The sequence below is a fragment of the Phyllostomus hastatus genome, unplaced genomic scaffold (genome assembly GCF_019186645.2).
Source record: "Phyllostomus hastatus isolate PE091 unplaced genomic scaffold, TTU_PhHast_1.1 phas_scaffold_21, whole genome shotgun sequence".
NCBI classification, from domain to species: domain Eukaryota; kingdom Metazoa; phylum Chordata; class Mammalia; order Chiroptera; family Phyllostomidae; genus Phyllostomus; species Phyllostomus hastatus.
Window position 1 is genome coordinate 887,167 of NW_025334017.1, and position 72,089 is coordinate 959,255.

The 72,089-nt window shown below is 37.2% G+C and overlaps 1 non-coding gene across 1 annotated transcript; it reads left to right on the forward strand.

Moving 5' to 3' along the window:
• The first annotated feature begins 47,755 nt into the window (after positions 1-47,755).
• LOC123833388 lies at positions 47,756-47,891 on the forward strand. The gene has a single exon (XR_006788228.1). It is a non-coding gene; the product is annotated as a small nucleolar RNA SNORA17 (small nucleolar RNA).
• Positions 47,892-72,089: the final 24,198 nt, after the last annotated feature.

Genomic DNA, 72,089 nt, shown 5'->3' on the forward strand with positions numbered 1-72,089 from the left:
TGCCTTGGGGAAACTCTGAGACCTTTACTCACCCAACTCAAGAATTGCCCAAGGATCTTTCAGCAGCTAATCTTCATGGACAACTAGCAAGTGGCAGTAGACTTTGGTGTGCACTATGACTTGTGTTGAAATGCCTCGGCTCAGTACTGGTGGCAGCCAGCCTGTTTGCAGCACGGCCTCTCCCATGCTCCTTAAGGTCCAGCACAGGCAGCTACCAACTGTGGATTGCTTTGTAGCTCTTACCAGGTAGCCCTAGGCTTGAGACTGGCAATGGCTGATTTGGCCTGCACCAAAGCCCTTCCCAAAAGGGTCCAGAAACCACAAACATAGTGAGTGACTTCAACCAATTTAGGTTCCCAAGCAGAACACCAAAAGTGTGGTCTCTGCAGGCACCAAAACCCTGAAGGGGTGAATCCTACTTCATGGGGTCAGCTTCCACATACTAGCTTTTATGCTGTGGAAAAGGTGAATCCTCAGAGCCAGTCAGCCTGAGAATCAATCCTACCCACTGACCTTCCAACAGCAATCAAAGAGCAAGTACAAGAGGAGAACACACACAACCCACACAAAGAACAATCCTGGAGCACCTGGCTTAGGTTATCAAGGAGACTGACACTGTACCTCACAGGACACCTACCACATAAGGCCATCCTGCCAAGACTGGAGACATAGCATGTCTACCTAATACACAGAAAAAGATACAGAAAGGTAGCCAAAATGAGGTGACAAAAAAAATCCCAAATGAGAGAAGAAATCTCTAGAAAAAAAATAAATAAAATAGAGGCAAGAAATTTACCAGATATAAATTTCTAAACACTGGTTATAAGGATGATAAGGAACTTAGTAAGAATTTCAGCAAAGAGCCCTGGCTGGTATAGCAGAGTGGATTGCGTGTGGGCTGCAAACCAAAGAGTTGCCTGTTCGATTCCCAGTCAGGGAGCATGCCTGGGTTGCAGGCCAGGTTCCCAGTGGGGACCACGTGAGAGGCAACCATACATTGATGTTTCTCTTCCTCTCTTTTTAACTCCTTTCTCCTTTTTCTAAAAATAAATAAATAAAATATTTTTTAAAAAAAGAATTTCAACAAAGAGATAGTAAGCATAAAAAAAGGACATAGAAACCATAGCAAGAACTGCTCAGAAATGAAGAATACACTAGAAATAATCAACAACATGTTAGATGAAACAGAGAATCAAATGAGTGATTTGGAAGGCAAAGTAGCAGAAAACATCCAATAAAAACAGTAAAAAGAAAAAAAATAATTTTAAAAAATGAGGATAGTTGAAGTGATTGCTGGGACAACATCAAGCACAACAGCATTTGCATCACAAGGGTACCAGAAGAAGAGAAAGCAAGGGGTTGAGAACCTGTCAGAAAAAAATAATGACTGAATAGTTCCCTAACCTGGCTAAGGAAGTAGAAAACCAAGTCCAGGAAGCACAGATATTCCCAAACAAAATAAATGCAAAGTGACCCACACCAAGACAAATTATAATTGAAATTCCAAAGGTTACAGACAAAGAGAGAATCTTAAGAGCAGCAAGAGAAGGCAGTTTGTTACCTACAAGGAAGCTTCAGTAAGACTGTCAGTTGATTTTTCCACAGAAAGTTTTTTCAGTTCAGAAGGAATTGGCACAAAATATTTAAAGTGATGAAAAGCAATGATCTACAACCTAGATTGCTATACCCAGAAAGGCTACCATTTAGAATTAGAGGAGACAGAAGGAGTTCATCACCACTAAACCAGTATTACAGGAAATGTTAAAGGGACTTTTTTTAAGAAAGGAAAAATAGAATATAAATATGAATTATAAAATGTCATTAATGACCCTGGATAGGTAGCCCAGTTGGTAAGGACATCATTTTGATATGCCAAGTTTACTAGTTCAATCTCTGGTCAGGGAAAATACAACAATCAACCAATGAATGCATAAATAAGTGGAATAACAAATAAATGTCTCTATCTCACTCTGTCTCTTCTGCAGTCTCTCTAAAATAAATAAATAAAAATTTTAAAAATAACATTAACTTTATACCTATCAATAATTTCTTGAAAAGAAAATATATTAAATGTGCCAATCAAAAGACATCAGGTACCTGAATGATTCAGAAAACAAGACCTACACATATTCTACCTATAAGAGACCCACTTCAGATTGAAAGGTACCCACAGACTAAAAGTAAAGGGATGGAAGAAAATATTTTATGCAAATGCAAATGAAAAAAACTGACATAGCAACACATATCAGAAAAAAATAGACTTTAAAACAAAGGCTATAATAAGAGACAAAGAGAAATAGTTTATAATGATAGAGAATCAATCCAAAAAGAGGACATAACTCTTGTTAACATTTATGTACCCAACACAGAAGTACCTAAATATATAAAACAAATATTAATGCACATAAAAGGACAGATCAACAGTGATACAGTCACAGTAGCAGATTTTAACACCCCATTGATATCAATGTAAAGATCTTCCAGAAAGAAAATCAACAAGGAAATAGGGGCCTTAAATGACACATTAGACCAGATAGATTTAATAAATATTTTCAGAGTATTTCACACCAAAGCAGCAGAATATATGTTATTTTTAAGTACATATGGAACATTTTCCAGGATAGACTATATGTTAGATCATGAAACAAATCTCAATAAACTTAAGAACATTGAAATCACATCAAATATCTTATCCAGCCACAATGGTATGAAATTAGAAATCAATTACAAGATAAAACAAAAAATACAGACAAATGCCTAGAGGACAAATAACATGCCACTACACAATAAATAAGTTAACAATGAGCTCAAGAAAGAAATGAAAAGATACTTTAAAACAAATGAAAACAAACAACCCAAAATCTATGGGACACGGTGAAAACAGTCCTCAGAAATTCATAGGCATATAGAAAAAAGAAAATTCTCAAATAAACAATCTAACTTTACATCTAAAGAAACTAGAAAAACAAAAACAAGCAAAGCCCAAAGTGAGTACAGGAAAAGAAATAATAAAGATCAGAGTGGAAAACAAAATAGAGTCTAAAAACAATTTTTAAAATTAATGAAACCAAGAGCTGGTTTTTAAAAGATAAACAAAATCAATAAATCTTTAACTAGAATAATAAAGAAAAAGACCCAAATAAATAAAATCAGAAAAGAAAGAGGCTAAATACAACTTATACTATGGAAATACAAAGGATTATAAGAAAACACAATCAACAATTACATGCTAACACTTATGATAATCTGGAAGAAATGACTAAATTTCTGCAAACATATACTCTTTCAATATTGAATCATACACACCCACCCATACACACACAAATCTAAACAGATTGATTACTACCCAAAAGATGAATCAGTAATTAAAAACTCCCAACACAAAAGTCCTAGACTAGATAGCTTCATAGGTGAATTTTACTGAATATTCAAAGAACTAATACCTCTCCTTCTCAAGCTATTCCAAAAAATTCAAGAGCAAGGAAAGCTCCCACATTCATTTTATGAGGCCAGCATTATCCTGATTCTAAAACCAAAGAAAAACATTTTTTTTTAAAAGTATAGGTGAATATCCCTAATAAACACAGGTGCAAAAACCCTTAAAAATATTAGCAAACAAAACTCAGCAATATGTTTAAAAATCATACAACATGCTCAAGTGAGATATATTTCTGGTATGCAATGTTGGGTCAATATCCACAAATCAATTAATGTGATATATTACAGAAACAAAATAAAGGTTAAAAATCACATAATCATATTAATAGCGCAAAAAGTGGTAAAACCCAGCATCCACTTATTTTACTTATTTTTTATTATTTTTGTATTCTTGTTCAAGTACAATTGTCTCTATTTTCACTCCACCATGTCCCACCCATCCCCATCTCCCACACTCGAACCCACCCCCATTTGGCTTTCTCCATGTGTCCTTCATACATGTTCCTTGATGGCCTATCCATTATCCTCTATTATCCCTCTCCCTCTTCCTCTCTGATTACTGTCAGATTGTTCTTTATTTCAATGTCTCTGCTTGTATTTTGCTTGCACATTTGTTTTGTTGATTAGGTTCCACTTATAGGTGAGATCATATGGTATTTCTCTTTCACCACTTGGCTTGTTTCACTTAGCATAATGCTCTCCTCCAGTACCCATTTATAATAAAAACTCTCATCAAAGTGAGAAGGAAAATTACCTCAACATAATAAAGCCTATATATGGCAAACCTACAGCTAACATCATACTAAGTGGTAAAATGCTAAAAGTGTTTTCCTTAAGATCAGGAACCAAACAAAAATGTCCACTACCTCCATTTTATTTAACAAAGTATTGAAATTTAACAAAATATTTATTTAACAAAATATTGAAATAAGTAAATATCAATAAAAGGGATCCAAATCAGAATGAAAGAAGTAAAACTGTAATTATTTGCTGACAACATAATATTATACAGAGAGAACCATAAAGATTCTACTAAGAAACTATTATAACTGATAAATGAATTCAGTGATGTAGCTCAAACAAAATATTCAGAAATTGGTTGCATTTTACACACCAATAATGAACTATCAGAATGAGAAATTAAGCAAACAATCCCATTTATGATTGAACAAAAAATACCTGAGAATAAGTTTAACCAATGAAGTAAAACACCTACACTCAAAAAATTATAAGACATTGATTTAAGTAAAGAGGATAGAATAAATGGAAGCATATGCCATGATTGTGGATAAGAAGAATTAACGTCAGTAAGTTGTCTATGTTATCCAAAGCAACCTATAGATTCAATGCAAACCCTATCAAAATATCAGAGCCATTGTGTGAAAATCGCATATTTCACAGAGCTAGAAAGTTAACCTTAAAATGTAGACGAAACCACCAAAAGAACCTGAATAGCCATAGCTCTCTGGAGAAAGAAGAACAAAGTTGGAGAAATCATGCTACCTGATATTAAGCTATACTACAGGCTATAAAAATTAAAACAATATGGTACTGGCATAAAAACAGACACATAAACAATGGAACAGAATAGAAAGTCCAGAAATAAACCTACATATGTAAGGCCAATTAATCTATGACAAAGAAGGTATGGATATACAATGGGGTAAACACAGCCTATTCAATAAATACTGCTGGGAAAACTGGACAGATACATGCAAAGATAATGAAATTAGACCTCCTTATACCATCTACAAGAATAAACTCAAAACAGACTAAAGACTTAATTGTAAGACCCCAAACCATAAAACCCCTAGAAGAAAGTATAAGCAGTAAACTCTATGACATTATTCTTAGTACTATTTATTCTGATATATCTCCTCAGGCAATTGAAGCAAAAGAAAAACAAATGGGACTATATCAAATTGAAAAGATTTTGTACAGCACAGAAAACCATCAACAAAATGAAGACGACCTACTGGATGGGAGAAGAAATTTGTCAATAATGCATCCAATAAGGGATTACTATTCAATTTCATAAAACTTATACAACTTAACACAAAAAAGCAAAGCAATTCAATTGAAAACTCAACATAAAGCCCTAGCTGGCATAGCTCAGTGGATTGAGCATGGGCTGTGAACCAAAGTGTCGCAGGTTCGAATCTCAGTCAGGATACATGCCTGGGTTGCAGGCCATGATTCCCAGCAACTGCACATTGATGTTTCTCTCTCTCTATCTCCCTCCCTTCCCTCTCTAAAAATAAATAAATAAAATCTTAAAAAAAGAAAAAAGAAAACTCAATATAAAAAAGACAAAACAATTCAATTAAAAAAGTGTCTGAACAGACACTTCTCCAAAGAGCATGTACATATGGCCAATAAATATATGAAATGATGCCCACCATCACAAATCACCAGAGAAATGCAAATTAAAACCATAATGAGGTATGACCTCACAGCTGTCAGAATGGCTATTATCAATAAACAAACAAACAGGCATTAGAATGTGGAGAAAAGTTCACTCTTAGTGGGACTGCAAATTGGTGCAACCACTATGAAAAACAATATGAAAGTTCCTCAAAAAATTTTTAAAAGAGTTATCTTATGACCCACAATTCCATTTCTGGGTATTTATCTGAAAAAATCCAAAACAATAATTTGAAAAGATATATGCACCCTTATGTTCACTGCAGTGTCATTTTAAAAACTCAAGATATGGAAGTAACCCAAGTACCCATCAGTAGACAACTGGGATGAAGAAGTGGTGCATATATACAATAGAAAGTTACTTAGGTATAAAAAAGAACAAATACTTACTGTTTGTGACAACATGGATGAACCTAAAAGGTATTATGCTAAGTGAAATAATTCAGACAGAAAAAAAACAAATGCCATATGATTTCATTTATTTGGGGAATATAAAGAACAAAATAAATGAAAAACAAACAGAAACAGAGTCATGGGCACACCCATAAAAAACTCATGGTTTCCCTTTGAGAAGGGTGGTGGGAAACTGGGTGAAAGTGTTGAAGAGGTTAAGAAGTATAAATTGGCAGTTACAAATTTGTTACAGGGATGTATAGCATAGGGAATATAATCAATAATATAATTATAGATGGTACCAGGTGGATACTAAACTTATCAAGGAAATCACTTCATAAACTGTATAAATGTATAATCAATATGCTGAATACCTGAAATATAAAATATTGAATGCCAACTATAATTGAAAAATAAAAATTAATAAAGGAAGTATGAAGGACCCACTCACTTCAAAGCTATTTCACGATGATGGCATATAAGGTACCATTGGTAAGGATGCAGAGCACAGAGGTTTCTGTGTCCTGTTCTAAGGGTAGCTTTATGGTTATCACCTATGGCCACTTTATATTTATAGCCACTGTCTGCATTCTTCTCAGTGTTGCTAATTTGTCCCATTAAGATTTCAATTATTCTCTTCAGGTGATGAATTTGAAATCTTTGGGTACTTCCATCTACTACTGAATGTAGAAAGAAAGTCTTAGCATGATCATTCTCATTAACCAGAATGTTCTCAATCTCACAGTGATGCAGAGACTCACACAGAAGGACTTTGGATCTCTATTAGTCATTGTCCTGGAATGTCTCTTATTCTAAGAAACATCTGTTCTTTCCAGGATGTGCAGGATTACACAGCTCAGCCCAGACAGGACACCACAAGCTGGGAGCACTTGTGCATGACTGCTGCTTCTGCAGAGCACACACAATGCTCTCCAGGCCTGCTGAGACCTCAGCACTCACCCCTCAGTCACTTCCAAATATCATAAATCCCTCCACATCTTGGGATACCAGGCCTGGAGGCAGGGAGATAGTTTGGGGACCTCTTCCATAACTCTGTAGGACCCATTCAGAGTTTGGATTCTGGGCAGACACATCCTTACGCTCTGCTATACATTACTGGTTCAATTATGTTGGTCTCACAGTCATCATAAAAATAAAACCACATATTTGCTGGTTTTACCTAAATCTATAAGCAGATTTTGTGTTCTCATATTTCTCTAAGTATCAGGACCTGGAGTTGGTGATCTTTGCAAAACAAAGTGGCAGCCCAGGAGATTTACAAACCATGAGTGGATGCATCTGATGTCAAATGAGTCACTGTGACATAACCATCCCCTTCCACCACATTTTCCTCACAGGGTCTGCTATGTTCTCATGGTCTTGGCCTGGATACAACTGAGAAATAACTTCTTGAATTCCATTTGTATCCATAGGTTTCACTGTAATCAGACCACTAACATGTAGAAAAATCTGGGAGTATATTTGTTGAGTAAAACCACTGAGACACACATCTAGGATCTTTAGGAGGTTAAGTACCTATTATTTTGCCTCTTGGAACACAGTCATATTTAGAAATGTTTGGTCCTACTTCAGAAGAAGCTGTGGGAAGGGAAATGGCACAGTCATGAACCTATGTAATATCTGCATTTATCTAAATGACTCATGCACAATTTACTCTCCACTTTATCAAGTTTCCTCAAAACCCTTTTAAAAATGTGTTGATATGTGTTAGATATCTCTGTTGCTATCCTGAGTTTCTCTTTGTGATAGTCAAACCACTGTAAGTTGACCTTGTTACCTAGTTTAAAATTGTGAGGGAATAGCTAACAGAACAGGTTCTAGAGCAAAAATGCTGAATTTGAGTCCTAGTGTTGCCACTTTAAATGGTATAATTTGGAACAATGTTACTTAGCCCTGCTAAGCCTCAATTTCTTCATATATAAAAATGGTAAAAAGAGTAATGTTGCTTCACAGAATTGTTGAATTAAGAGTTAACACATGTGAGGTAGAATGCAAAAAAGTGGTCACAATTCCTCACCCCTCTCATTATCTCCCACCTTTGCAATGCAGTTGTACAGATCCTCTTATCTGGGAAAAGAGGACTTTGATTGTTCATGTAAGATGCTTTAATAAATTTTTAAAATGTGTGCCCTCTAACTTGTGCTAAAGAAACAAAAAAAATAAATTAGACATGATTATGCTAAAAAAAGGAGGTAGAGTTTATTACTGGAAAACTAGGCTGGTGCTGTGACTTTGACCAATACAAAGGGGTAGAAGTATCACTGTGCCAGTTCTGAGAACTTCGAGAAGGCATTCTCACATTTTCCCCCAGAAACCCGGTTTCTGCCATATGGACACCATGACAGATGAAGAAAGACAAGTGACCGAAACCATCAGCAAGTCAACTGCTAGATATCTGAATGAGGCCCACTTAGAACAGGAAGCCTCCATCAACCCACCAGCTAACCTCAGATACATAAACAAACCAACCCAATATCAACTAGGCTAGGACTCATTCACACAGAGATCAATTACCAATAATAAATGGTCCTCAGTTTAAGCCTTTAAGCCAACTTTTGAAGTAGTTAGCTAACCAGTAAATAAATCCTAGCCAATACTTACATGTAAAGCTTTAAACTGGCAGATTTTAAGTGCACAATAAATATTGAAAATTACTATTGTCCATCATAGAAAGTTCAAATGAGAGATTCTCATCTAATACACAAATAAAAAAATCTATTAATGTACAACCTTATAGGAACTTCTATAAGATTGTCAACTAATTTCTCAATGGAAACATTTTGGGCCAGAAGGGACTGGCACAAAATATTCAAAGGGATGGGAAACAAGGACATAAAACCAAGACTACTCTACCCAGCAAGCCTATAATTTATTTATTTTATAATATATAATCTTTATTATATTTTTCCATTACCATCTAGTCCCCTTATACCCTCATACCCCCAGCAATCACCACTGTTTTCTCTATCTATGAGTCCTTTTTCTTTTTTGCTCAGTCACTCCAGCCCTTAATCTCCCCCATAACTAGCTGTCATCCGCTCTCCATCTATGAGTCTGTCTCTGTTTTCCATGTTAGTTCAGTTTGTTCATTAGATTCCACATATGAGTGAATTCACACAGTATTTTTCTGTGACTAGCTTGTTTCACTTAGCATAGTGTTCTCCAGGTCCATCCATACTGTTGCAAAGCATAACATTTTCTCCTTCTTTACAACTGAGTAATATTCCATTGTGTAAATGTCCCATAGTTGTTTTAACCACTCATCTATTGATGGACATTTGGGCTGCTTCTAGATCTTCACAATTGTAAATAACGCTGCAATGACCATAGGGGTGTTTCTGTTCTTCAAGTTACTGTTTTAGATTTCTTTGGGTATATTCCCAGAAGTGGGATTGCTGGGTCAAAAGGCAGATCCATTTAAATTTTTTGAGGTATCCACTACTGCTTTCCACAGTGGCTAACAAAGGTCTGCTTTCCCACCAACACGGCAAAGGGTTCCCCTTTCTCTACATCCTTGCCAGCACTTGTTGCTTGTTGATTTATTGATGGTAGCCATGTGGACAGGTGTGAGATGGTATCTCATTGTGGTTTTTATTTGCATTTCTCTGTTAGTGATGTCAAGGATCTTTTTGTATGTCTATTGGACATCTGCATGTCCTCTTTGGAGAAGTGTCTATTCAGGTTTTTTGCCCATTTTTTAAATTTGGTTGTTTATTTTTCTGATGCTGAGTTTTGTAAGCATTTTATAAATTTTGGATATTAACCCCTTATCTGATGTATCGGTGAATATGTTCTCCCATTATGTGGGTTGTCTTCTTATTTTGTTGATAATTTCCTTTGCTGTGCAGAACTTTTTTGTTTGAAGAAGTCTCATTTGTTTATTTTTTTTCTTTTGTATCCTTTACAGGGGGAGATATAAAATTTCTATGAGCAATGTCTGACAATTTTCTGCCCATGTTTTCTTCTGTGTTTTTATAGTTCCAAGTCTAACATTTAAGTCTTTGATCCATTTTTAATTTATTCTTGTGTGTGGTGTATGGAGGTTCTGTACATATCTGTACAATTTTCCCAACACTATTTATTGAATACACTATTTTTAGCCCATTGTATGTGCTTGCTTCCTCTGTTGGATATTATTGACTATAAAGGTATGGGTTTATCTCTGGGCTCTCTATTCTGTTCCATTGATCTATGTGTCTGTTTTTATGCCAGTACAATGCTGTTTTGATTACTATGGCCTTGTAGTGTAGTTTGATATTAGGTTGTGTGATTCCTCCAACTTTGTTCTTTCTCAAGATCACTGTTGTTTTGCAGGGCCTTTTGTAGTTCCATAGAAATTTTTGAAATATTTGTTTTAGCTCTGTGAAATGTGTCATTGGAATATTGATAGGAATGTCATTGAATCTATAGATTGCTTGGGGTATGGGGATTTTAATGGTGTTAATTTGTCCTATCCACGAATGTTGTATGTGCTTCCACTTATTAGTATCTTCAATTTCTTTCTTCATTTTCATAATTTTCTGAATATGGGTCTTTTACATCTTTGGTTAGTTTATTCCTAGGTATTTTATCCTTTTTGAAGCAATGTAAATGGGATGATTCTCTTATTTTTTCTTTCTGTAAGTTCATTATTGGCATATAAAAATGCAACTGATTTCTGAATATTAATTTATTTTCTGCCACTTTGCTGAATTCATTTATCATTCTAGTAATTTCTTGGTGGAATTTTTGGAGTTCTATATATATAGTATCATGTCATATGCAAATAATGACAGTTTCACTTCTTCCTTTTGAAATTGGATGCCTTTTATTTCTTCTTCTTGTCTGATTGCTGTGGCTAAGACTTCTAGTACTGTGTTGAATAACAGAGGTAAAAGCAGACATCTCTGTCTTTATTTTAAGGGGAGCACTTGTAGTTTTTGTCCATTTAGTATGATGCTGGTGGTGCATTTGCCATATGTGGCATTTATTATGTTGAAGTATGGTCCCTCTACTCCCACTCTGCTGAGAGTTTTTATCATAAATAAATGCTAAATTTTATCAAAAGCTTTTTCTGCACTTATTGATATAATCATGTAGTATTTACTCTTCATTTTCTTTATGTGGTTAATCACATTTATTGATTTGTGAATGTTGTACCATTCATTCTCTGCATTCCCAGAATAAATCCCACTTGATCATGATTTGTGATCTTTTTGAAGCATTGCTGTATTTGGTTTGCTAATATTTTGTTGAGGATTTTAGCATCTATGTCCATCAGTGATATTGGCCTATAATTTTCTTTCTTTGTAGTGTTGTTATCTGGTCTTAGAATTAGGATAATGTTGGCCTCATCAAATGAGTTGGGGAACCTTCCCTCCTCTTGAATTTTATGACACAGTTTGAAAAGGATAGGTGTTAGTTGTTTTTGGAATATTTGGTAAAATTCATCTGTAAAGCCATCTGGTCCAGGGCTCTTGTTTGTTTCTTCCTAGTTTATTTTTGGAATATTATATGTTTCTAGGAATTTATCCATTTTGTCCACATTATCCAGTCTCTTGGCATATAATTGTTCATAATATTTTCTTATAATCCTTTGTATTTCTTTGGTGTCGGCTGTTATTTCTTTTCCTTCATTTCTGATTTTATTTGGATCCTTCCTCTTTTTTTCTTGATGAGTCTGGTTAAATGTCTGTCAATCTTGTTTATCTTTTCAAAGAACCAGCTCTTCAATTCATTGATCTTTTGTATCATTTTTAGACTGTATTTCATTTATTTCTGCTCTGATCTTCATTATTTCCTTCCTTCTCACATTGAAGCCTACAATTTAAAATTGAAGGAGAATAGTTTCCCATAAGAAAAAATACTAAAAGAGTCCATCATCATGAAACTAGTGTTATAAGAAATGTTAAAGAGACTTCATTAAAAGAAAAAAAGGGGGAAGGAACATAATTATAAAAAATAAAATAACAGTAAATATGAACCTGTCATTAATCACATTAAATGAAAATAGATTAAGTGCTCCAGTAAAAAAAAAAACAAAAAAAAACAAAAAAAAAAACACCATAGTGTAGAGCTCTGAATGGTTCAGAAAATAAGACCTATATATATGCTGTCTAAAAGAGACCCATCTCAGAATGAAAAACAAACACAGACTTAAAGTAAAGGGATGCAAAAAGATATTTTATACAAATGAAAAAAAAAGCTGGCATAACAGTAATTATATTAGGCAAAATAGACTTTAAAACAAAGACTATTATGAGTGACAAAGAAGGTTATTACATAATAATAAAAGGATCAATCCCAACATAGAAAACAATCTTTGTAAATATTTATGTACCCAACATAGCAGCACCTAAATATATAAAGCAAATATCGATGAACATAAAAGGAGAGATCAGCAGTAATATAATCATAGTAGGGAACTTTAATATCCCATTTTAATCAATGGGATATTAAAGTCAAAAAAGAAAGCAACAAGGAAACAGTGGCCTTAAATGACACAGACCAGATGAATTTGATCAATATTTTCAGATCATTGTACCATAAAAGTACAGGATACATTTTTTTCAAGTGCACATGGAATATTTTCTAGGATAGCACAGGTGTCAGGCCATAAAACAAACTTCAATAAATTTAAGATGATAGAAATCATTTCAATCATCTTCTTTGTTCTCAATGATAGGAAGATAGAAATCAATTATAAGAGAAAGAAACTGAAAAATATACAAACACATGGAGGCTAAATAACATGTTAACAAACAATAAATGGGTTAAAAAATGTAATCAAAATATACCTTGAGACAAATAAAAATGAGAACACAACAACCCAAAATCTATGGCATACAATGAAAACAGTTCTAAGAGAGACATTCATAGAAATACATGCCTATATAAAGAAACAGGGAATATCTCAAATTAAAACCTTAAATTTTACCTAAAGGAACTAGAAAAAGAACAACAAACAAAGCCCAAGGTGATAGAAGAAAGGAAATAATTAAGATCAGGGCAGAAATAAATCAAATACAATTTTAAAAATGTAAAAGATCAATGAAACTAAGAGCTGGTTCTTTGAAAACACAAACAAAGTTGATGAGCTTTTAATAAGATACATCAAGGAAAAGAAAGAGACAACCCAAATAAATAAAATTAGAAATTAAAGAAGAGAAGGAACAATTGACACCACAGAAATGCAAAGGATTATAAGAAAATACTATGAAAGGGCAGAAGATGGTGGCGAAGTAGGTGGAAACTCAGCCCACTTGCTCATGCACCCAACTGGGACACTTAGCTGATCTTCCATAAAAACAAAGTGAACAGTCAACTGAATCATAGTGGATATGACATTTGGAAGCCAAAGTGTGCAGAGAATGCTTCCAAATGGTCAATAAAGAGATGTTACAGGCGACTGGAGAAAGTCCCCAGGTGATGTGCCGGAAAACATGGCTGCTGCAGGAGCAACATCAGAGTAGAGCTGGAGTAGAGCTGGATCAGTGATAGCAGCCCAGAGGCTCCCTCCCCTCCCAGGGCAAAAAAAAACACAGACCCATGTGGAGAGTGACTTGAATGTGTAAAGTTGTTGGGAAAAAACAGGCAGCACACATGCACACAGCTGGTGGCACCCAAGCTGGGGTGGCAATCACCAGCTGGGACAGTGTCAGAGAGGGGGGCTGGTGATTCTGGCAGTACCTGGAACTGAGGGAAGAGGAAGCCACAGCTGGCCATGACTGAGATAGACTCTTGACTTGCCAGGGAGTTGGAGTGTGTGGAAACCTGGGGAGTTGCTAGGAGCACCAGCAGTGCCCATAGAGAATTCTTTTAAAAGAGGAACTGAGGCACACTGTGAAGGGACTTCTCACATGCTGCTGCCTAGCCAATAAGGAGAGGATATGGGTGCAATTTGTACCTGGTGGATCAATCAAAGGGGTACAAAGTGGGTGGTTTCTCTGTGTCAGGCTGGTGCAATGGCACAGAGTGGAGAGTGTGGGCCAGTGAGTGTGGGCTACAGAGTGCTCTGAGGGCAGTGGGCTGGAGATCATGTACCTGTGATTATTGTAGGATATACTGAGCTCCCTTCCTTGGTGGAACCACCAAAGGGAAAATTGAGCCCAACCCCCACTACCTACAATAGCCAGGAAGATCTGCAAAACCAGCTGGGCAGGCTTACCAACCAGCAGGGGCTTCCCCCACCCCCAAGACTAAGATAGCAAGGCTAAAGCTAAAAAGGGCTCATTTTGAACTCCCCACAGGGAGAATAAGTACATGCAGTACTAGGGCCTTATTTCACTAAGGCCATTAAAATAGGAAGTTAAGAATGGGTACAACAAAGGGGATTCAGGGCACTGCCCAGACTCGGCTCACACACAGAGCTGCAGACCACACCAAGTAGGAGAGAGCTGACACAGTTACACAGGTTGCTCCCTGACCCCCACACCTTCCATGAAATGTACAGCTATTTAAGCAAAATCTATACATTATTAGAAATAAGCTGGGACAGACTAAGACCGGAGGTATAGGGACAAAAGAAACACATCCACAATTTTCCCAGAAAACTGAATACCTCCCAGGTGAAACACAGATATCACACCCTCTCAATCACAACAGAAGCTCCCTCTAGAGGCATGGGAAGGAGAAACAGGAGGTCTTGCCAGAAGTTGGACAACACACCTGGGAGCTGAGAGAAAACCAGAGACAGATCCAGAAAGGAGTCAGAAGGTGAACACCAACCGCTGAGACAAATTTCATCTTTCTCTTCACCAGAACTTGCATTTTTTTAAACTTCTTTCTTTTTTTAGTTTGTGTTTTGTTTCCCTTTCATATAGCATTTTAATTTTTCTTCTTTCACTTCACTCATATTCCAAATAACTCACTACTCTTGGTCTTTTATTTTTTATTCTTTTTAACTAGATTATATATTTTTTTCATATTATTGTTATTCTTAATTCCATACGGCACCCTTCTCTGGCCTTAATCTATTCTGCCATCTTCCTGAGCTTTATTACCGTTGTTGTAAACTTTATTTTCTCTCACACTATGCCATGTTCCTATTCTTACTCTCACTATTCCTCCTCCACCTAGCCTCGCATAAGCACTCTTCTTTCTTAAGTCAGCTAACATTCTTTTTCCCCTCTTATAAGAGTCTTCCTTCATTTCAACCTTTATAAACAGTGGCTAGTTGGGCAAAAACCATGGTTATTGCTGTACTTCTCCAATGGAACTCCTATTTGTTCACTATTACTTTTTACTTTAAGTCTCATAGTCTTACTCCATTTTGCCTTCCCCGTGCCCCTGATCAGCTGAGTGGAGAATTTTATTTAATTTTTCCTCTTCTCCCAGTCTGGGCTTTACTCCTTACTCTTATCAGTTTGCTCCCCCCCCCAACCCCTCAAAATCATTTTTGTTACTGTAGACATCTCACATTCACTTTTCTATTGTGTATAATATTGTTATTCCTATTCCACCTTTATTAAACATCATTCAGATCTTGTTCTTATCAGCCCTGCTGTGGTTTTTCTGCAGTTTTGCTCCTGTCAGTCCAGGACCTTTTTCATTTTACCTCAAACCTCATAGTATACCTTCCTTTTTCTTACCCCATTTTCCCCATCATGTTTCCATGTTTTGCTAACATTTTAAATTTTGTTCTCTTCCTTTCTTCACCTCAGTTCTATCCTTACTCTTATCAATTATCTTCCCTATTCCACTCAAAAGCATTTGTCCCTCTTTAGGTCATCTCATATTCCCTTTGTCCTATCTAATAGAGTTAATAATCTCTCTTTACCTTTATTAATCTTGCTCAATTTCAGTTGAGATTGCTGATGTGGTGGTGGGGGGGGCTCTTTTCACTGGTGTAGATTTGGTTGTCTGGTGCTAGTGCTTTGTTAAACAAAACCTATACAACAGCATACAAGACAAGGTGGGTGTTGTGCCTCAGAGGGAAGAACCCACAAACAAAGAAGCATCAACAACTGAAGCTTCAGTACAACAAAAGAGTCCACACAAATGGAAGAAAGGGCAATCCTGAACATGCAGACAAGGAGAACAAAGAGACTGCATCATTGAGTCCTGCAGAACTTTTACCACAGAAATCCTCCCCACAAAGACAGACTGGAAAAGCAAAACAACCTGAGATACAGAAACAAACAGAAAGAGTCACCTAAAATGGGGAGACAAAGAAAGAACTCCCAATTGAAAGGAATGGAAGAATCCCCAGTAAAAGAGCTAAATGAAATTGAGACAAGCACTCTATTAGACATAGAATTAAAAATAAAATGGTTATAAGAATGTTCAATGAACTCAGTGACAACTACAAGGAGTGGAGTAGGAACTCAACAGCAAGAAAGAAGAAATAGAAACTATAAACAAGAACCAGGAAGAAATGAATAACAAAATATCTGAAATTAAAAAAAAATACACTAGAGGGAATTAAAATCAGATGGGATGAATCACAGAACCTATTCAGTGAGTTGGAAGACAAGGTAGAAAGAAACACCCAGGTAGAGCAACCAAATGAAACTAAACTCAAAAAGTCTAAGGGTAGTTTAAGGGAACTTAAGGACAATATGAAATGTAACAACATTAGAATCATAGGAATACCAGAAAGAGAAGAAAAGTAACCAGGGATTGAAAACCTGTTTGAAAAAATATTTACAGAAAGTTTCCCTAACTTCGAGAGGAGAAAAACCATGCAAGTTCAGGAAGCACAGAGGGTCCCAACCAAGATGAAGCCAAAGAAGTCCACTCCAAGAGACATTGTAATTAAAATGCCAATTTTTTAAAGACACAAAGAGAATCTTGAAAGCAGAAATTGATAAACAGATAGTAACATACAAGGAAACTCCAATAAAGCTAGCAGCTGATTTCTCAAATGAACACAACAAGCCAGAAGGGAATGGCAAGAAATATTCCTAGTAATGAAAAGCAAAGGCCTGCAACCAAGATAGCTCTACACAGCAAGGCTCTCATTAAAAATGGAAGGCATAATAAGGAGTTTCCTAGACAAAAGAAAGTTAAAAGAATACCAATCCAGCGTTACAAGAGATGCTAAAGGGACTGCTTTAAGAAGACGAAGAAATAGAGTGAGAGAGAGGACAACAGGTACAAAAGGAAAAATGGCAATGGATAAGCACCTATTAGTAATAACCTTAAATGTAACTGGATTAAACGCCCCCATCAAAAGACATAGGGTAGCTGAGGGATAAGAAAACATTACCCACACATATGCTGCCTACAAGAGACCCATCTCAGAACAAAAGACCTACACAGACTGAAAGTGAAGGGTTGGAAAAAATATTCCAAGTAAATTGGCAAGAAAAAAGATGGTTAGAGTTACTTATATCAGACAAATACACTTCAAAACAAAGGCCATAAAAAGGGACAAAGAAGGTCATTTAATAATTCTAAAGGGAAGAATGCATTAGAAAACTATAAATACTGTAAATATATATGTGTCCAACATAGGAGCATCCAAATATATGAGGAAAATCTTAGAGGACTTCAAGAAAGATAGCAACATGCTTATAGTAGGGAATTTTAACATCCCACTGTCAAAAATGGATAGATATTTCAAACAAAGAATCAACAAGGACATTGTGGCACTGAATGACATACTAGATCAAATGGCCTTAATTGATATATACAGAACCTTTTACCCAAAGAAGTAAAATATATATTATTTTCAAAAGCATATGGAACATTTTCAATGATAGACCACAAGATAGGACATAAAACAAGCATAAACAAATTCAAGAAAGTTGAAATTATATCAAGCATTTTGTCAGATCACAAGAGTCTGAAACTAGAAACCAACTTCAAGGAAAAAACTCAAAAACGTGAAATACATGGGGACTTAGTAATATGTTATTAGACAAAGAATGGGTAAACAAAGAGATCAAGGAAGAAATCAAAAAGTTCCTGGAAACAAATGTAAATGAACAGAAAACAACCCAAAACCTATGGGACATGGTGAAGGCAATCCTGAAAGGGAAGCCTATATTCACAGCAATACAGGCTTACCTAAGAAAGATAGAAATATTTCAAATAAACAGCCTAACCCTACATCTACAAGAACTGGAGGAACAACAACAAACAAAGTCTAGAGAGAGTAGAAGGAAGGAAATAATCAATATCAGAGCAGGATTAAGTGATATGGAGACTAAAACAACTCAAAGGATCAATAAATCCAAGAGGAGGTTCATTGAAAAGATTTTTAAAAATTGACAAGCTTTTACCAGACTCATAAAGAAAAAGAGAGAGAGGACCCAAATAAATAAAATCACAAATGATGGGGTGAAATTACAACTTATACCACAAATTTACAAAGAATCATAATAAATTACTCTGAACAACTGTATGTCAAGAAATGTGAAAACCTGGGTGAAATGGACAAATTACTAGAAACATATAATCCTCCAAAACTAAGTCAATAAAAAGCAGAAAGCCTGAAAAGGCTGATATCAGCTAGTTAAATTGAAGCACAAATATTAAAAAAAAAACCTACAAAAAAATTTCTGGGATGGACAGTTTCACAGGAGAATTTTACTGAACATTTAGGGAACAGCTAAACCCAATTCTTCTCAAACTATTAAAAAAACAAAACAGGAAGAGGAAAGACTACCAAACTCTTTTATGAAGCCAGTATTATCCTAATCCCAAAACCAGATAAAGACAGAACAAAGAAAGAAAACACAGACCTATATTGCAATGAACATAAGTTCTAAAATCCTCAATAAAATATTGGCTAACCAGATCCAACAATACATTAAAAAGATCATACACCATGATCAAGTGGGATTCATCCCCAGGATGCAAGGATGGTGGAATATACACAAATCAATAAATGCAATACATCACACAAACAATGTAAAGACAAAAAGCACATGATCATATGAATAGGTGCTGGAAAAGCTTTTGATAAAGTACAGCACCAATTTATGATAAAAACATTCAACAAAGTGAAAATAGAGGGAGCATGCCTCAATATAATAAAGATCATGTACAAGAAACCTACAGCCAACATCATACTCAATGGGCAAAAACTAAAAGCTTTTCCACAAAGATCAGGAACAAGACAAGGATGTCCACTTTCACCACTCTTATTCAACATAGTATTGGAAGTTCTAGCCACAGTGATTAGATACGAAAAAGTAATAAATGGCATCCAAATTGGAAAAGAAGAAATAAAACTGTTATTGTTTGCAGATGACATAATAATGTACATAGAAAACCCTATAGATCACTGAAAATCTACTTGACCTAATAAATGAATTTGGCAAAATGTAAAGATACAAAGTCAATATTCAGAAATCAAAAGCATTTTTGTACACCAACAATGATGTCAGAGACAGAAATTAGGGGAAAAATTGCATTTGCTATAGCAATAAGAAAAGTAGTACCCAGGAATAAACCTTACCAAGGAGGCAAAAGAGCTGTACTCAGAAAATCACAAAACCCTGGAGAAGAAAATTAAGGAAGATATAAATAAATGAAAGCATATACCATGTTCATGGATGGGAAGAATTAATATCATTAAAATGTCCATACCACCCAAAGCATCTATAGATTCAACGCAATCCTTATCAAAACACCTATGACATATCTTACATATTTAAAACAAATATTTCAAAAATTTATATAGTGCAAAAAATGACCCTTGAATAACCTCAAGAATTCTGAGAAAGAAGAACAAAGTAGGAGGAATCACAATACCTGGTATCAAACTATATTATAAAGCCACTATAATCAAAAGAGTCTAGTACTGGCATAAGAATGACACATAGGTCAATGGAACAGAATAGAGAGCCCAGAAATACACCCATGTCCACATGGCCCATTAATATTTGACAATGGGGGCAGAAGCAGACAATGAAGTAAAAATAGCCTCTTTGATAAATGTTGTTGGGAGATCTGGACATGTACATGCAAAAAAAATGAAATTAAACCACCAATTTACACCATACACAACAATAAACTCAAGATGTATAAAAGACTTAAACATAAGCTGTGACACCATAAAAGGCTAGAGGAAAACATAGGCAGGAAAATTTCAGATACCCCACACAGCAACATTTTCACCAGTACATCCCCTAGGGCAAGGGATATAAAGGAAAGGATAAACAAATGGTACTACATCAAACTAAAAGGCCTTTGCATTGCTAAACAAAACATCAACAAAATGGAAAGGGAAGCAACCATATGGGAAAACATATCTGCCAATGATACCTTGGACAAGGGTTTGATCTCTAAAATAAAGAACTCACACGACTCAACACCAAGAAGACAAATAATCCAATTAAAAAATGTTCAAAGGACCTGGACAGATGCTTCTTCAAGGAAGAAATACAGAGGGTCCAGACACATGAAAAAATGCTCAACATCACTAGCCATTAGACAGACGCAAATTAAAACCACAATGAGTTACCACCTCACACAGTTCAGAATGGCCATCATTAATCAACAAACAAGTGCCAATGAAGATGTGGAGAAAAGGGAACCCTAGTATACTGTTGGTGGGAATGCAGACTGGTGCAGCCACTTTGGAAAACAGTATGGAATTTCCTTAAAAAACTAAAGATAGAACTGTCTTTTGATCCAGCCATCCTGCTGCTTGGCTTATACCTTAGGAATCCCGAATCACCATTTCAAAAGAACCTATGCACCCCAATGTTCATAGCAGCATTATTTACAATAGCCAATTGCTGGAAACAGTCTAAATGTCATCAGTAAATGAGTACATCAAAAAAGTGTGGTACATTTACACAATGGAATACTATGCAGCACAGAAGGAACTCTTACCCTTCATGACAGCATGGATAGAATTGGAGAGCATTATGCTAATGAAATAAACCAGGTGGTGAAGGACAGATACCATATGATCTCACCTATAAGTGTAACCTATAGTGTAACCTATAAGTGTAACCTAATCAACAAGACAAACCAATGAGCAAAATAGAAACAGAGACTTGGAAAGAAAGAACAAACTGATAGTGACCAGAGGGAATGGGGGAAGGGAATAATGAGGGAAAGAAGGGGAAAGGAGGACAAAGAAACATGAGGAGAGGCCTCCTGGGTACAGACAATGACTCTGAGCGTGGGAGAGGTTGGGTCAGGAGAGAGCAATGGGGAAAATGTGGGACAACTGTAATGAACAATATAAAAAGAAAATACTATGAAAATTATATGGCTACTAAATGGACAGTCAGCAATAAATAAATAAATTTCTAGACTGTGTAAGACAAAACAGAAAATCTGAATTTTGTTAGTACCAACAAAATTGAGAGAATAACAACAAAAAAAGAAACCTCCTAACAAACAAAAGTTTGGGTCCTATGGCTTCACAGGTATATTTTATCAAATAATGAAAGAAGATCTAACACCTATCTTTCTCAAACTATTCCAAAAAATGCAAGAGGAGGGATGACTCCCAGAAACTCATTTTATGAAGCCAGCACTGATTCAAAAACAAGATAAAGACTACAACAACCACCAAAACAAATTATAGGCCAATATCCCTGATGAACATAGATGAAAAATCCTCAACAAAATACTAGGAAACTAAATTCAGCAGTACACTAAAAACACATATACATAATCAAGTGGGATTTATTGTGAGGATAAAGTACTGGTTCAGTATTTTCAAATCAACGTAATCCGTCGCATAAACAAAAGAAATGGTAAAAATCATATCATAATATTGGTAAATGCAGAAGAAGAATTTCACAAAATTTAGCACCCGTATCTGACAAAAACTCTCCATGAAGTGGGAATAGAGAACATACTTCAACATAATAAAAGTCATATATCACAAGTCCGCAGCCAACATTATACTCAACTGAACAAACTAAAAACATTTTTATGAGCAGGAACAAGACAGTGATGTCCACTTTCACTGCTCTTATTCCACATAGTAATAGAAATCTTAACCACAGCAATTAGACAAGATATAAAAGGTATCCAAATTGTAAAGGGAGACAAAACTATCTTTATCACAGATAACATAATATTGTACCTAGAGAATTCTGAAAATTCCACCAAAATACTGCTATAGCTGATAAATGAATTTACTAAAGTAGCAGTATACAAAATAAGTATCATAAGTCTACTGTATTTTTATATACCAATAATGAATGAACTATGAGAAAGTGATATTAAGAAAGCAATCTCATTTATGATTGTATCAATAAATAAAATACCTAGGAATAAATTTAATCAAGGATGTAAAAAATCTATACTTAGAATATTATGAGTCACTGAAGAAAAATTAAAGAAGATACAAATAAATGGAAACATATAGTGTTCTCATGTATAGCAATAATTAACATCATTAAAATATCCATACTACCCAAAGCAGTATTTAGATTCAATGCATTTCCTATCAAAATACCAATGATGTATCTTTAAGAACTAGAACAAATAATCCAAAAAATTGTATGGAAACAAGGAAGACCCCAAATATCCACAGCAATCTTAAGAAAGAACAAAGTTGAAGATATTACATTACCCAATATCAAATTGTATTACAAGGTTATCATAGTAATCAAAACAACGTGATACTGGTATAAAAACAGACACATAGATCAGTGGAATCATACAGAAAGCCCAAAAATAAACCCATGCCTGTATGCATGGTTAATTTATCTTTAACAATGGAAGCAAGAACATACAATGGAGTAAAGTTTGTCTATTCAAGAAATGGTGTTGGAAAATTGAATAGATACATGCAAAAAAAAATGTTACTAGACAACCTTCTTACACCATATACCAGAATAATCTCAAAATGGATAAAAGACTTAAATGTAAGACTAAAACCATAAATATTCCAGAAGAAAATACAGGCAGTAAAATCTTGGACATTTCTCTCAGCTATGGTTTTTCTGACATATCTTCTCAGGCAAGGGAAACTAATGAAAAAATAAATAAATTGAACTACATCAAAGCAGAATTCTTGCACAGCAAGGGAAACAATCAACAAAATGAAAAGACAACCTACTGAACAAAAGAGAAGGTAATTGCCAATGATACATCCAATTAGACTCAGACAACTCAACACCAGAAAAACAACTCATTTGTAAAAGGGGCAGAAGCCCTGAGTAAACACTTCTCCAAAGAAGACATGGAGTCAATAGACATTAAAAGTTGCATAGCATCACCAACCAACAAAAAAATGCAAATCAAGACCACAATGAGATACCACCTCAGAGCTGTCAGAATGGTTGTCATCAATAAATCAACAAGCAAGGATTGGCAAAAGTGAAGAAAAGTAAACCTTAATGCACCGTTAGTGGGAATAAAGATTGGTGCAACCAATATGGAGACAGCACAGAGTTTGCTGAAGAAATTAAAAATGGAATTGCATTATGACCTAGTGATTCCACTTCTGGAACTATATCTGAAGAAACCCAAAACACTAATTTGAACGAATATATGCATCCCCATGTTTGCTGCAGCATTATTTGCAATAGCTAGGATGTAGAAGCAAGCTGTGCCCATCAATAGACAAGTGGATAAAAAAGCCGTGGTATACATGCATAATAAAATATTACTAGGCCATAAAAAAGAATGAAATTTTACATTTTGTGACAGCATAGATGGACCTAGTATGTATTGTGATAAGTGAAATAAGTCAGACAGAAAAAGGCAAAAGCCATAAGATTTTACTTTTAGGTAGAATCTTTTAAAAAAGAGTCATAAACTTATAAACACATAGAAGAAACTGATGATTGACACAAAGTAGGGAATTTGAGGGCTGGGTGAAAAAGGTGAAGGGATTAAGAAGTCCAAATTGGTAGTTAAATAATAGGTACAGAAATGTAAATTATAGAATAGGGCATGTAGTCAATACTATTGTAATAATTACGTATGGGCCAGATGCTACCTGAAATACTGGGGGACCACTGTAAAGTATATGATGGTCTAACCATTATGTTGTACATTTGAAACTAATACAGAATAACATTGAATGTAAACTATAATTGAAAAATAAAGATACAACCTTATCTTCACATGACTTATAAAGAGATCATATACTATTAGAAATAGATGACTTAAACAAATGTTTTAAATTCATTAATCATTAACAGTTCCAACTGTGGCTGATCTCTTAAGAGCCATCTCATTTCAAATGACAGATACAGTAGTTGAAAATGGAGGAGAGCTAGTTGGTGCACATAGTTATTTTTTTTTCATTATGGAATTAAGTGTGGATTGTTTGAACAGAACTTTTACAGAGATATCTGAGATGATGTATGAGACCACTTTCCTGATGTCTTGTTCCTTTGGGTTTAAATGTTTTCACAGTGGGATAGTCTATATGAGCTCAGAGAAAATGGAAAGAGGAAAAAGAAGCTAAATGTAGTGGATGAGAATGGGGTGAGAATACAGAAAAACAAGAAAACATCAAGGGCTTCAAAAATGCTTTTGTGAGTAGAAACACCAGCCCATGACCATGCTCTGTTAAATAATTTGGAATAGCTAATTTTCAAATATGTTTCCACAATAGTGATCATGAGGCTTCTTACACACTCTTGGGACAAATTCATGATCACTCTAGTCTAGAATTTCTGTAGCCAACAAGACTCTATGGGCTACATCATAGCAGAACATGGTCACTGATATCGCTTGTCTTCTCCTAGATGGTTCACTTTTTATCTGCTGTAAGCAGTGATGCAGTATTTAGTATTTCCTGTTTCTCTAAGGCTATTACTATGACCTTTTTTTCTAGTCTGATGTTGAATACAAGTGTTTAAACAAATTAATGGTCCCATCTTGGTTAACTCATTCTGCCAGAAAATCAAATTCACAGGTGTCCCACACCATTCCTGCACGTTTCTGTTATATAATATTCTTGAAACGTCAAAATTACAAAAATGGAGTACAGATTAGTGATTGCCCACTTTCAGGTTGGCACATAGGAAAAGGGTGATAGGTACAATTATAAAAGGAAAAATGGAAGGATTTTGTAGTGATGGAAGTATTCTGTACTTCATATCAATATCAATACCCTAGTTGTGATACTGTTCTATAATTTTTCAGATATTCCTATTGGGGGAAACCAGATAAAGGTTACATGAGATCTCTATGTATTATTTTTTTACAACTGCATGGGAACATACAATTATCTCAAAGTAAGAAGTTTAATTTTTAAAAAGTTAGTGGCAATTCATTGGTACCCAAAACCTAATTAGAATACAGAAAGAAATATTATTTGTCATTTTTACTACTTCCTATCTACTCTTTCCTGAACAGGGAATTACTTATCCTTTGTGAACATTCTGCAAAGCTATTGAACAAATTACTTACTTGGATATTGTATACCATATTCTTTCCTCTCCACGGTAAAATGGGCTCCATGGTTTAGAGTTCTTATAAAGTTTGACTGAAAAAGGCCATGTCTGGCATGATTTTGAAGATGTCACCAAAATTTGTGTGACCTTGGATAAGTTCCTTAGTCTCTTTAGTTTTTATTTCTCCACCTACAAAATGACCTAAATATTGCTATTATATCAAATACCAAAATTATAGAGAATTAACATATTTTTCCACTACAAAGAAATACTGTCTATGCCTCCTTCTTGATGAGTCATTAGTCAAAGTAACTAATCCTGTTTCCTTTTCCTTTCTCCTTATGTCAAAGTGTCTATATCTAAGTGATGATCTCTGGCCCTAGATTGAGCCCCACTCCCTCTATCAGCTGTAAAGACTTCAAATATATGCTGGAACTGATTCCAACATCCTGATTGTGCTGATCCACACCATGACAAAAGCCAACGTAAATGGAACTAGAGAAATGGAGTTGATGAGCTAAAAACAAAAACAAATGCAACAACGATAAAAACAGCTACCATTTACAGTGTTTTTATTTTAAGCTGTTTTAAGAGATTTATAGCTTAATTTTTAAAGCAACATAATGTGATGAATACTAATATTCCCATTTCAAATCTATACATAAAGACCCAAAGTGGCAGCCTACTTCCAGTACAAAGCCATGTCTGGACATGGGATGCAAAGGCAGCAACTCCAAGGAGCAGAGGCCTTTCTCAACTTCTTTAACAGTCATTGAATTGACTGAACACTGGCTGAGTTCCCACTTACTGTGCTTGCACTGAGGTTCTGATCCTATTATGGACAGCTTTTGGACCAAACAATCCCCAAGGATGCTGAGACAGCCCAGGAAGGACCAGAACTGCACTAGGCAAGTCTCCCATCCACCAGGGGCAACAACCCATAGTCACTCTGGGTCCTATGGCATCCAAAGCTAATTCCAAGGACTCCTTCTTTGAAGTCAAGTGTTTATTTAAAGGCAAAGATGCAATTTTCCATTTTACTTCTCTCTATGACCCATAATAAAGTCTCATTGCTAACATTCAAAGGTGATTATATCATCTCTTACTATGGAAGGTTTTAACTCTACTGCTCACTCTAACCTGATTTTAAATGACTCAATGGCAAGATTTTGCCAATAATCTGGTAGTCAATATACAGTGTGAGGAGTTGATCAAATCCACCTGTCTCAGTGCATTCAGAATTGATAAAATCCTTGTCTAAATCTTTTTAATCACACCCTCTTGGACTATAACACCCAATCCCAGAATTACATTAGTGAGAGGTTCCAAATCAGTCATTTGGCTTGTTTGGGCAAGACTATGTCCAAGCTCTGGGCCCTGGGAACGCTGTCCCATGAACTAACATGGTCATAGAAAGGGGGAAGGGCATACCATCCCAGAGTTTTGTGTCTCCAAAACAACAATGTCCAGGGTTAAGGCTGCAGCACAGTAGCAGCACAGCATGTGTAAAAATAAACAACTAAATCAGTGACGGAGGAGTAAGAATAATAGAACTAGTTCAATTACAAATGCATATGTATATCATCTTGTACAGTTTTGGTCCGGAATCTGCAAACATGTGAGTCTAGTTTGCTTTGTGGTTCTGTAGGAGCCAAATATGACATTTAAATGATCCACTCCATTAATATTGTAACATTTTGTCAATCTGGAATGCATTTTAATCAGAATCGCCCCTTGAAATAGTCTCCTTTGTAGCGTTTTCTCGTTGGCTCATTTCATCAACATCTTCAATGTTTAGAAAATATAAATTAAAACTGAGGAATGCTGTTGTACTCAGCTACTTTTGTTGAGAGTGTAACATCCCAAGATTGGCAGTGTTTATGTACATCAGTGTGGCTGACACAGCCATCATAAACAAATGAGGAAAACATAACAAACACATTGTTCACACAAGAAATGTTTGAGACTTGGCTTTGGTCTCACCAGATTGATGAAGAGTTGCTGATATTGAAAATCTGTGCTGCACTATGTATTTCTACCAGCAGGCCAGAAGAGCGCCCCCCCCACCTCATGGCCTGCAAGCAGAACACAGGCCTAAGCCTCATGGCCTACAGAAGAAGTAGCTGAGGTTGAGGTCCACCATCTGAAGCCCGACTGGCTAGATAAACTTGGTTATCATATGGAGCCACTTAGTACTCAGCAGCTCCAGGACCTTAGCCAGCTGCACAGCATCACATGACACTTAGAATGGGAAAGGTTTCAGCAAGGCCCTTCTGACCATAGGTCCTAATTCTGATTCAGAAAATAAGGATGATAGGGAAATCACACACATATGCAAAGACACATACATAGACTGCTATTCATAGCAGCAGTTTTTATATACAAACAAAAGGTCAGAAAACACCTACAAGTCTATCAATAGGGTACTGTTTCAACAGATGGCAGTATATACAAGCCATGCACTACCACATAGCTATAAAAAAGTATAAGGCTGTAAAACACTATACTATACTTACTTTATTATACTGTGGTGTATTGTGCTATATTGTATTGCATTATATTTACTGTACTGCTCTTTACTGCATTATACAACACTATACTATACTATGCTACACTATGCTATTGTACTACATTCTACTACACTGTATATACTATACTTTACTTTGATATACTGTACTGTATTCTACTATACTTTATGCTAGACTGTACTGTGCTATACTGTACCACATTGGATTGCAAGTACCATACTATACTAGACTATATAGAATGCTATATTATAGTATACTGTACTTTACTAGATTGTACTATATTGCTCTTTCTATATTGTATTGTGAAGCAGCCACTGGCCTGCAGTGACCAAAAATGCTGCAGATGCTCGAGACACGAGAAAGCATACACACGCACTACCAAGTCCTGTGGAGAAATAAGAACGAAGTGGCCACTCTCTCAAGGGGGGAGCACCATGTCTTCCTGCCTGAGCAGGCTTTTATTAAGAATACAGACACAGGTGTCGAGTAGGAGGCAGAAAATTTGGCTTCCTTCTGCACACAGGAGAAAATCCTGGCCGAATCTACAGAGTAGAGGAGCAAGCAACCAACATACCTCAGCATATGTGAAAATAGGGGACCAAGGATTGTGGCAGAACTGAAAACCCAGACCCTGAGAGGTGTGCTACAACACACTAGGGTCCCAGGGACCAGCATGGGGTCCTGGGGCTGTAGCCCCAGGCCCAGAGCCTGCTGCCAGGTTTGCCACAGAATCCTTGGGAGAAAGCTGGGACAACTGCTCCTGCCCCAGCCAAACAAGGTCTGAGCGGCAACTGGAGGAACCCAGTTGCTAGCAAACACACAAGAGCTGTGAGCACCCTTGGAGGCTGTGAACACTGGTGGGGTTGGGTCGCACAGCAGACCCGGATCCCCACGGTCACTGGTCTGGCTGGAGAGTTGGGCTGCAGGAGAAGCCAGGCCATTGTATGGAGCGACAGGCTTGAATAGGAGGAATTTCTCAAGAGGAAAGAGTGAAAAGACAGACACTGTTTGGGGAATTCTCCTAAAGTGATCAATCACTCTGACTTCCCTGCCACCCAGCCAGGCAGCAATCCCAAGGTTGCATGGAAGGTGTGCTTCTGTGGAGGACCCTGCATACCTTCATAGCACCAGGAAGGGTGAGGCAATCTGACCAAGGGTGCATGCGCAGGAGAGCATCCCCGCATCCCAGTCCACAGCAGTACCCCTGAGGAAAGCCCTGATTCCCACACCCAGGGTGCAGGGCTGAAGAGCCACGATAGCTTCCCAGACAGTGTACCCCAAGACCAAGGAAGAAAAGCTGTACCAATCACCCCTCAGCCTGCCGCAGCCAGCAAGACCAGAAAAACCCATTTGGCCACTTTGAAACCAAGATACTTTTCAATTTTATTCTTTTTTTTAACAATTCTTAATTTTTTAATTTTTATTATTTTTATTCCCTTTTAATTTCTTTTTCCTCTCTTTTCTGCTTTCTTGTTTTATTGCTTCCTTCTTTCTTTCCTCCAATTCTATCTCTTCTTCCTTCCTTTGTCTCCGTTTTTAAACTTTTTTTAAATACCTACAAGTGAGACAAAATCCTGGATCTGTGAAAAGACCAGAGTTGAACCCAAAGAAGAGGCATCACAACAGCTGTGACAGTGAGACAAATTTCACTCTGCTATTACAGAGAACCTGCAAGTTATTGCATATTTGTATTATTATTATTTTTTCAGTATTCTTACATCTTTTTTTAATAGTGGTTTTGCATCCCTCTTCTTTTTGTATAGTCTGCTTTGCTAGGCTAGTTATATTGTATGACCGGACAGGTTTCCCCTGATATCTCTTTCATAGTGTATTACTAATTTACTGTCCTTTAACTCACCTGTGTCCCATTAGCACACTACTCAAGGTTCTTTCCTCCCTATACTTGTGACCTACCTCTCATAGATTCTGTCATATGATTGTTGTTCTAATATTATTGTAAATAATTGCTGTTCCTTGCAATTGTAAATAGTTCACAACAGTCCTTCCACATCTTAGCCCATTTCAAAGTTTCCTGAACTCTATTACTGTAGTGGTTAACTCTATTCTCTCACACACTACACCTATGTACTATCTTTTACTCTCACCTTACCTCAGAATCTGACATCCCACAACCACACTGACTTCTAGATCCAACTCACAATCCTTCATTCCCCAATAAGAGTCTTATCTTCTTTCCATTCTTTCTAAAAATCAGCTAGCTGGGTGGAAGACCATGGTTAACACTATACATAGTCAAAGGATCTCCTACCTCTTCTCTACTGGCTGCTACTGTAAATATCATAGAATACTTTCTTCCTGTCTTAAACCATTTTTTCCTTCCCCTTCCAACTGATGACAAAAAAGAGTAGGGGGAAGCAGTGAACACCAGGATACCCACTGGAAAAGGAAACCCAACAACAAAGGAACCACCAACAGAGAACAACAGAAGAAGGTGAAGTGGGAGTGGAAACCATGCAAACCTCAATCCAGGACCTAGTTGGAAATACAAATACCCAATACAAACAACTGAACAAGAGGAAAAGAGAATCCTCAAAACCTTATCCACACAAAAGAACCAGCTTCAACAAAACCTTCCCTCACCTGCACAACAAAATACAAGATGTGGTGGACAGAGTGACCCTCATTGAACCAGCTGGTGGGAATGAACCACCAAGAAAGACCCAACAACAATCAAAACCCAAAAACAAGCACAGAGCCAACTTAAATGACAGCCCAAGACCAGTGAGCTCTGGAGATCAAGGAAATTGCACCACTGACTCACTGCTATTCTACTACAGAAGTTCACATCACAAACCCAGGGAGCCAGAACAGATCAATTTAAGAAGCTGAGGATAACAAGAAGAGTCTCAAAAACAATGGGAAGACAAAGAAACAATCCCCAAATGAAAGGAAAGGAGGAAGCCTCAGAAAGAATGCTAAATGAAATAGAGGAAACTCAACTATCAGATATTGAGTTCAAAGCAATGATTATCAGGAAGCTACAATGAACTCACTGCAAACTATATCAACATGAAAAAGAAAATAGAAATGATCAACAAGGGCCAGAGGAAATGAAGAATACAGTTTCTGAACTGAAGAACACAGTAGAAGGAAGGAAAAGCAGGATGGATGAAGCAGAAGATTGCATCAGTGAGCTAGAGAACAAAGTAAAAGAAATCACCCAGAAGGAGAAACAAAAGGAAAAGAGGTTCATAAAGAATGAAGAGGGATTAAGAGAAATGCAAGACAATATGAAATGCAATAATATCTGTATAATAGGGATACCAGAAGGAGAAGAAGAAGAGCAAGGGATAGAAAACCTATTTGAAATAGTAATGATGGAAAACTTCCCTAATTTGATGGGAGAAAAAGTCACACAAATCCAAGAAACACAGAGAGTTCCAATCAAGAGGAACCCAAAGAGGGTCACTTCAAGACATATCATAATTAAAATGGCAAAATTTCAAGACAAAGAGAGAATCTTAAAAGCAACAAGGAAGAAACAGGAAGTAACATACAAGGGAGCCCCAATAAGGTTAACAGCTGACTTCTCAATGGAAACACTCCAAGCCAGAAGAGAATGGCAAGAAATATTCCAAGTAATGAGAACCCGATGTCTCCAACCAAGGCAACTTTACCCAGCAAAGCTCTCAATCAAGATAGAAGGCCAGATAAGAAGCTTCTCAGACAAAAGAAGTCTAAAAGAATACACCTCCACCAAACCAGCTCTGCAAGAGATGCTAGAAGGCCTGCTTTAAGGAAAAGAAGAAAAAGAGAGAGAGAGACAGAGAGAGGAACACAGGTGCAAAAATAGCAATGAATGAGTACTTATCACTTATAACCTTAAATGTAAATGGATTAAATGCTCCAATCAAAAGACATAGAATAGGTGAATGGATAAGAAAGCATGACCCACACATATGTTGCCTACAAGAGACCCACCTCAGGAAAAAAGATCTACGCAGACTTAAAGTGAAGGGCTGAAAATAAATTTTCCAAGCAAATGGACAGGAAAAATAAGCCGGGGAACAAATACTCACATAAGACAAAATAGACTTCAAAAAAAGGGCCATAAAAAGAGACCCAGAAGGTCACTTCATAATACTCAAGGGAAGAATCCACCAAGAAGACATAAACATTGTAAATATATATGCACCCAACATAGGAGCAGTCAAATACATAAAGAAAACCTTACAGGACTTTAAGAAAGATATATACAGCAACACATTTCTAGTAGGGGATTTTAACACCCCACTGTCAAAAATGGACAGATCTTCCAAACAAAATATCAACAAAGACATTGTGGCATTGAATAATGCCCTGGAGGAAATGGAGTTCACTGATATATAGAGAGCCCTTCACCCCAAAGAAGCAAAAATACAATTTCTTTTCAAACACACATGGAATATTTTCAAAGATAGACCACACGATAGGACACAAAGCAAGCCTCAACAAGTTTAAATAATTGAAATTATACCAAGCATTTTCTCTCACACAAGGGACTGAAACTAGAAACCAACCCCAAGGGAAGAAACCTGAAACACTCAAAATCATGGAGATTGAATAGTATGCTATTAAACCATGAATGACTCAAGAATGAAATAAGGCAAAAAATCAAAAAGTTGCTGGAAACAAACGAAAATGAACTCACAACAACCCCAAATTTATGGGACACAGCCAAGCCAGTCCTGAGAGGGAAGTGCATAGCAATACTGGCCTACCTAAATAAGATAGAAACATTCAAAGAAACAACCTAACCCTACACCTACAAGAACTCAAGGAAAAACAACAAAGACAGCCTAGAGCAAGCAGAGGAAGGAAATAACCAAGATCAGAGCAGAATTCAATGACGTAGAGACTAAAAGCACAATTCTAAGGATCAATGAATCCAAGAGCTGGTTCTTTGAAAAGATAAACAAAGTCAACAAGCCTTTAAGCAGACTATCAAGAAAAAAAAAGAAAGGATCCAAATAAACACAACCAAGAAATGAAACAGGAGAGATTACAACTGACAACACAGAAATATAAAGGATTGTAAGAAATTACTGTGAAGAACTGCATGCCAAGAAATGTGAAAATCTAGGTGAAATGGACAAATTTCTGGAAAAATATAATCCTCCAAAACTCAATGAGGAAACAGAAAGCCTGAACAGACCAATAACAGCCGATGAAATTGAAGCAGTAATCAAAAACTCCCGACACACAAAAGTCCAGACCAGATGGTTTCACAGGAGAATTCTACAAAAGCACTTAAGGAAGAGCTAATCCCTATCCTTCACATACTATTCCAAAAAATCCAGGATGATGGAAGACTCCCAAACTCTTTCTATGAAGCCAGCATCATCCTAATCCCAAAACCAGATGAAGACACAACAAAGAAAGAAAACTTCAGGCCAATATCACTGATGAACATTGACGCTAAAATCCTCAACAAAATACTGGAAAACCACATCCAACAATCTATTAAAAAGATTATACACCATAACCAAGTGGGATTCATTCCAGGGATGCAAGGATGGTCCGATATTCGCAAATCAGTAAATGTAATACATCACATACACAGAAGCAAAGACAAAAACCACATGATCATATCAATAGATGCAGAAAAAGCATTTGATAAGGTACAGCACCCATTTATGATAAAAATACCCTGCAAAGTGGGAATAGAGGGGGCATTCCTCAGTATAAAAAAGGCCATATATGAGAGACCTACAGCCAACATTATACTCAATGGGCAAAAATTGAAATCTTTTCCACTAAGATCAGGAACAAGACAGGATGTCCACTTTCACCACTTTTATTCAACATAGTATTGGATGTTTTAGCCACAGTGATCAGACAAGAAAAGGAAATAAAAGGCATCCAAATCAGAAAGGAGGAAAAAAAAAACCTGTCATTGTTTGCAGATGACATGATAGTGTACATAGAAAATCCTATAGACTCTGCTAAAAAACTGCTTGACCTAATAAACGAATTTAGCAAAACTGTGGGATATAAAGTCAATAGCTAGAAATCAAAGGCCTTTTTGTATACCAACAATGAAAGAGCAGAAACAAATCAGGAAAAAAATCCCATTTGATATAGCAAAAAAATAAAATAAAATAAAATACTCAGGAATAAATCTAACCAAGGAAGTAAAAGACCTGTATACAGAAAACTACACAACACTGAAGAAAAAAAATAAGGAAGACACAAACAAATGGAAACATATACCATGTCCATGGATTGGAAGAATTAACATGATCAAAATGTCCATACTACCCAAAGCAATTCACAGATTCAATGCAATACCTATCAAAGTACCAATGGCATATTTCACAGACATAGAACAAACAATTCGAAAATTTATATGGAACCATAAATGACCCTGAATAGCTGCTGAAATTTTGAGAAAGAAGAGTAAAGTAGGAGGGATCACAATACCTGATACTAACCTATATTACAAGGCCACTGCAATCAAAACAGCCTGGTACTGGCATAAAAACAGGCACATGAACCAATGGTACAGAACAGAGAGCCCAGAGATAAGCCCAAGTCTCTACAACTGATTAATATTTGACAAAGGGGGCAGCAACATAAAATGGAGTAAAAACAGTCTCTTCAACAAATGGTGTTGGGAGAACTGGACAGCTACCTGCAAAATAATGAAACTCGAGCACCAACTTACACCTTACACAAAAATAAATTCAAGGTGGATAAAAGACTTAAATATAAGCCATGCCACCATTAAAGTCCTAGAGGAGAAAATAGGCAGGAAAATCTCAGATATTTCAGGCAGCAACATTTTTACTGATACATCCCCCAGAGCAAGGGACATCAAGGAAAGAATAAACAAATGGGACCTCAACAAATTATAAAGCTTCTGCACAGCTAAAGAAAACAGTATTAAAATAAAAAGAGAACCAAATGCATGGGAAAACATATTTGCCAATGATACCTCATCCAAGGGTTTAATCTCCAAAATATATAAAGAACTTACACAACTCCACTCTAAGAAGACAAGCAACCCAATTAAAAAATGGGCAAAGGACTTGGACACTTCTCCAAGGAGGACATACAAAGGATCCAGAGATACATGAAAAGGTGCTCAATGTTGCTAGCTATCAGAGAGATGCAACTTAAAACCACAATGAGATACCACTTAACACAAGTCAGAATGGCCACCATAAACAAAGCAACAAACAACGAGTGCTGGAGAGGTTGTGGAGAAAAGGGGACCCTAGTGCACTGTTGGTGGGAATGCAGACTGGTACAACCACTATGGAGAACAGTATGGAACTTCCTCAGAAAACTAAAAATGGACCTGCCTTTTGACCCAGCAATTCCACTGCTAGGATTATGTCCTAAAGACCCCGAAACACTAATCCAAAAGAACCTATGCACCCCAATGTTCATAGCAGCACAATTTACAATAGCCAAGTGCTGGAAGCAACCTAGATGCCCATCAGTAAATGAATGGATCAAAAAACTATGGTACATTTACACAATGGAATTCTATGCAGCAGAAAGAAAGAAGGAGCTCCTACCTTTTGCAACAGCATGGATGCAACTGGAAACCATTTGGTAAGCAAAATAAGCCAGGCAGTGAAAGAGAAATACCATATGATCTCACCTTTAAGAGGAACCTAAACAACAAAACAGAGAAACAAGCAAAATATAACCAAAGACACTGAAATAAAGAACAGATTGACAGAGTTCAGAGGGGAGAGGAGAGTGAATTTCAGGGGAAAAGGGGAAGGGTTTATAGGAACAAATATAAAGGATACATGCTAAAAACTAGGGGCGGGTGTAAATGGGAGGGAGGAGGGAAGGGCTGGGTGGGTGGGTTTGGATGGGAGTAAAAGATAGAAAATTGTACTGCAACAACAATTAAAATTAAAAATAAAAATAGGATACAGATACAGTTTGTTGATTACAGTCTGGCAGGGAAGATCAAATGAATAGATATCTTTCAAAGGGCTGGCAGGGCTCACACTGACTTTGGGGTTTTGTCACTTAAAAAGCTACATGACCTAAAAGCTAGCTTTGTTTCCTTCCTGTGCCTTCATGTTCTAATTCAAGAGCATCTTGAATTAGCAAGATGCTCTTGAATTAGCAAGATCTAGACCAGCAAGCAGGTCTCACAGGATCTTGCATATTCTATGTCCCAGGTCTGATTACCCTGGGGGGTCCACCAACTCTGGTCTGGACTGCACAGCTACTATTGTTTCCGCAGGCCTGAGTCAGGCAGAGGAGACAAAGGCAGCAGGGAGATTTGGATTTCTCACAGCCAGAACAAGGACTCAGGCTTTGTCAAAGCTGAGGGGGCAAGGGTTGATGTCGATCACCCCCTCATTTCCACAGCCCCATGAATCTCTTCCCTGGTGGCTTTTCTCACGTGATCATGCCTGTCTTAGATTCATTCTCTTCAGAGAATTATTACCCATCATTGAATAACTGACCAAGCAATGATTGCCAGACATAGAGCAGGCAGTGCTCATGCCAGGGAAATAAGATTGTCTCCTTAGTGTCTCCTGGTCCAGAGGTCTCTCATGGGGGAACCTTGGTCATGGGGGGTTACAGCTTCCTGAAACGAGGCAGGGGGACCCCAACAGTATTGTACTGCACTGTACTATACTTTGTTATACTGTTCTGTATTGTGCTATATTCTATTACACTGTGTGTTACACTGTTCTGTGATATCTGTACTATACTATACAAATATTATACTATACTATATTGTGTCATATTCTCTACTGTGCTATACTGTACTAAAATGCACTATACTATAGTGTACCATAGAATACTACATTGTATTATGATCTACTGTACCACATTGTTCCATACTGTAGTGTACTGTATTATATTGTACTATATTATACTATGTTGTAGTATGCTGGACTATACTAGCCTACAGTACTACACTGTATCACACTGTACTATACTATAGCATACTGTATTATGCTGTATTGTAATTTACTGTACTATACTGTATTGGACTGCACTATACTGTGTACTATGCTGTAATACGCTATACTGAAATATATTGTACTGTGCTATGCTACAGTATACTGTGCTGTGTTACACTGTATTGTACTGTACCACACTACACTATACCATAGCACGGTACAGACTAAGCTGAAATTGTAATGCATTGCATTAATGCATTCATTCATTGAGAATCTGTCCCCTGGCTGTACATCTTATGCTCTGCTAGCATTGGGATACCCAGGAGAATTAGCTGGCATCCACTTCCTCAATGATCTCACAGCCTTGCCTGCTAACAGACCTATACTGACCACTGCCACAAATCAGAGTCTACCAACACTACCATTTACATACAGCTAAGGCTTTGACCTAAACTTATATTGCAGCAAATTTCTCCAGCTTCAAAACACTTTCATTATTCTCCCTCAAGCCCAACTCCTGTACTCATGGATCATCCTGTAGTTGGGCAGGGAAGAGAGATCCAGCCACTGCAGATGGTGTACAGAGTGCTGACCCATCCCACTGTGGATGGCCTTTTTCTGTACTCAGTAGAATGGGATGTGGGGAAATCTAGGTGAAAGAAGCACCCACCAGTGCACAAAACTGTTCGGTCACTGTGGGCTAATGGGCTAGATGTAAGGAACCTCAAGTACTGGAGTCTCCAATTTATCTAAATAATAAAAGATATAGATTGAATGACTTCTGCAGGCATTAGCCTGCAGGCATTAGCCTTCTACCCCTGAGTTCCCTGTGTCCCAGATATCTCCCCTACATAATCCTCTTAGAGGACCAATTCTCCCCTAGTCACCATGTCACACAGACTCTGCACCAATAATTATAAAAGATGCAATGATTTGTCCTGAAGGCTCTATAGTGTGAATTCTTGTGAAAGCCAAAAGGCAAAATGAGAATAGATAGCACCTGCACTCAAGAGCAGCAATCAGAGCTGCCAAGTGATCCTGTGCAAGGGATCACTTTGAAGGAAGTTTGTGATTAAGCTTCTATTTTAAAGCTGCTCTCTCCCTAGCCAGCGTAGATCTGTTCTCTACACTCTTTCCATCCACCCTCTATCCAAACTCTCTTGAACAGCAGTGAGACCTTCACATGAGCTATCAAGTTAAGGTGGCTCCACCATAAATTTTTATTTTAACCAATAAATGAGCCACAAGAATTGTATCTAATGAATGAATGCCTACTCTCTGTTGGAGGAGGACACAGCAGAGGGTTGCACTAAAATGCTTAAAAATCCCACTATGTAAGCAGTGAGCTGATCTTCTGAAGTGTAAAATGAGCTGTAGTGAAATTGAGCTTGAGACTCCAATTGTCTCTCTGGAATCCTGACTCTCAGCTCTGTAAATACTACTGCACTGCTTTGCATACAGCAGGCCTGTGAGTGTTCAAGACTTCTTCACATTAGTATTCCTGTGACTATCAAGTCTCACTATGTGATAGCCATCCATTCATTCCCCACTTTCCTCTGTCTCCACTTTGTATCTTGAGAGCCCAGGACACTGCTAGGCACAGAGCAAACACTTCATAAGTGTTTGGTATGCAGAAGCATGGATAGATGAATGAATATTGAAAGAATCCAAGGGTGGGAAAGTACATTTAAACCAAAGGTCAATGCTAGTCACAGCAATGGTTCTTCACATTTAGGCTACTGAGAGACTTTTATGATTATATTATCCCCCAAGCACAAAGGCTGGAATGCATTTTATTGAGTAACCACTGCTCTGGTCTTTAGGACATTGTCATGGGGATAACTCTTTGTGTCATGCAGAGTAAAACAAGAGGACATTTCCTCTTGCCCTCTTTTTCTACCTTCCCAGGTGTCTACCTATTTTCTGTTTACTTATTCTGCTTATGTATAAAGTTTATGCCTCAACTCAGTTTTCTGGTATCAAAACTAACAAAGGATGGCCATTTTCTGTAGATGACAGAATGGAGGAAGTAGTGAATAGAATGTGAATTTCTTTTGGGTGCTCACCTGGCAGGAACTCCTTCTTGATGGAGCCAAGGCACAAAGCAGGAGTTTTTCAAATAGACCACCCAGTTAGGAAAAGATTGCAACCAAAAGCACTTCAGTGGCACTAGTGGTGTTTCTGAGGATAAGGAGGAAAATTGTGCAGGGACAAACGATGTTAGGAAAATTCCTGAGATTATTATAACCCCAGGCAATGAAATACCTACCAAGGTCAATATCAGGTAACCCAATCACCAATATTCTTATAAGTATCTTGTGCAGCAGTTCCAATCACATAAATGAGATCACTATTTACACAGCAAAGTCCAATTTCACCCAGAACCCATTTCACCCAGTACTCTGTCATTGATTGATCCTTTTCTGTACCAAGTCCTAAAATAATGACAAAGTAGTATCATAGTACTAAAGTCAAAAGTGCAGTAATGCCCAATGAGCTATTTTGTCTTGAATCTAAAATTCCACTATCATGTATCATATATGCAGACTTTTTACCAGCCAGCTTCAACTTATCAAGTATTTATTAAAAATCCAGTATTCAAGGCATAGGGACTGGCATTTATCACTGCCAATATGTATCATAATAACTTTATTATTATCAACCTAATGAGGCCTCTACACAATCTCTCTAAATATAGTAACCAACTCCATTTTTAAGGTTCACCATGTTTTTGTCCCATGAGCATCTTTTTAACTAGATTATGCTATAAAACCCTCCTTATCTAGAACATGATGACTGGTACACACAGAAGAACAATACACAATTATATATCTATGGAGATTTCTAGAATCAACAGATATTTAGCACAATTGGGTAGATGGTGAATGGATGGATGGATCCTCTAAAATGTAATTTTTTAAAAAGAAAAAGGCAGGAAAATTTGTGATTATTAATGAGAATAATAGTAATGGCTTAAATAATAAAGCTGGCACACACAAAAAGAGAAAATTAGCTTTCTATATTCATGGGCAAGAACATTCTAAACTGTACTAAGCCAAAGGACAAAAAGTAAAGCTTTGGTTGTCATAATAGAAAAGACAAGTGGAAATAATCCCCATGTTCAAAGATAAAAAACTGAATTTCAGGGACTTTGGGCCAAGATGGAGGCATAGGTAGACACATTTTGCCTCCTCACACAATCATAAGAAGGACAACAACAAATATAAAAACAAAAAAACAACCAGAACTGCCAGAAAATCAAACTGTATGGAAGTCTGACAACCAAGGAGTTAAAGAAGAAATATTCACCCAGACTGGTAGGAGGGGTGGAGGGGAGCAGCCAGGAAGGAGAGGTAACATGGTAAGGTGGTGGCAGGCAGAACAGGCAGGCCAGACAGTGCTGGAAGCCTCACATTTGTGTACAGATAAAACAAGAAGAACAACTGGGGAACGAGACAGACTGCACAACCCAGGGTCCCAGCACTGTAAACTAAACACTCCAAACCTCTGGCTGTAAAAACCTGTGGGTGTAGTGGCAGCAGGAGAAACTCTTAGCCTCACAGGAGAGTTCATTGGAGAGTTCACAGGGTCCTAGAATGTACAAAAACTCACTCACCCAGAAATCAGCCCCAGAAGGGCCCAATATGATTGTGTGTATTGTAGGAAGTGACTGAAAGCCTTCCAAAAGCTGAGCAAGTGGCATTGTTACATTGATGGCCCCTCCCTCACATACAGCACCACAATGAAGCACACCACAACACAGACATGTAGGTTGCCCCACCCTGGCAAGTACCTAAGGCTCCACCATTTACAGCATAACAGGTGCACTGAGACAAAAAATGGCCCAAATGAAAGAACAGATCAAAGCTCCAGGAAAAAGACAACTAAGTGATGAAGACATAGCCAACCTATCAGATGCAGATTTCAAAACACTGGTGATCAGGATCCTCATGGAAATGGTTGAGTATGGTCACAAAATAGAGGAAAAAGTGAAGGCTATGAAAACTAAAATAAAGGAAAATGTACAGGGAACCAACAGTGATGGGAAGGACACCAGGACTCAAATCGATGGTTTGGAGAAGGAACAAGTAAACATTCAATGGGAATAGAATGAAGAAGCAAGAATTCAAAAAAAAAAAAATAAGGAAAGGCTTAAGAATATCCAGGACTACTTTAATGTTCCAACATCTGAATCATAGGGGTGTCATAAAAGAGGAAGAGAAAAAAAAAGAGGAAGAGCAAGAAATTGAAAATATATTTGAAAACATAATGGAGAACTTCCCTATTCTGGCAAAGGAAATAGACCTCTAGGAAGTCCAGGAAGCTCAGAGAGTCCCAAAGAAATTTGTTCCAAGGAAGCACATACTAAGGCACATTATACTTACATTACCCAGGATTAAACAGAAGGAGACAATGTTAAAAGCTGCAAGAGGAAAGGAGACAGTTACCTACAAAGGAGTTGCCATAAGACTATCAGCTGATTTCTCAAAGGAAATCTTATAGGCAAGAAGTGGCTGGAAAGGATTATCTGAAGTAATAAAAGACAGGGACCTACAGCCAAGATTACTCTACCCAGAAAAGCTTTCATTTAGATGGAAGGGCAGATAAAGTGCTTCCCAGATATAAGGTCAAGTTAAAGGCCTCATTATAGGAAATGTTAAAGGGACTTATCTAAAAATAGAAGATGATCAAAATATGAACAGTAAAATGACAACAAACTCAAAACTATCAATAACTAAAAACAAAGACAAAACAAAAACAAACTAAGCAAACAAGTAGAACAGGAAGAGAATCACAGAAATAGAAATTATATGGAGGGTTATGAGCAGGGATAATGGGTAAAAAGGTACATAGAATAAGTAGCATAAATGGTAGGTACAAAATTGACAGGGGCAGGTTAAGAATAGTATAGGAAATGGAGAAGATAAAGAACATATATGTACAACCCACAGACATGTAATAAGGGTGAGGAGTACTTGTGGGAGGGCATGTTCAGGGTGGAGGGGAAAAAAGGTAAGAAAAAAATGGGACAACTGCAATAACATAATCAATAAAATATACTTTAAAAAGTAAAAAATAAAGCCCTGGCTGGCATAGTTCAGTGGATTGAGCTCAGGCTGCGAACCAAAATGTTACAGGTTCAATTCCCAGCCAGGGTACATGCCTGTGTTGCAGGCCATGGCCCCCAGCAACAGCACATTGATGTTTCTCTCTCTCTCTATCTCCCTCCCTTCCCTCTCTAAAAATAAATAAATAAAATCTTTAAAAAAGAAGCTTTAAAAAAATTAAAAAATAAAATGAATTTCATAATTTCACCTTCAGTCTTTATTTTCCCAGCTAGAGGAAAATGAATGAACATTTAAACATCTTTTTTCAGAGGTTCAAATGTTTGGTGAAGCCAAAAGAATATATACCATAGTCTGCACTTCTTACTGATGCATAGTTATTTCTTTAATGATTTTTTAATTTTTTAAATTACAGTTAGTGTACAACCCAGTGATTAACACATTTAATAACATATGATCACCCTAATAAATCTAGTACCCATCTGATACCTTAAGTAGTAATTACAATATTATTGACTATATTCCCTATGGTGTGCTGTACATCCCCATGACTATTCTGTAACTCCCAATTTCTACCTCTTAATCCCTTCACCATTTTTACCCAATCCTCCCAGATTCCCTTCCTTCCATGTGTAAACTGTCAAAACATTCTCTGTATTTATGAGTCTGTTTCTGTTATGCTTCTTTGTTTTATTTTGTTTTTTTAGATTCCACATACAAATGAAATCATATGGCATTTGTCTTTGTCCACACACTATAATACAATATAGGTCCATCCATGTTGCTGCTGGTGGCGAGATTCCATTCTTTTTTATGGCTAAATCATATTCCATTGAGTATATGCATCACTTCTTCTTTATCTATTTATTTATTGATGGACAATTAGGTTGCTTTGATATTTTGGTTACTGTAAATAATGCTTCCATAGACATATGGAATGCATCATTATTTTAAAGTATTTTCTGAAGGAATATAAGAAGCTCTGCTCACTTAGCACACAACTTGATACAATTTTTGAATATTAAATCTACTGAGTATATTCTCCAGGGCACATGACCCATTTGAATGACCTGGAGATTAAAAAATAAAGGACTTACCCCATGTGTGTCACCATGATGCTGTGAAGATATCAGAGGCATATTCATAGGGTTAGCAAAATCAACAGTGAAAAACAAAACACCATATGGTAATAGTATTACTCATCTCTGTAACTCAGTAGCGAGTCCTGAAAAAAAGTAAGCACTCAAAAAATAGTGATGGGGAGAATCCAAGATAGCAGTAGAGTAAGTGGAAGCTATACTCACCTCCTCCAGGACCAAGCTTGAATTACAACTGAATTGTATAACAATCATCCCAAATAACCGATGGAAGACTAGCTGAATGAAAGTTTTATAACCAAAGATTTACAGAAGAAGCTACATTGAGTCTGCTCCAAACAGGTTACCCAGGACCAGTCACAGACAGTGTCTGACATTGGTTTGCAGAAGAGTCTCTCCCAAGAGACACAGAACCAACACAGCCAGTGGCCAGTTTCAGAAAATATCACAGCAAGATCCAGTAAGCTTCACCAGTGGCAAATCCAAAGGGAGGTCTTGGCAGGCACCAAAACCTAGTGAGGTAAATACTGTTTTGTGTGGTCAGCACCTGTATGACATCACAGTGCCATAGTAAGGGTGAGTCTCACAGTCAGCAAGCCTGAGAGCCAATCCCAGGCATGAATTGGCCAATACAATCAAGACTCAATTATAACAGAAAGGTCCACATAACCCACACAAGGAACATTCCCAGACCACCACACTCAGGTGATCAAGGAAGCAGCACCACTGGACCCTACGAGACACCTACTACAAAAGGTCACCGCACAAACACTGAGAGTCACAGCAGATCAATCTAATACATAGGAATAAGCACTAAGAAGCAGGGAAAAATGGGGAGACAAAGAAACAGGCCCCAAATGAAAGAACAGGAGAAATCTTCAGGAAAAAAGAAGTGCAAAATGAAATGGGGGCAGGCAATGTATCAAATATAGAGTTCAAAGTAATGATTATAAGGATCTTCAACACCATAAAAATGGATATAGAAACCATGAAAAAGGGCCAGTCAGAAATGAAGAATATAATATCCGAAATGGAAAATAAATGGGAAGGAATAAAGAGTAGGTTGGAAGAAGCAAATAATCAAATCAATGATTTGGAAAGCAAAATAGAAAAAACAAAGCAGCAAAATGAAGGAAATAATTTTTTAAAATGAAGATAGTTTAAAGGACATTTGGGGCAAGATGAAGCATAACGTCTGTTTCATAGGGGTACTAGAAGAAAAGAGAGAACAAGGGATCAAGAACCTATTGGAAGAAATAATGATGAAAACTTCCCTAACTTGGTGAATGAAGAAGACACACAAGTCCAGGAAGCACAGAAAGTCTCAAACAAGATAAACACAGGCCACACCAAGACACATCATATTTAAAATGACAAAGATTAATGGATAGAACTGGAGAGCATTATGCTAGGTGAAATAATCCAGGAAGCGAAATTCAAATACCATATGATTTCATCCATAAGGGGAAGCTAATCAACAAAACAAACAAGGGAGCAAAATATAACCAGAGACATGGAAATAAAGAACAAACCAACAGTAACCAGAGGAAAGAGGGAAAAGAAATAACAGGGTAGAGAATGAGAAGGGTCATCAAGGAACATGTATAAAAGACCCATAGACAGAGACAACAGGGGCAGGATTGAATGTAGGAGGTGGAGGTGTGTAGTGTGGGGGATAGTAATGGGGGGAAATGGCGACAACTTCAATTCACAACAACAAAAAATAAATAAATAAATAAATAAAATTTTAAAATAGTTTGTTACTGCCAAATCAGCATTACAAGAAATGTTGGAGGATCTGCAAGAACAAGAAGGAGAAGAAGGACAAGAAGGAACAGAGGATCATAGTTAAAAGAATAAATGACAATAAGTATGTACTTATCCATAATCACTTTTCACACAAAAAAATCATTTTAAATGTAAATGGCTTAAATATTCCAATCAAAACATATAAGGTAAACTTATGAACAAAACAGAATCAAAGACAGGGATACATGGAAGAGACTGGAAACTGTTAGAGGAGAGGGAGTTTGGGTGACTGGATAAAAAATGGTAAAGTGATTAAGCAAAATATATATCTAAATGATAGTGTGGTGATAGCCAGAAGTAAAGGGGGATGGGGGCTAGGTGTAGGTGGGCAAAGCAGGGAAGTTGGAGACAGAAAAAGACTTTGCTCAGGGCAATGGGTGCATTATGTGTTGTGCAGATGATGCTTTGTTGAGTTGTATACTTGAAACCTGTGTGGTTTTGTGAACCAATGCCACCCTAATAAATTCAATTGAAAAAGAGGTTTCTTACCAAGACGTATGAGCAAAATAAAATATAAAGAAAAGGCAAAGGGTAGCTAAGTGGATAAGGAATCAAGGTCCATATATAAGCTCTCTATAACAGACTCAGCTCACAATGAAAGATACACACAGGTTAAGAACAAAGGTATGGAGAAAAACATTACATGCAAATGGAAAGGTAAAAAACTGGTGTGGCAATACTTATAACCAACAAAATAGACTTTAAAACAAAGGCTGTAGTAAGAGACAAAAGAAGGACACCACATAAAGGGAATAATCCAACAAGAGGCTATTGTAAGATTTTCTTAGACCCCAACGAGGAATAAATGCCAATTAGCCATGAAATCAGGCAGAAGAGTTTTATTTTGGAGGTTTATGCTCCCAGGGGTGGTTTTCTCTGCCCACAGGGGAAGGGCTGAGAAAAGCCCACTGGGAGAAGGGAAAGGGTGGGGTTTTATTTTGGGTTGGCTCTCCGTGGGAACTGGGGATTGGTTCCTTGTGAACAAAGAAGCAACATCATTGGTGGTTCCTGGTCTGATGTCAGCCATCTCCTCCGGGTCAGAGTTTAGTCACCATATTACTTGTAGTCCAAACAGCAGCCATATTTGTAGTCTAAAACGGCGGCCATATTCCTTGTCAGCCATATTTGTAGTCCAGAAATGGTAGCCATATTTGTAGTCCAGAACGCTATAATTATTTGTAATTAGGTTCCCATTTGTCCTATCCCACCCACCCTAACAGCTATAACCCTTGTAAATATTATACACCCAACATATGAATATCTAAATATGTAAAGCAAATCTTGATGGATATAAATTGGCAGATTGACAGTAATACAGTCATAGTAGAGGATTTTAGTACCCCATTGACATCAATGGATAGACTTTCCAGAAAATTTAGATAGAAAATCAATAAGGAAATCAACAAGGATTTAAACAGAAAAATCAACAAGGAAATAATAGTCTTAAATGATCCACTAGATTACACGGATTTAATAGATATCTTCTGAGTATTTTATCCCAAAACAGTAGAATATATAGTCTTCTCAAGTAAACATAGAACACTTTCTAGGCTAGACCACATGTTAGGACACAAAACAAGTCTCAATAACTTTAAAAAAATTGAAATCATACCAAGTATATTCTCTGATCACAATAGCATGGAACTGTAGATTTTAATCACCCAAAAAAACCCCACATAAACTGAAAAACACACAAAGATGGCTAAATAACATGTTACTAAACAATGAACGGGTTAACAATGAAATCAAATAAGAAATCAGAAGAGACCTTGAAACAAATGAAAATGAGAACACAATCACCCAAAAATGTATGGGGCACAGCAAAAGCAGTCCTACAAGAAAAATTTATGGAATTAGAGGCCTAACTCAAGACACAAGAAAAACTTAAATAAACAATCTAACTTTATACTTAGAGGTAAAAGAAAAAGAATAACAATGGCCAAAGTGAGTAGAAGGGAAAAAATATTAGAGATCAGAGAAGAAATAAATGAAATAGAGTCTTAAAAAAAAATAGAAAAGATCAGTGAAACCAACAGCTAGCTGGTTCTTTGAAAAGATAATCAAAATTGACAAACTTTTAACCAGACACATCAAGAAAAAAAGGAAGAGCACTGAAATAAGTAAAATCTGAAATGAAAGAGAAGTAAAACTGACACCAAAGAAATACAAAAGATTGTAAGAAAATACAAACAACTATATGCCAACTAACTGGACAATCTAGAAGTAATGGATAAATTCCTAGAAACATACAATCTTCCAAAACTAAATCAGGAAGTATCAGAGAATGTGAATAGACATATTAAACTAGTGAAATTGAAGTAGCAATCAAAAAACTCACAAGAAACACAAATCCTGAAATAGGTACCTTCACAGGTGAATTTTACCAAACATTTAACTAGCAACTATCCTTCTCAAACTATTCCAAAAAATTCAGGAGCAGGGAAAACTCCCAAGCTCATTTTACAAGGACAGCATTACTCTAATTCCAAAACCAGGTAAAGACACTGCAAGGAGAAAGAATTACAGGCCAATATAGATGAATATAGATGCTAAAATTCTCAACAAAATATTAGCAAACCACGTTCAGCAATACATTAAAAAGATCATACACCATGATCAACTGAGATTTATTTAAGGGATGCAAGGTTGGTATTATATCCACAAATCAATAAATATGATATACCATATAAGAAAAATGAAAGATAAAATCACAGGATCATATCAATAGATGCAGAAAAAGTGTTTAATAAAATTCAGCACCCATTTATTTTAAAAAATCTGAGGAGTGTGGGAATAGAGGTAATGTACTTAAACTCAGGTAAAACCATATATGACATTGCCCCTAGAGGCATTGTAGATGTGGCTGCCATGTCACATTTGTGTCATTAGGTGGCAGAGAACAGAGAGGCCTGTCTATGCCCAGTGTTCTGGGTTCTAGTGTGAGCACCTGGATGATTGATAGTCTGACACTTTGCAAAAAAAAAATATATATATATATATACATATATATATGACAAACTCCCTGTTAGCATCATACTCAATGAACAAAAGCTACAAAAGTTTCCCTTAAGATCAGGAACAAGATCTTAAGATGTAAAAGAGAAGGATGTCTGCTTTCACCACTTTTTTTTTAGATTTGATTTTATTTATTTTTAGACAGAAGAGAATGGGGGAGAAAGAGAGGGAGAGAAACATCAATGTGTGGTTGCATTTGTGCACCCCCTATAGGTGTCCTGGCCCACAACTCAGGAATGTGCTCTGACTGGGATTCGAACTGGCAACCCTTTGATCAGCAGGCCAGCACTCAATCCACTAAGCCACCCTAGCCAGGGCTGCTTTCACCACTCTTACTCAACATAGATAGTACTGGAAGTCTTAACCACAGCAATTAGACAAAAAGAAGAAATAAAAGGCATCCAGATTGGAAAGGAAGAGACAAAATGGTTATTATTTGCAGATAATATGATAGTTCATATAGAGGACCCTAAAGGTTTCAAGAAAAAGGTACTAGAACTGATAAATGAATTCAGTAAAGTAGTAGAATACAAAATAAATATCCAGAAATTAATTGTATTTTTATACACCAATAATGAACTATCACAGAGAGATTAAGAAAACAATTCTATCACAATTGATTCAAAAACAATAAAATACATAGAAATAAATTTAACCAAAATTGTTAAAGACCTGTATTTTGAAATTTAAAGGACACTAAATAATGAAATTGAAGAAGGTACAAATAAATGGAAATATATACCATGTTCATGGATAGAATTAACATCATTAAAATGTTCTTAATACCCAAAGCAATCTATAGATTCAATGCAATTCCTATCAAGATACTAATGGCACATTTCACAGAACTAGAACAACTATTCAAAAAATGTGTATGGAACCAAAATAGACCCTGAGAAATCTTGAGAAAGAAGAAAAAAATTAGAAGAAATATGCTACCTCATATCAAACAATACTACAAGTCCATAGTAATGAAAACAACATGGTACTGGCATAAAAACAGACAAATATATCAATAAAACCAATTGGAGAGCTCAGAAATAAGTCCACAAACTTATTGTCAATTAATATTTGACAAAGTAGGCAATAATATACAATGAAGTAAAGATAGTTTGTTCAATAAATGGCATTGGTAAAACTGGACAGATACATGCAAAAAATGAAACTAGACCTCCTTCTTACACCATACACAAAGATAAACTAAAAACTTAAATGTTAGACTCAAAGCCATAAAAATATTGGAAGAAAACATAGGCAGCAAAATCGCAGATATTTCTTGTAGCAATATTTTTTTTGATGTATTGCCTCAAGCAAGGAAAACAAAAGAAAGAAAAACTAAATAAATGAAACTATATGAAACTAAAAAGTTTTTGCACAACAAAGGAAAACCATTAACAAAATGAAAGACAACCCACTGAATGGGAGAACATATTTATATCTGATAATAATACATCTCACTAAGGTTAGTATCCAAAATTTATAAAGAATTTTAAAACTCAACACTAAAACACCAAACGACCCAATTAAAAAATGGACAAAGGGTCTGAATAGACACTTCTCCAAAGAAGACATAGAGATGGCCAATACATATATGTAAAGATGCTCACTGTCACAAATCATCAGAAAAAAATGCAAATTAAAACCACAATGAGATACCACCTCACAACTGACAGAATGGCTATCACCAACAAATCAACAAGCAACAAGTACTGGTGAGGGTGTGAAGAAAAGGGACCCCTTGTGACTGTTGGTGAGAATGTAGTTTGGTGCAGCCACCATGGAAAGCAGTATGAAGTTACTTCAAATAATAAATATGGAACAGCCTTATGAATCAGCAATTTCACTTCTTGGATATGTCTGAAGAAACCTGAAACAATAATTTCAAATAATATATTCATTTACCCCTATGTTCACTGCAGCATTATTCAAAATAACCAAGATTTGAAATCAGCCCAAGTGTCCATCAGTGGATGAGTGTATTAAAAAACTGTGGTATATTTGTACAATAGAATACTACCCGGCTTTAAAAAAAAAAGGAAATCTTAAACTTTGCAACGGCATGGATGTATCTAGGTAGCATTACCCTAGGTGAAATAAGCCAATCAGAGAAAGACAAGTACCACAAAATTTTACTCATATATAGAATCTAATGAACAAATAAACTAACAAAAAAATGGAAACATACTCATAGATAGAGAATAGATGCACAGCTGTAGAGAGGAGAGGGAGGCTTACCGGGAGTGGTGACAAGGGTGAAGGGATTAAGCAAAATCCCTGGGTATGGGCAGGGAGGAAGGTCAGGATAGGTAGGAGAGGGTAAAGGGGGTATAAATGGTGATGGAAGGAGACTTGACTTGGGGTGGTGAACACACAATACAATATACAGACAATGTATCATAGAATTGTACACATAAAATGTATATAATTTTATTAATCAATGTCACTCCAATAAATTCAGTGGAAAAGAAAAAATAGTGATATAATTATCTTGGAAATAAAGTTAGATGGCTTTCATGCCTTTACCTGCATAAAGTGAAAATGATAAAATTCATTTAACTTAGTACAAATAAATTTATTACATCACTTATGAGGAAAGGAGATTTATCATAGGAAAGGTATAGTAAATAGGTAAATAAGTGTTGATTGATTGAGAAATGGGACAAAGTATAGAGAGGATTTGGCAAAGAAAAGGGAGGGTAAAGGCCGAAAGACATCATCATTTTCTCCCCAGTTTGCACTGGACCAGTTCAAAAACTTTAAATAAGGTTTTGATCTACTAAGGTGCCATGAACAGAGCCATTGTTTTCCTTCATCTGCACTTATCCTCTGAACTCCCTGCTCACTGTAGCTGTTCTAACCCACTGAGATATGAAGCAGTGGGAAGCGCTTTAAACTCTTGGGAATAGAATTTGAAAAATAAACCTCCATCTTCTAGAAATGACAATGTAAGGCAAAGAAAGAGAATTAGTAAAATTATTATGCACAAAGATATTGTGAAATTGAAATGTTTGGAACTTAGTGTAGGCTTATCTTACCCACCCCTTTATTTCTGGATGAGGGTATAGATGATGAGGTCCATTAAGAGATCCAGAGCCCTCAGCAAACACCAGCCAATGCCAAGACACTGATTCAGATCTCTTGATTCCAGAAAAATTACCTGACCTGATAACAGCATTGAAAGAATTTTTAACAAATTATTCCTTTTATGTAGATCACACTGAGCAAAAGGCTTTCAGAACACAGCAATCAGTCAAACTCAGAGACTTATAGCTGGAAGTGAACTCAGCAGATATTTCAAGCCCCTTATTTTACAAAAGAGACAACAGACCCAAATCAGTGTATTTAACTCTGTCACAGAACTATTGAATGTCAAGAACAAGGACATGAGTCCAAGTCCTCTGGGTGCTTTCCACCATACCACCACAACTCTTTGTCTGTGACCAGAAAATACCAATTACTTAACATCATAGACATGTATGCCTAGTGATATGGAACTATAGAAAATGAGCCCAAGATTACTGCTTTGCACTGTCATATACAGGTGAGCAGCAGGGAAGGCCATGGTTGCCAAAAGAGTCTATTAGCACAAAACATTTTCCCGATCAGAGGTTGAAAATTTGTGTTTATTTAATAAAAAGATAAAACTTGATAATTTCTCAACCAAGATTAGCCAAAGTTTCAGAGGATGAATTACCTAACAGATAAAATTCTTGGAAATATCTAAGAGCTCTATCTCTTTTTCAGTAAAGTGTTCCAGATGTCCAATTGTCATGCCAGGGAAGCAGGAGACTGGGCCATGGCCAGGTACCATGGCTATTAGACCAGTCTAGAGAGGCTACTCCTGGTACTGTGCTCCATGCCAGGCAACATAATCTGAAATATCCTACTTTCCTACCAAAGAGAGCCCAGATCTTCTCACTGGGGACCAGGATATATTTGTTCACTTGATGAACAAATATCAAGTTCATTTTTGTTCATTTGATATTTTGTTCAAATATCAAGTTCATATTTGTTCATTTGACCCACAGTGAAATTAAAGGTCTTAAGAAGATTTCAAATGTCTTCTATCTGGACTATCCACCCAAAACCCCAAGTTGGAGGTCTAAGAAAACATTTCACAGCTGGGGTTGGGAAGGTTCTATACCTTTGTTCAGGCTGTGGAACATGGCATTCCTCCTACTCCAGGTCATTGTCTTGAGAGAGGGCATGGGCTATTTAAGCACAAGACAAGAACTGTTGCTTGAAAGGCACCATCACCTTTACAGAAGAATATGAAACCTTATATAAATCAAATGTAATCCTCAGGTTGTGCAGAGATCTGTATGGTGCAGAGCCCCTGATGGTTCAGAGCCCACTGAGGTAGTGGGGGTGGACTGCTGCTTGCTACTCCAGTCTGGTTCTCCCCCAGAGGATGAGCTGAGCAGCAGGCTGAGTGCTCCTGAAGCCCCAGAAGTCTTCTCATGAAGACAGACTACCTGTGATGGAAAAACAGGAATACCTTTAACTCAGCTAAACTTATTTCTTGACCCCAATTAAAAAAAATTCAGAAAATACTTTTGACCTTTTTAAAATAGAAAATGAACACATTTCTACCATTTTTGTGCTCCCCTCCCACTACCAATTCTTGCAAAGAAGGAGATACCTGGATAACACTGAGTAGTTACAAAACATTTATCTAAAATAATTTACTTTATAATATTATACTATGATATATAGTTCTGATTACAGACTCCCCAGTCTAAACTGACCACACCATTCACTGAAAGCCAATGCTTCTCAAATGTGGGTAAAGTAGTTCTCTTTGTCAATTTTATTTTCTAACAAGAGTCAACAACAATAATAATAACCACAACAAAAAAATATGTTCCTGGAAGTGCTATGAATAGAAAATGGAGTTGGGGGCATAAGTCATGGATTTGGCTGCCAGCCATACCACTTCAGCCAGCTTCCAGGACTTTGAGCCTCAAGTGTCTCAGGATGAGGACAATACATCTTCATGGATCTGGGGATGCTAGACAGGGTAAAATTCATGGACATATGGTCTGTGCCTGGGCATAGCATGTCCACACTGAATCAAACCATGGCTCAGGCTCTGTGATCAAAGTACGGTGATAGCAGTTACCAACAAGCCTGCCCACCTAGCACTACCCATCTAGTGGAAAAGTTTTTTTTCTGCCTCTGTACCATTTTTTGTGCAACAGACCTGGTTATGAATACATGCAACAATAGTGCCTGTGCAGAGTCACCTCTGAGCACCCCCTATAGGTTTCTCTCATAGTCTCCGCCTAAGCCCTTCCCTCCCTCCCTTATGTCATGTTCACTCACACACACACACATACATATTTCTCTCTCTCTCTCTCACACACACACACACACTCACACACACAATCACTCCAGGACTCACTAAACTACTCAAAGGTGATGTGAAGAATAAGGCAATCCTTTAGCTGTTCCTGGTCTGTGGCAAGATAAGCAGAGAAATCAGGAGTAAACATTTAGAAACCATTATAGCATTTTGTCAGAGTAATTCAATACCTGTTGAATCTAAAGATAATTGACTAAATTTGTACTTTGCATGTCTTTATTTTTTATTTTTATTTTTAATAATTGATTTTTATCATGGTTTACAAAAATGTAGACCTGTGATACATTGGAAATTGGAGGGGAAAAAGCCAAGTCCTCCATCTGAGAAGCACTAGACCATTATCTTTTGTCCCTCTAAATTATAACCTATTGATTACTCAAGGGCCTGCTAATGTGGAGTCAAGGTGAATTTCCAGGATTGGGGAGGAATCTCTTTGTTGTCCCCTGCAAGGCAGGCCCTCCGACCTTGCCTGGAGCAGGGCACCAACAGCAAGGTCTCAGGTCTGTAGCTGCTAGCACATCTCTGAGATGGCAGGTCTTTCCAGGAACATGAAGTAAGAATTCAGAAAGACACACAAACCAGGGTTCCCAAGAAGAGGGCAAAGGAAACCTGTAATTTAGTTCCCCTGTTAGAGCTCCCCATGGTCTAAGGGTGTTTGTAGCCTGGGTTTAGCCACGGGAATTGATTAGCCTAGTTCTGAGCTCCAGCCAGCAGAGTTACTTAGGGTAGATTAGAAGAAAAGTGTGAGAAAAATCTGGCAAGTCAGAAAGACAGTCAACACAGAGAGAGAAGCTATTAGCCTGCAGCTGATAAATATACAGACTTGTAAAACTGTGTCACAGAGGTTCCAAGTGGCCCTGGAGCTCTGACCAACATCCTTTGATGTTGCCTGCTTCCTTCCTGTCTGTTACCTCACCAGGCAAGCAAACCAGAGGCTCCCTGCCTTTCCTCCAGGCTTAGCAGGAAGCTACATTGTGATTTCACAAGGTGAGATTGCTCCCTTGCTCTTTCTTTACTGCTGGAGAGACAAAGCCCTTAATTCATGGATTTCATTTTCAAATTGCTTGGCAAGGGCAGCCCTAATATGTGGTCCACACAGACAAGCAGTTCCAAGACACTTGTACTTGAGATAATGCAGTATCAGTCCACATGCTTCATCCACATGAAGGGTGGTAATTAGGAATAACAGATATCCAACAGTTTCTTTTTTCAGTCAGAAAAATACATGACCTTGGGAAAATAAAAATCAACATGCTGGGAATCTGATTAAGGGATAGAGGACAGTAGGGAAACAAAGTGCTGACTTTTATTTTTTCAAACTTAAACAAATTCACTCAGTACATGAATCATTCTTAGAACATGATAGGAGCACTGGCTGGCGTAGCTCAGTGGATATAGTGCGGGCCATGAACCAAGGTGCCGCAGGTTCGATTCCCAGTCAGGGTGCATGCCTGGGTTGCAGGCCATGACCCCCAGCAACCACACATTGATGTTTCTCTCTCTCTCTCTTTCTCCCTCCCTTCCCTCTCTAAACAAAAATAAATAAATCTTTAAAAAAAAAAAAAGAACATGATAGGGACCTGCAGTAAACATCATTGTTGTTTCAAAGGCAAAATTGATTTGTCTGTCTTTTTTTATTTTTATTTTCTTAAAGATTTTATTTATTTATCTTTAGAGAGGGAAGGAAGGGAGAAAGAGAGAGAGAGAGAAACATCAATGTGGGGTTGCTGGGGGTCATGGCCTTGCAACCCAGGCACGTACCCTGACTGGGAATCGAACCTGTGACACCTTGGTTCGCAGCCTGCGCTCAATCCACTGAGCTATGCCAGCCAGGGCTTGTCTTTTAAAAAAGAGATGTTTTTGTGTCTTAAGCAAAAACTTTTTTTCCATATTAGTCACTAAACCATTTCCCAAAGCAACAGTAGTGTGTTTGCTTAATCCTACTGGTTGCAGACCAAGTGCCTTAAACAGGTATCCAAGCAGGTACAACAAAGTGAAACCTGTCCTCAGGGCACCCTTCCCAGAATCATGTTATTGGAAACAATTTTTTTTGCCTCAGACCTTAACTTTGGTTTAATATTTAAAGGATGACTTTTGAAGAACCCAATAACTTGATGAGGCACTAATGCAAATACTTTTCTGCTCCACTCTGCTCTGATTTTGGAAGGTCCTTATGCAGCATAACGGGATGAGACACGTAACAGTGGAGTACTGGTCATACCCTATATTGGAGCTCAATGTGGAACACAGTGAACTTCATTTCAACACAGGACACTGACCTTTTGCTCTCTTCTTCCCAATCTGGTACTGTGGGGTTGGTGATGCTCCCTGACTGAGTCCACTGTGGTGCCAAGGTCAAGAGTCATTGACCACTATGTGGCAATGATCTTGTCTAAAGCAGAGATGTAGTCTGAAGCAATGATCCAGTCTGAGATAGTGATCCAGGGGAGGCCGTAATCCAGTTGTAGGCAGCAATCTAGTCAGAGTCAGTGATGTAGTAGGAGGCAGTGATCCAGTGGGAAACAGTAATCAAGCTGGATGCAGTAATCCAGAGGCAGAGAACTAATCAAAAGCTGTGATCCAGTCAGAGGCAGGGATCTAGTCAGAGGCAAAGATCCAGTTGGTGGTAAACTTAAAACTGCTGATTTCCAGGATCCACCAACACCTATTAAATTAGACCACAGGTGTCAAACTCATTTTCACCAGGGGCCACATCAGCTTTGTGGTTGTCTTCAAAGGGCTGAATGTAATTTTAGGACTGTGTAAATGTAACTACTCCTTAACTAGGGGCAAGGAGCTCAGCACTGCCGCTGGGTAGAAACAAGGTGCCGGGCCAGATAAAACAAGGTAAAGGGCCGGATTTGGCCCAGGGGCCTTGTGTTTGCCACCTGTGAATTAGACCCTCTCTGGGTGGAGTCCAGCACCCTCATTTTAACAGTGATTCTCCTACATGGTCAGGTTTGAGTTGGGTCAGTGTTTTTGTAATACATAAGTTAAACCTCACAAAGTGCCTCAGTGCAAGACTTGGAAGGTCTCAGGTAAATGCCTCTGTGTGAGCATTCCCTGCTGGGTTCTGAAAACAGTTCTAGGTGTATGATAATGATGCCCCATCCTTCAGATGCCCTGTCCTCCAGCAAGCACTATGCCCAATAAAACCACCACTTGAGATAGCACTTGGAGGCATCTCTGGGTCACATCTAGTATGGCTTCTTGTTCCTCCCATATTAGTCTCAAAGCATGGGATGGGGCTTCTTCAGATGAGGCCTCATCTGGAGCCTTAGGAGCAGGGATGTACCACCCAATGGAGCCATCTGGTCAAGGGGCTTAACAGGCTGGTGGTGCTGGCCTGCAGGGAGGATTTCACAGAGCCACTGTCAGCAGAGCTTCCACTTCCCTGACAGTTTTTTCTAGCTTGCTAAACCTTTGAACATGAACCAAGGATTATGAAATAAAACAAAAGGATTCATGTCCTCTTTCTAGGAGAGCTGTGTTGCCTGGATTTGTCCCCACTAGAGAAACACCACAAGGTTTTTTAATTGACTCATGGCAAAAGTCAAAAAGTGTGAGCCACCTGAGTCCTCCAGTCTTGGTCTATTTGAAACTCTTGTGAGCAGCTCTCCAGGCCAAATAATGGCAGCACCAAGTCTCTGCTCCTGTTTCCCCACTATGTTTATCAGTGCCCAGTGCCAGACACAGAGGAAGGCAGGATAGGAGTTAACAGCCAGTCCTCTGGATCTCAGAGGGCAGAAACAAGCAAAGACCTGAGGCAGTTTTGCCCACATGTGGCCTGTTTTACCCTTGTTTTCAGAGTACACACTTGCCACCTGACAACACACCACAAAGGTCTGCTACAACATAAACCTGTACCACCAGAGGTTTTCCACAGTCTGCATGTCAGCTATCATAGTCTCTGCATGCCAGACAAAAATTTTAAATTCACAAGTGCCATGTTGCTTGCTTTCATGGTGCCATGTCCTTGAAAAAAGGGACTGTGTTGACCAGCATTACCTGAGCCCTGCTGCATCAGTTCCTGGAGCCATGATCATGCTCACTGCCAGCCCTGCCTGAGACTAGTCATAGATCTCTCCAGATCTGTTTTCTGATCTGTAAACTTAGAAACTGAACTAGATACAATCTCAGGTTCTTAAAATCCTGACAGCTAGTGAGCACTCACTTCCTTTGGTCCTGTGTCAGTCTTCCATCATGGTCAGGTGCCAAAGGTCATTTCCAAATGGGAAGTCTAGGACTAGTGGTATCCCCAGCATGCCACAGCGTGGGTGCTCACTGCAGTGGCTGCCCCACAGACTGTCAGGACAAAGACCCACTCATCAGGGAGCACCCACAGGCACCCTACCTCTTTATCTTCAGCTTTCTTTTCCTAAGCTAATGTTTAACTAGAACAGAAAGCATATTGCAAGGCTTAGGAAAAACCTTCTGGAAGTTCGTGTTGTGCTGCAAACATTGGCTGCTATGTGCAGTGTGTGGCCTTCCTGCTGGATACCTGGCTCTGCCAGAAAGCAGGTAATAGCACTGTGTGGGGGTTAAGGGTTGTCTGGAACTGGCCAACTTGAATACATACATTTTTAAGGATGACACTAGTCAAAATCTACCTGCCAAAAATCATAACACTAGGCCCCATGTTCTGTGGAGACTGAATTTTATGCAGGTCAGGCCCTCCTTTAAAAGAATACATGATTTCTACCAAAAGAACACATGATTACAAATATAAAATTACCTCAAACTGTTACCACATGAGAAAAGAAATTACAACAAATTAAGTGAGCTTTGGGGATTCAGATGCTTTTTTCTGAAAGCTCTGTAATTTACTAGAAATACTTACATAGAAATGCTTGCTGACAGCAACCTGGTTTCCTCTGTCTACCTAGAGCACCACTCGTAGCATCTCCTGCCAACCTCAGCAAGAGAGGGCCCTAAAGTTTGAGATTGCTTAGCTCCACAATTAACTCCATGCCTTATTGCAAAGGGAGGATGAAAGCAGCACCTTCGACTCCAGCTTTTTTGTTGTCTGATGACTCCAGGCTCTTGCCCCAGAGCCTGCTCTGCGCTCTATGAAATCAAACTCCAATGCACAGTGTTTACAGACTACTAGTGACTTTTCAATCCATAAGAAAAACAGGGAACCAGAGCACTTAAATATCAGGATCACAGAGATCTATGTATAGCATTTGATATCAGTCTGAAAAAAACATTAAATAGAAACAGATACATGAAAATGGATTCTTATGGTCAGATACATACCTCATCTGCAACTATGTGTCCCTTTCCCAACAGTGACAGTTAAAGAGTTCTCATCTCCCTGCCTGAGGCACTCCTGACTCATGGTCACTGGGTTCCATTTTTGGACTAGGGGAAACTCCAAACTAATATAAAGTGCCATGAAAACATACATATACTTTCTTATAACCATTGTTTTCTTCTAAAAGATGTTACTAAATGATACAGCTTTAACTTTTCAATGCTGTCATATTTTCTAAACTATGATCTCTTCCATTTACTTTAGGGGATGTGGCACTCCCCTTTACTGGAGTGAAAGCTAAACAATGTGGTTTGGATTTAGTGTTCCCATGCATCACCATGCAAATGTTTGTCTCAGCAATCATTTCATTATTGTTACTGGTAACAGCTGTTCTGCCCTCCTTCATTTGTGAACCATTATTTGTTGTCCCAGTTTACAAGTTGGCAAAGTGGATGCTTGACACTGAGATAAAAAACCAGTCACAGGACAAATCACGATCTGGTAGGATCCACTCCCGAGTGACCCAGGATTAAGTATAAGGAAAACTAGTTCTGAGCAATGGACAGCATGGCTCAGCAGACAAGAAAACCCAGGCTGTAATATATAGAGTTTGTCTTGACAGCCTTGCTGTGCCTCTCTACTAAGACTGTGGCACTGGAGGAGCTAAATAAGTAATGCCACATCTGAACATTGTGGGGACTCAACAAACTTCAAGAAAGGGTAATTGGGCTTTGGACTTCTTCCTGCACCAGCCCTACTTTGCAGATGTATCATATTCTCACAAAAAGAGTGTTCTAGGCAGGGAAAAATTGCCCAGGGGAGCAGGAAATTAACCACTCATGGATTTCTGGACATGGACAGAAAATAAACTTGCCAGCTATAATGGAAATGGGTTCCCAATATCTGGTGCTCCCCAGAACTCTAACTCTGAACACTTGCAAGATAAGGAAAGGCTAAGGATTTTGGGATCCTTGCCAGTAGCTTCCATAATGAGACCCTGGCAGGTCACCTGCCACCACTGGGCTGGGCATGGCCCAGGTCACAAACCTGGCTTAGCCATTAGCTTTTCTTTGTTTTATTTTAATATGGCAGACACACACATAAGATACATAGATAGATGATAGATAGATAGATAGATAGATAGATAGATAGATAGATAGATCTGTACAGAAAAATAACAGTCATTGTTAACATAGTGAGAAGAAATGTGTAACATTAATGTAAACTGGCTGCCAAGGAGAGTGGACTGAAACACACATCTGTGAACAATGATGACTTCACTATATTAGTCAGTGGGGTTGGTAGACACCATTGACTGAGCATGTGTACTGTGTGGCTGTCACATTCAAAATGATTGAGCAAGTAGAACAACGAATCTGCATCAAATTTTGTATTAAGCTATAACATTCCTCCATGGAAACTATTTGGATGATCAGAAGCCCACAGCTATGGGCAACTGGTGACTGGCAGCTTTATTAATACAACAACCTCTCATGCATCAAGTCTCATGTAGTTTTTTGGTGAAACATCAAATCACCCAGGTACTCAACTTCCCTACAGCTGATATTTAGCACCTTATGACCTCTGGCTCTTCCAAAAACTAAAATCATCTTTGAAAGAGAAGAGATTTCAGACCATTGATGAGATTCAGGAGCAGCCAATAGTGACTGGGAGAACTGTATCATGTCCCAAGGTACCTACTTTAAAGGAGACTGAGTTGTCATTGTCCTATGTACAATGTTTCTTGTATCTTATATTTTCTTCAATAAATGTCTCTATTTTTCATAGTACATGGCTGGCTATCTTCTGGACAGAATATACATATTTTTAAAGTCTAATTATATCTTCTGGACAGACTACATATATAGTCTGATGACACCAGACTATATAACTATATATATATATAAAACTAGACTTTAAAGTCTAGTTATAAAGTCTAGTCTATATATAAAGTCTAGTTAAGTAAGTTATGGTAGACACATACAAAAGAATTCTTCCAACCATTAAAAATATGAGATAAAGTTAGTTTGTTGGAACAGATAGAAACTCATGACAGGGAGACCCAAGATGGTGGAGGAGTAAGTGAAAGCTACACTAACCTCCTCCCAGGACCAAACTGGAATTACAACTAAATCATAGGAAAATCATACTGAATAACCAACTGAAAACTAGCTGGAGAGAAGCTATATAATGGACAGATGGAAGAAGCCACATCACCAAACCAAGACTGGTCAGGAGTGCAGAGGAGGTGCAAGAGGGCTTCCTGGGCTCCCATGGGTGGCAGCTGAAAACCTAGAGGGATATTTCAGCAGCTGTGGGGTTCCCCCTGAGAAGTGTGGGGTCTAAAGCTCAAGCTGGGCTCCCCAGCCTATAGCACCGCAACCAGGAAAGGAACCCAAATAACATATGGTGGTGAAAAGCAGCAGGGTTTCTGTCTGCCATCTAGAGATGGCAAAGATTCAGAGAGCCTCTTAAAGAGCCAATGCACAAAATTCTGTGGGCAGCCACTTACCCTTGGATCCTGCAAAGGAAAGGAAGAGTGGATTAGAGACACTTGAGGAGAGTCTGGGACTGGTGGCTCTGGGGAGACAGCTGAAAGAACAGCTGCCAGGATCCCTGTGTTGAGTCATTCCTCATACTGCAAAAGCCATTTATCTCGGGCATAGCAATCCCTTCCAAGTGGCATCAGCCTGAGGAGAAGCAATAGCCCACCCATAGGAATAACTTTGTCCTACCCTGTGGTATTAAGCCCTGCTACTAAGGAGTACAGCTGAAAGACTTTCAGTCTTTAACCCTACAGAAATCCTGTAGGCAGAGGCACGTCACTGGGAGCTCTGAGGCTTCAGCTGACCCATCCATGGGTCTGGTGTTGATAAAGTCAGCTTGGTGCACAGTCTAGTTCTTTCTTCACACACCCAGGACCAGCAGAGGAAGCCATATCTGGTGGATCATTGATAGCTCTAAGCATGTTGTCCACAGTTAGTTACAGGAAGGGTTTGACATAGGCATGTACCACAGTCTTTCAGATCTACCTAAACATAGAAACAAATACAATGCAGCCAAAATGGGAACACAAGGAAATAGACCTCAAATGAAAAGATGGAAGAACAAGAGTATCCTCCAGAAAAAGAACTAGATTAAATGGAGTATTCTCCAGAAAAAGAACTAGATGAAATGGAGGCAAGTCATATATGAGATAGACAGTTTAGAATAACAATTATATAGATATTCAACAGCATGGAAAAAGACATAGAAACCATGAGGACCAGTCAGAAATAAAGAATAAAATATCTGAAATAAATAATTCACTGGTAGGAATAAATAGTAGGTTAGATGACAGAGGATCAAATCAGTCATTTGGAAGAGAAGGTAGAAAAAACCACACAGGCAGAGCAGCAAAAAGAAAAAAAGAATTTAAAAAACTGAGGATTGCTTAAGAAACATTTTGGAAAACATGAAGCAAAACAACATCTGTATCATACTACAAGGAGAAGACAGCAAACAAGCAATCGAGAACTTATTTGAAGAAATAATGATTAAAAACTTCCCTAATCTGCTGAAGGAAAAAGACACACAAGTCCAGGAAACTTAGAGGGTCCCAAATAAGTTGGACTCAAAAAGGCCTACACCAAGACACATCATAATTAAAATGACAAGGCTTAAAGATGAGGGGAGAATTCTAAAAGCTACAAGAGAAAAGCAGGTTGTTACATACAAGGGATCACCAATTAGACTTCATCTGACTTCTCCACAAAATACATTTCAGGCAGAATGAAATGGTATGAAATATCGAGGTGATGAAAAGCAAGGAACTACAACCAAGGCCACTTTACCCAGGAAGGCTATCATTTAAAACTGAAGGAGAAATAAGGAGCTGCCCAGACGCTAAAAGAAAAAGCTAAAGGAGTTTGTTAACACCAAACCAGTACTGCAGCAAATGTTAAAGGGCTCGCTTTAAGAAGAACAAGAAAGAGAGAAAAAAAAAACAGAGGAAAATAGTTTAACAATAAAATGACACTAAATATGTAACTATCAATAATCAGCTTCAATGTTAATGGTTTAAATGCTCCAGCCAAAAGAGATAGGGTAGATGAATGGCCAAGAAACATGACCCACATATGTACTGCCTCCAAAAGAACCACTTCAGATTGAAAGATACACACAGTCTAAAGGTAAAGGGATGGAAAAAGATATTTCATGCAAATCGAAAGGAAAAAAATTGGGGTAGCAATATTTATACCAACAAAATAGACTTTAAAACCAATAAGGGACAAAGAAGGACACTGCATAATGATAAAGGGAACAATCCAACAAAAAATATAAATAACCCTAGTAAACATTTATGCTCCCAACATAAGAACACTTAAATATGTAAAGCAAATATTGATGGACATAAAAGAAGAGATCAACAGAAATATTATCATGGTCAGGGATTCTAACACCCCTTTAAACTCAATATAGATTGACCAGACAGAAAATCAACAAGGAGACAGTGGCCTTAAATGGCACACTAGATCAAATGTATTTAATTGATATCTTCTGAGCATTTGACCCTAAAGCAGCAGAATATACATACTTTTCAAGAGCACATGGAAGATTTTCTGGGCCAGACCACATGTTAGGACACAAAACAAGTCTCAAAATTTCAGAAGATTGAAATCATATCAAGCATCTCCTCTGAACACAATGCAATGAAACTAGAAATTATTCTCAAGAAGGACACTGAAAAACACACTAAGACATGAAAGCTAAATAACATGTTATTAAACAATGAATGGGTCAACAATGAGGTCAAGGGAGAAATCAAAAGATACCTTGAAACACATAAAGTGAGAACACAAGTCAAAATCTGTGGGACATAAGGAAAGAAATACTAAAACAGAAATTCATAGCATTACAGGCCTATCTCAAAAAAATTTAAAAAACAGAAAAAACTCAAGTAAACAATCTAACTTTATACCTAAAGTAACTTGAAAAAGAACAATAAACAAAGCCCGAAGTTACTAGAAGGAAGGAAATAATAAATATCAGAGGAAAAATAAATGAAATAGAGTCTAAAAAAGCAATACACAAGATCAATGAACCCAACAGCTGGTTCTTTGAAAAGATAAACAAGACTGACAAAGTTTTAACCATACTTATAATGAAAAAAAGAGAGGGGACCCAAATATATAAATTCAGAACTGAAAGAGGAGAAATAAAACTTACTCCAAAGAAATACAAAAGATTATAAGGAAATATTATGGACAACTATATGCCAATACACTGGAAAACCTGAAAGCAATGGATAAATTCCTAGATATACACAATCCTCCAAAATTAAATCAGGAAGAATAAAGAATCTGAAAAGAACGATCACACCCAGTGAAACTGAAGCAGCAATCAAAAAAACTCCCTAGAAATAAATGCCCTAAACCAAACAGCTTCAGAGCTTAATGCTACTAAATGTTCCAAGAGCTAACACCTCCCCTTATCAAACTATTGCAAAAAATTCAGGAGGAGGGAATTTTCCCAAACTCATTTTATGAGGCCAGTGCTATCCTAATTCCAAAACCAGATAAATACACTACAAAAAAAAAAAGAAAAAAATTATAGGCCAATATCCCTGACAAGCATAGATGCTAAAATCCTTGACAAAATATTAGCAAACCAAATACAGCAATGCATCCAAAAGATCATACACCATGATCAAGTGGGATTTATTATGGGAATGCAGAGTTGATATAATATTCACAAATCAATAAGTATGATTTACCACTTAAACCAAATGAAGAAAAAACCCACATGATCATATCAATAGATACAGAAAAAGCATTTCATCAAGTCCAGTACCCATTTATAAAAAAAACTCAGCAGACTGGGAACAGAGGGAACATACCTAACTAAAGATAACAAAGGCCATATATGACAAATGCACTGCCAGCATCATACTCAATGGACAAAAACTACAAGTGTTTCCCTTAAGGCTGGGAACAAGATAGGGATGTCCACTTTCACCTCTTTTAATCAACATAGAACTGGAAGTCTTAGATGTAGCAATCAAACAAAAAGAAGAAATAAAAAGCATCCAATTTCAAAAGGAAGAATTTAAACTGTCATTATTTACAGATGACTTGATACTGTACATATAGAATCCCAAAGATTCCATCAAGAAACTACTAGAACTAGTAAATGAATTCAGCAAAGTATCAGGATACAAAATTAATATCCAAATATCAGTTGCATATTTGTATGCCAATAATTAACTGACAAGAAGGAAAATTTTTAAAAATCTTATTTACAATTGCTTGAAAAAGAATGAAATACCTAGTAATAAACCTAACCAAGAATATAAAACACCCAAACTCAGAAAATTGTAACACTTAAGAAATTGATAAAGATACAAATAAGTGGAAGCACACACTGTGTTCATAATAGGAAGGAGGGCACTCATCATTAAAATGTTCATACTATCCAAAGCAATTTATAAATTTAACACAATTCCTATAAAGATTCCAGTGATGTATTCACAGAACTAGTACAGATATTTCAAATATCCACATGGAACCACAAAAAGCCCATATAGCAACAGCGATCCTAAAAAAGAAGAACAAAGTTGAAGGAATCCTGCTACCTAATATCAAATTAAACTATAAGGCCATAGTAATCAAAACAACATGGTACTGGCATAAAAACAGACAAATAGATCAATGGAACAGAACAGAGAGCTCAGAAATGAACCCACACCTTTATAGTTAATTAGTATTTGACAGAGGATGTAAGCACATACAATGAACTAAAGAGAGTTTATTCAATAAATAGTGTTGGGAAAATTGCACAGATACATACAGAAAAATGAAACTAGACCACTTTCCTACACTACACAGAAGAATAAATTCAAAATGGATTAAGGACTTAAATGTTAGACCCAAAACCATAAAAATTGTAGAAGAAAAGATAGGCACTAAAATCTTGTTCATAGCTCATAGCCATATTTTATTAGCTATATCTCCCCAAGCAAGGAAAACAAAAAATCAATCAATCAATGGGACTACATCAAACTAAAAAGTTTTTGTGCTGCAAAGAAAAGCATCAACAAACTAAAAAGACAACCCAAATAGTGGGTGAACATATTTGCTGATACATCTGATACAAGGTTAATATCTAAAATCTGTAAATAACTTACAAAACTCAACACCAAAAACAAAAAAAAACCCAACCCAATAAAAAAAAATGGGCAAAGGACCTGAATAGACACTTCCCCAAAGAGGACATACAGAGAGATGGCAAATAGACACATAAAAATATGCTCAACATCACTAATCATCACAGAAATTCAAATTAAAACTACAATGATACATCACATGCCAGAATGGCTAGCATCAATAAATCAACAAACAAGTTTTGACAAGGATGTGGTGCACTATTTGTGGAAATGTAGGTTGGTGCAGTCACTATGGAAAACAGTGTGAATGTTTCTTAAAAAACTTAAAACTGGAACTGCCTTATGACCTAGCAATTCTACCTATGTGTATATATCTGAATAAACCCAAAATACTAATTTAAAATAACATATTCACCCCTATAATTCACTGCAGTTATTTATATTACCCAAGTGCCCATCAATAGGTGAGTGGATACAAAACAGGTAGTACAATGGAATATTACTCAGCTATAAAAATGAATGAAATCATACCATTTCTGAAAGTATAGATGGACCTAGAGAATATTACACTAAGTGAAATAAGTCAATCAGAGAAAGAAAAATACCATATGATTTTACTTATATGTGGAATCTAAAGAACAAAATAAACAAAGAAACAAAATTGAAGCAGACTTAGATATAGGGAACAGACTGATGGTTGCCAGAGGGGAGGTAGGTTTGGGGACTGGATGAAAAAGGTGACAGAATTAAGAAGTATAAATTGATAGTTACAAAATACATGGGGATTTAAAGTACAACATGAGGAATACAGTAAATAATATTGCAGTAACAGTGTATGGTGTCAGGTGGGTACTGAAAATATCAGTGGAACACTTTCTGAAGCATATAATTGTCCACCTACTGTGCTGTACATCTGAAACTAATATAAAATCATATTGAAAAAATCTGGTCTGGCCACTGTGTGTCTAAGAACAAAATGCCATTGAAAAATCTCAAATCTCAGTGTTCATACACATAAAATAGAGATATTAACACAGTGCCACCTAATAAATTGAAAGCTCATGCAAGATTATCATTTTAAATTATATAATTCATCTTTAGAATTGGCTAACAGAAAAACTTTATAGCTGCATTTTTTTATTTTCAGAGCCTCATAAATAATTCCCATGTGTAGTTTCAGATAGCTACCTATCTTTCTCTGTAGGCCAGGGACACAGCTCATGGATGTCTCTGCAGACATTAGCATGTCATACACCACTTTTTCATTATGGACAAATCCAGAACAAGTGTTGGACTCCTGAGGTATATTTTCTGTCATTCCTTCCCTGGGTGGAGGTCTCACAAAGATTTTTAGTCACTAGCACTTAATAGATGATTTTCACAGAAAAAAAAAATATATATATATGTAACTGATATATTTCTCTAAATATATAAATAATAACATATTTATATATTAAATTATATAGATAGCTACCTCCTAAACTATTGTTCTCATTTAAACAAGAGCATGGCATGTATTCTTGCTGGTATCCATCTTAATATTCTTTCTCTCCTTCCTTACCAAATGAATTAAATTTGGTAGCTAGGGAAACCATGCCTGATCAATGTGATAAAATGAAATTCTACTCTGTGGCAAGTCTAGTAAAGCCATTGTTTTCTTAATAAAAGGGAAGATGCAAAAGGTAGACATCTTTTGACTTTTACCCTTGCTCTTTCATCTTGCCTAGAATACAGAAGTAATGTCTGGATATGGAGCCAGCATTCTTGGAATCAGAAAGACTGAAAACACAAACTGATAGTGGTGGAGCTGGAAGCCTGAAAGGGCAAAGGATTCTTAGCATCTACAATAGCTCCAGACTGCCTCTCTCTGGACATCTTGAGAAAATAAAAAAAAAAGAATGCTATTTTAGCATGACTGGTTGAATTTCTGTTACTTCAGTCTAATGCATTTGCACCTGGCATTGGTTATTACAATGAGTGTTATTTAGATTTTATCTATTTGTAAATTTTATAGTTTTCCTCATTGATCACTAGCTTCATACCATTGTAATTATAAAAGATTATTATTTTAATATTATTAAATATTTTAAGATTTGTGTCTTAGTATATGGTTTATCAGGAAAATATTTCATGTGCACTTGAGAAGAATGTGTATTCTGCTGTTGTTAGATGGAATGTATAATATACGTCTCTTAAATAATTTAGTCCAAAGTATAGTTAATTTCCAATGCTCCTTTGTTGATTTTCTGCCTGGATAATCTACCCATTGCTGAAAGTGTGATACAGAAATCCCCTACAATTATTATACTGATGTTCATTTCTCTTTTTGAACGTGTTAGCACTTGCTTGATATGTTTAGGTTCCCTAATGTTCAGTATATGAACTCTGTCCAGAAAGTGTCCAGCCACATAATATGAAAAATGAAGACATTTATCAAAGAAGGTATAAGAAACATTGTGCACAGGGCAATAACAATTCAGTCCCCTTCAGACTTGGCACCTTGGGACCTCACCCAGCATCTTTTCCACTGTTCAAAACACTGCAAAACCCTTTGTTGGAATAGAAATCAGTTGTTCCATTGTGTTTTCCTGAATCTCATCAACGGTCTTAAATCTCTTCCCTTTCAAAGGTGGTTAGTTTTGGAAAAAGCCAGAAGTTGCAGAGTACCAAATTTGGGCTGTAGAGGGTCTGAGTAACCTGGATGATTTGATGTTTCAACAAATATTCTTCTTGAGACATGATGTATGAGCGGGTGCATTGTGGTGATGAAGCTGCAACCTCTGAGTCATCTAAATAGTTTCTGCGGAGGAATGTTTGAGCTTAACGGAAAATCAGATGCAGATTTGTTATTTTACGCATGTGGTCATTTTGAATACAGCAGCCACACAGTACACAAACTCATGCATTAGCATATACTGCCCCCACTGACTAGTACAGTGAAATCATCACTGTTCATGCATGCACATTTTAGTCCACTCTCCTTGGCTGTCAGATTACATTGAGGTTGCACAAATATTCTTGTTATATTAACAATGGTTGGACTTTTTCTGGACAGACCCTGTATGTACTTACAATTGTTATATCTTTTAATGCATTGATATTTTTAGCATTACATAATTACCTTGTTACCATGGTTGGCTTGAAGTCAATTTTGTCTAAAATAGGTATAGTCTTGGCTACATAATATTTCAGTCAGTGACAAACTGCATATATAATTTTAATACCATAAGATTATTGTAGAGCTGAAAATTTTCTGTCACCTAGTGATACCATACCTAATGTGACATCATAGTACAATGCATTATTTACATGTTTGTGGTGATGCTGGTATAAACAAACTTACTATAACACCAGCTGTATAAAAGTATAGCACATATAATTACTTACAGTACATAATAATTGATATTAATGATAAAGTACTGGTTTATATATTTGCTATATTCTACATTTAATTATTATTTTAGATTGTACTCTACTTATTAAAAAAGTTTACTATGAAAGACTATGCTGTGTTATGCCAGCAGCAGTCTCAAACATCTTTTGTTTAATCTCTTGATTGTATCATTATTTCTTGTTCTTGATTTAATCTTCAGTTGCTCTGTTCATTTTCCCTCAGCATACAAAATCTTCTAATGTTGTCAGTAAGAGTTCCTGTCAAATGATTTACCAAAAAGTGGAATTAAAAGTGATTAAGATTACAAAGTTGAAAAGTCAGTGATGGTTGTTACTTGCCACTCATGCATGTGCCAGTCCACCATAGCTATGATCTTGAACAACAAGAACAAAAATGACAAATGTTGTTAGAGGATCTGCTTCAGAAGATCCTCTAACTGAAAGCGATGAGTTAATAAAAGCTTGAGGAGGATCTATATAAGACATGGAGAAACATTCAATGACCTGAGTTAAAGACTAAGCATAGAAGCAAAGTCCTCTCAGCACCTTGAAGATCATGGCCAAAACAAAAGTTCATTTTCAATGTTGAAATAAAAGGTTAAAGTCAACTGTGATGTTAAATTTACAGCTAGTTTGTAGTGGTTTAAACAATTCAAGAATTATTTATTACATAATGTTAAAATGAGTGGCAAGTCTGTGAGTGAAGGCAGTTGCCACCTATCAATGCTTCTCTCTCACACTGATGCCTCTCCTATCTCTCCTAAATCAATAGATTATATCCTGTATGCATCATATTCTTTCAAGTCTTGTATCACACAAATGGGGTGGGGGAAGAAAGCGAAGAGTTCAGCAGCAAAACTATAACATAGGACAGTGGTGGGGCACTTGTACCACTCCCTGCAGTGAATCTCCACCTTAGGTTCCGCCCCCACCCCCACTGTACTCCTATTGAGGTCTCTGCAGCCAGCTCTGCCTTGGCCACCTCTCTCCACCCCAGGTGCTCCTGGCTCTTTGGCCAATCCCCAGCCTCCTCAGTTAGACTTTGTCCTGATTGTGTTCCAGTGGCATCCAAGGCCAGGGTGGCAACAGGTCCCTCCCTGAAAAGTACTGGAATCCCAGTACCCTAGTGGCCAGGTGTGCAGCCCTGCCTGGGGCAGAGGGCACAGGGATATTTTGGGGGGCCAAGGTGCTGCCACTCTTGTGGCTTCTTCCTGAGGAGGATATTTTAAATTCCACAAAACATATCCTGCTCCAAATCTGTGCAGCCAGAAGCACCAGGCAGGGCCATGGCAGTAGCAGCTCTTCCAGGAGAGTCCCTGATGCCACCCCCAAATGCCCTGCAGGTAGACAGGCACTTACACATTCGCACACATCTGCACATTCATCTTCACAAATACTCACATATGTTCTCACTCACACTCAGCTGGGTTTGAGTTGATTGCTCTGTGGTTTAGCTGCAAGACCAGTCTGGGGCTGGGAGCAAATGGACAGAGCTTCCAGTTACTCTGCAGCCATCTTGGAACCCCTCCTACATTTGCCTTTAGAGCTAAAATGAAGCTCCTTAGGTGGAATATAGTTGGGTATTTTTGTTTATCCAACCAGCCACTCTGTGCCTTTTGACTGGTAAGTTTAATCCGTTTAAGTTTAGAGTGATTACTGATATTTAAATACATTACTGCCATCATATTGTTTGCCTTCTCATTGGTTTGAATTGCCATTATTTTTGTTTTTATCTGTGTTTTGCTTGTTTCTGTGAATTGGTGGTTTTCCATAGTGACATTCTCTGTCTTCATTTTTTTTAAGTTTTGTAAATCTATTCTAGAGTTTTGGGTCGTGGTTACCATAAGGCTTACATAAAACATCTAAAATGGGTTGATAAAACAACCTATTTTGTGCAGATAGAATAACTATAAACACTCCACTCTTACTCCTCCCCTTCTACATGCCATGAATTCACTGACTATTTAAAGTAACTACAGTTATTTTATTCTCTTTTCTTTTAAACTTTATACAGTAGTTAAATGGTTAACATGCCATTCTAATATAAAGTTTTCAAATTATAACTGTTTATCATCTTTATTAAAGTGTTGTATACGTTTATGTTTTATGTCATTGATTAGCATCTATAAACTTCAGCTTGAAGAGCTTTTTTTAGCATATCTTGAAAAGCAGATCTACTAGTAGTTAGCTCCCTCAGGTTTTTTGTGTCTGGGAAAGCCCTTATTTCCCCTTTCTATCTGAAGAATAACTTTGACAGGTAAATTATTCCTGGCTGGAAAATTTTATCTTTCAATACATTGAATAAATCACCTCATTGCCACCAGGCCTATAGATTTTCTGGTGAGAAATCTATTGATAGCTTAATGGGCATTCCTTTGAAGGTTACTTTTTTATTTCCTTAGCTGCTTTTAAGATTCATTCAGTTTTAAAATTGATACTTAACAGTTTCAAGTTTGTAACTTGTCATGGAAAAGGTCTTTTTGCATTTAGATAATAGAGTTTCCTATTAGCTTCGTGCACCTGTATACCCAGTACCTTCCCCAAATTGGGAAGTTCTTAGTTGTTATTTTTTAATACTTTTGATTTTTATTGTTGTTCAAGTACAGTTTTCTGCCTTTTCCCCCTACCCTCCCTCCCTTGTTTACTTTAAATAAACTTTCTTTTTCTTTCTCCCTTTCTTCTTTTTCTAGTATGCCAATTATTCTTATATTTGTCTTTCTGATTGAATTTGACAGATCTCATAGTTTTTCTCCACTCTCTTTAAAGTCTAAATTCTCTGTCCTCTTCTAAGTAAATTATTTCTTTTCCTATTCTCCAAATTATTTTTTATTTCTTCCATGTGGTCTGTCCTGTTATGTACACTATTGCATTCTTCATATTCAATTAACTTTTAAGCTCCAGAATTTGTTTGGTTCTTTTCTTATAATCTTGGTCTCTTTGTTAAAAAACTCTTCTGTTTGTTCATTTTATTTCTGAACTTATTGAAATTCCTTTC